General features: G+C 43.5%; 3 protein-coding genes across 8 annotated transcripts in view; all 3 read left to right on the top strand.

Moving 5' to 3' along the window:
• Positions 1-34,918: 34,918 nt before the first annotated feature.
• Positions 34,919-40,245, top strand: gorab (golgin, rab6-interacting). 4 transcript variants are annotated; one of them, XM_071346336.1, is made up of 5 exons: positions 34,919-35,222; positions 37,100-37,425; positions 37,690-37,791; positions 37,919-38,059; positions 38,585-40,245. In XM_071346336.1, the coding sequence occupies exons 2-5, from the start codon at positions 37,367-37,369 to the stop codon at positions 39,027-39,029; spliced, it is 747 nt and encodes a 248-aa protein (XP_071202437.1). In that variant the 5' UTR covers positions 34,919-35,222; positions 37,100-37,366; the 3' UTR covers positions 39,030-40,245. The 4 variants fall into 4 exon arrangements, with proteins under 4 accessions (XP_071202437.1, XP_071202436.1, XP_071202438.1 ...); XM_071346335.1 differs by having other exon boundaries at positions 35,001-35,222; positions 37,100-37,433; XM_071346337.1 differs by having other exon boundaries at positions 35,008-35,222; positions 37,100-37,437.
• A 5,746-nt stretch (positions 40,246-45,991) lies between these two features.
• On the top strand, positions 45,992-59,193 carry prrx1b (paired related homeobox 1b). Of its 3 annotated transcripts, none has more exons than XM_071346333.1 (5): positions 45,992-46,851; positions 51,541-51,716; positions 53,617-53,798; positions 57,746-57,807; positions 58,112-59,193. In XM_071346333.1, the coding sequence occupies exons 1-5, from the start codon at positions 46,605-46,607 to the stop codon at positions 58,165-58,167; spliced, it is 723 nt and encodes a 240-aa protein (XP_071202434.1). In that variant the 5' UTR covers positions 45,992-46,604; the 3' UTR covers positions 58,168-59,193. The 3 variants fall into 3 exon arrangements, with proteins under 3 accessions (XP_071202434.1, XP_071202435.1, XP_071202432.1); XM_071346334.1 differs by having other exon boundaries at positions 46,034-46,851; positions 57,746-57,811; positions 58,112-58,390; XM_071346331.1 differs by lacking the exon at positions 57,746-57,807 and having other exon boundaries at positions 46,034-46,851.
• Positions 59,194-71,483: 12,290 nt separating this feature from the next.
• The window catches only part of pde4dip (phosphodiesterase 4D interacting protein), a 138,604-nt gene continuing 137,998 nt past the window's right edge, over positions 71,484-72,089 (top strand). The window contains exon 1 of the mRNA XM_071346329.1: positions 71,484-71,806. Within this exon, the coding sequence (XP_071202430.1) occupies positions 71,769-71,806 (38 nt within the window). The 5' untranslated portion in view covers positions 71,484-71,768. The remainder of the gene's footprint in view (positions 71,807-72,089) is intronic.

Genomic DNA, 72,089 nt, shown 5'->3' with positions numbered 1-72,089 from the left:
AAAACTTTAGCTGACTAAAATCTTGTTTGGGACAGGGCTGATGACCGAGAAACACACCACTGCAGAGAACAATCCATGTTTTTACCATTATAAAAGAGTGGGTTCATTTGAATTATGCGGCAAAGACTGTTGAATAGATGTTGTTAGAGCAGCCGTGTCTTTCTTCGTGTGAGGAATCCGACAACAACAAGAGGGTCGTTTTTCTAGTTTCCAGACTGGGCCCATGAAGCGCCCAGACAGTCTGTGCTTTGATCCTGAATAGAGTGAGCCTTTGTGGGCTCCACACTGGAGGGGAAACCTCAGTCTTCTGAGCCCAGCCAGGATACTTTCAACCAGGGATAGAGAGAGACTGGAGAGGGGAGGTTTGTCTTGCCTTCCCTGGGAGAATTTAGACCAGAGGAATGTACTTTTATATGCATCCCTCGTTCTCATAGTAAATCAAGTTACAGAAAAAAAGTGAACCTGATGATTTTGGGCTGGCTCTTCTTCTATGGTGAGAAAACCAAATTTCCCCCGTAAACACTCTCAGCTGTCTGTCTGTCTGTCTGTCTGTCTGTCTGTCTGTCTGTCTGTCTGTCTGTCTGTCTGTCTGTCTGTCTGTCTGTCTGTCTGTCTGTCTGTCTGTCTGTCTGTCTGTCTGTCTGTCTGTCTGTCTGTTGTCTGTCTGTCTGTCTGTCTGTCTGTCTGTCTGTCTGTCTGTCTGTCTGTCTGTCTGTCTGTCTGTCTGTCTGTCTGTCTGTCTGTCTGTCTGTCTGTCTGTCTGTCTGTCTGTCTGTCTGTCTGTCTGTCTGTCTGTCTGTCTGTCTGTCTGTCTGTCTGTCTGTCTGTCTGTCTGTCTGTCTGTCTGTTTGTTTGTTTGAGGGTGGTGGTTTAATCTCATTCTGCTCCATCAGCTCAAAGGGCAGGGATTGGTTACACACACTTGTTTTATAGGTCCCGTGGACATGTGATATTGAGCAACGTGGTTTCTGCCAGGGTATCAAGTGCTGCTGACATGAAGCTATAATCCAGGCCAAACAAACAGTGACAAATTACAGCATCCTGACTGGCAGCAAAGAGTGGTCAGGCAGTTCAAAGTTACTCCTCTCTTCCCCAGCCTCTCTTTATTGTATTGGAAGAGAGTTGCTGTACTGTAAACACTGTTAACACTCTCAGTATGTTTTGACTGAAATGTTTGACTTTTTCTGAAAACACAAGCCACTGAGCACAAACTGGAATCAACGTTGTTTCAACGTATTTTGTCAACATATTGTGATGTGGAATCCACGTGTAATTTTTTTTATTGGATTTGAAAAAAGTCAACTTAAACTGTTGAGGGTGAAATTTCAACCACAGGATGATCATCATTGTAACAAATGTTCAACATAAACAAACCTTGTATAAAATATGTTTAATTTCTACCTTTGAAACAACGTCACATCTTCAAAGTTATATCCACTATCAGAAAAAAATAATAGGCTGGTCAGCACCTCCTACTGGAGAGCTGATCTATCTACAGCTAATAATTTGGTCTCCTATCCAAGGTTTTAATCAAGCCTGACCAAGCTTAGCTTTGATACTGACTACTACCAATGCGCAAGATTTGGTTAATTCCAAATGCAGTCTACAAGTAGAGTATTAATATGTTCGATTCACATTTCCATCACAACCAAAAATCTAATTAAAGAATTGGACTAAATCAAATAAAACTTTATTTAAGGTGCATTTAAAGTGTGATTATATTAGATTTTATCCTATTGTTTTACTTAGATTTTTGGTTGAGATGGAGACATGACTCTAATATATCAATTATTCATTTGTAGACAAACTGGATATTGAATTGTGTTTGGTTGTCAATGCAACCAAATATCAACATTTGAAATAGATTTATCTTCTGCTTGGATATTTGGTTCCATCTGTACAATTTACTTAGTCTGGCTTTAATTACAGTTTGTCAACAAGTGAATCATTTATATGTTGGATTCACGTCTCCATCTCAACCAAAAATGTAAGTTAAAGAATATAATTAAATCTAATCTAGTCAAACTTGAAATGCACTTTAAATAAAGTTTGATTTAGTCCTATTCTTTAACTTTGAGTCTTGGTTGAGATGGAGACGTGAACATCAACATATCAATTATTAATTTGTTGTCACGTCCTGACCATAGAGAGCCTTTATTTTCTATGGTGGAGTAGGTCAGGGCGTGACTGGGGGGTTAGTCTAGTTTATATTTTCTATGTGGGGTTCTAGGTTGTTTTTCTATGTTGGGGTTTTGGTATGATTCCCAATTAGAGGCAGCTGGCTATCGTTGTCTCTAATTGGGGATCATACTTAAATAGCATTTTTTCCACCTGTGGGTTATGGGATATTGTTTATGTTTTGAGTTAGTGTTGTAGTCACGGTTCGTTGTTTGTTAGTTTATTGTTTATTGTTTCACTTCTTTAATAAATGATGTGGAACTCAACGTATGCTGCGCCTTGGTCCGACATTCATTATTACGAACATCGTGACATTTGTCGACAAACTGGAATTAAAACTGGAGTAAATCAGGGGCAGTAAAGATACTAATCCTTGGTTGAAAACCTGGGAATTCAACAAACTTCTGGTTGTCATTTTGAGTGGATGAATAAAGTTTGAAATCTCATTGATCAACGTCTCAACCAAATATTACCCAAATGTTCATGTTGAAATGACGTGGTTTGCCACGTCATATTTTCCAATAACTTTTCCAAGTTATTGGAAAATATTGCTCACAACAAAACAAGGGAATTATTTCCCACCTGCGTCTGGCGTGGCTGTATTGGAGCCAAAGTGTGATGTACTCTATGACTGGGACATATGAACCTCAGGTTGATTCATGCCTGGTTGGGTAACAGAGGGCTAGCGTGTTCTTGCCTGCAGCAGGAGGAAGGACAAAGAGAGGGCTATAGCACAGCAGGGTTGGTGTCAATTCCATTTCAATTTAGTCAGTTCAGGAAGTAGGCCTAAACTGAAATTCAAATGTTCTAATTGAAAAGCAATGACCTTAATCTTACAGGGCAGCCTTAGCCCCAGAGCTTTCCTCTGATCCACACAGGGCACCACAGGGCAAAGGTTACACAGGATGTACATGCATGTTCATATCGTGAATCTGCCAGTTCATGAAAGAAGCCGCCAGGCCCACAGTGCAGTGTGAGTGAATAAAGACGTCTGGCACTCGGTAGTCATTACTTTCCAGCTGCTGTAATCTCAAGGAGGTGGTGTTTCAGCCACAAAGCCTTCTTCAGCATCAGTCAGCATAAACACGTGGTCATGTAGGTCTCATCAGATAGAGCCTTGTATGTTACAGGCACCATGTTAATGTCTTTTTTACAGTGACAAATACAGAAGCCCTAAACCCGAGGGAGTCCTCCTCGTTTCTACATGTGCCCTGTCTTCTCAGTTTACGCCTCTTCTTTTCATCACAAAGCATCACAAGCTGCTCTGGTTGTACTGTGGTTGTATGTGGTTGTATGTGGTTATACTGTGGTTGTACTGTGGTTGTACTGTGGTTATACTGTGGTTGTACTGTGGTTGTACTGTGGTTGTATGTGGTTGTATGTGGTTATACTGTGGTTGTATGTGGTTGTATGTGGTTGTACTGTGGTTGTACTGTGGTTGTATGTGGTTGTACTGTGGTTGTACTGTGGTTGTATGTGGTTATACTGTGATTGTACTGTGGTTGTACTGTGGTTGTATGTGGTTATACTGTGGTTATACTGTGGTTGTATGTGGTTGTACTGTGGTTATACTGTGGTTGTACTGTGGTTGTACTGTGGTTGTATGTGGTTATACTGTGGTTGTACTGTGGTTGTATGTGGTTGTACTGTGGTTGTACTGTGGTTGTATGTGGTTGTACTGTGGTTATACTGTGGTTGTACTGTGGTTGTATGTGGTTGTATGTGGTTGTATGTGGTTGTACTGTGGTTGTATGTGGTTGTACTGTGGTTGTATGTGGTTGTATGTGTGGGTACTGTGGTGCACTATGGTGTACTGTACTGTGGTTGTCCTGTGGTTGTATGTATATGTACTGTGGTTGTATGTGGTTGTCCTGTGTGTGTACTGTGGTTGTATGTGTGTGTACTGTGTGCGTACTGTGCGTGTGTGTCCATGTAAATGTGTGAAGTCCAATAGCAAAAACCAAAGCCACATTTCCATTCTCCTCTCTTAACACAGCTGGAGGCCAACGGTGGAGGGGGAATTACATGTGCAAGTGCATGCATTAATTCCCTCTAATTTAGTATAACAAACACCTACTTTAATTACACTGCGAAAAGTTTAACAGTGGAACCACCAGATTAGATAAAAAAAGGAAGGGCGAGAGAGAGAGAGAGAGAGAGAGAGAGAGAGAGAGAGAGAGAGAGAGAGAGAGAGAGAGAGAGAGAGAGAGAGAGAAAATAATGTGCTATTCTGTGTATTCTCTGTGAAAAATGTGGAGCCAGCTCGTAGGCCGTATACAGTATTTTGTTCTCTGTGCCCCTGGAAGCCCCATCACTGATGCTGGTTGTTCTCTGTGCCCCTGGAAGCCCCATCACTGATGCTGGTTGTTCTCTGTGCCCCTGGAAGCCCCATCACTGATGCTGGTTGTTCTCTGTGCCCCTGGAAGCCCGATCACTGATGCTGGTTGTTCTCTGTGCCCCTGGAAGCCCCATCCCTCATGCTGGTTGTTCTCTGTGCCCCTGGAAGCCCCATCACTGATGCTGGTTGTTCTCTGTGCCCCTGGAAGCCCCATCACTGATGCTGGTTGTTCTCTGTGCCCCTGGAAGCCCCATCACTGATGCTGGTTGTTCTCTGTGCCCCTGGAAGCCCCATCACTGATGCTGGTTGTTCACTGTGCCCCTGGAAGCCCCATCGATGATGCTGGTTGTTCTCTGTGCCCCTGGAAGCCGCATCACTGATGCTGGTTGTTCTCTGTGCCCCTGGAAGCCCCATCCCTCATGCTGGTTGTTCTCTGTGCCCCTGGAAGCCCCATCACTGATGCTGGTTGTTCTCTGTGCCCCTGGAAGCCCCATCCCTCATGCTGGTTGTTCTCTGTGCCCCTGGAAGCCCCATCACTGATGCTGGTTGTTCTCTGTGCCCCTGGAAGCCCCATCCCTCATGCTGGTTGTTCTCTGTGCCCCTGGAAGCCCCATCCCTCATGCTGGTTGTTCTCTGTGCCCCTGGAAGCCCCATCACTGATGCTGGTTGTTCTCTGTGCCCCTGGAAGCCGCATCACTGATGCTGGTTGTTCTCTGTGCCCATGGAAGCCCCATCACTGATGCTGGTTGTTCTCTGTGCCCCTGGAAGCCCCACCACTGATGCTGGTTGTTCTCTGTGCCCCTGGAAGCCCCATCCCTCATGCTGGTTGTTCACTGTGCCCCTGGAAGCCCCATCACTGATGCTGGTTGTTCTCTGTGCCCCTGGAAGCCCCATCACTGATGCTGGTTGTTCTCTGTGACCCTGGAAGCCCCATTCCTCATGCTGGTTGTTCACTGTGCCCCTGGAAGCCCCATCACTGATGCTGGTTGTTCTCTGTGCCCCTGGAAGCCCCATCCCTCATGATGGTTGTTCACTGTGCCCCTGGAAGCCCCATCACTGATGCTGGTTGTTCTCTGTGCCCCTGGAAGCCGCATCACTGATGCTGGTTGTTCTCTGTGCCCATGGAAGCCCCATCACTGATGCTGGTTGTTCTCTGTGCCCCTGGAAGCCCCATCGATGATGCTGGTTGTTCTCTGTGCTCCTGGAAGCCCCATCCCTCATGCTGGTTGTTCTCTGTGCCCCTGGAAGCCCCATCACTGATGCTGGTTGTTCTCTGTGCCCCTGGAAGCCCCATCACTGATGCTGGTTGTTCTCTGTGCCCCTGGAAGCCCCATCGATGATGCTGGTTGTTCTCTGTGCCCCTGGAAGCCCCATCCCTCATGCTGGTTGTTCTCTGTGCCCCTGGAAGCCCCATCACTGATGCTGGTTGTTCTCTGTGCCCCTGGAAGCCCCATCCCTCATGCTGGTTGTTCTCTGTGCCCCTGGAAGCCCCATCACTGATGCTGGTTGTTCTCTGTGCCCCTGGAAGCCCCATCCCTCATGCTGGTTGTTCTCTGTGCCCCTGGAAGCCCCATCACTGATGCTGGTTGTTCTCTGTGCCCCTGGAAGCCCCATCCCTCATGCTGGTTGTTCTCTGTGCTCCTGGAAGCCCCATCCCTCATGCTGGTTTCAATTCCACAACCTTTCAGATCACAGCATAATGAGGCAAAATGGCTCGCACATTATGCCCCGAGTCCACAAATCATTTTTCCACCCAACCAATTTACTCTCATGATTAAACCAGAGTCAGAGAGGGGAGCCAGGCGAGTGTGTGTGTGTGTGTGTGTGTGTGTGTGTGTGTGTGTGTGTGTGTGTGTGTGTGTGTGTGTGTGTGTGTGTGTGTGTGTGTGTGTGTGTGTGTGTGTGTGTGTGTGTGTGTGTGTGTGTGTGTGTGTGTGTGTGTGTGCGTGTGTGCGTGTGTGTGTGTGTGTGAGATACTGCCTTGATGCGAGTGAGGGGGCACGGAAACACGACCCGGTGCTGGAGCCATTAGCTGTTCTATTAAATCTCAGGGGAGTTGAAAAGACGAGCTTTAACGGTAGGTATTTCCTGGCTCTTGATCTTGGAAGGCAGAACTCATTTCTGCCGGTGGGGGATCAGCCTTCATAACAAGTTTCAGTTTGATGCCAACAATTGTATCTATGGTGTGTATGCTTGGGGGGGGGGGGGGGGGGTTGGGGGGTAGAGAGAGAGAAAGACAAAGACCACTAGTGCATTAGTTTGAGGTGAGAGTGGGTGTCTGGTTGGAGAGGACTCAGAGGTCCACAGCCAAAAGCTTTCTCAGCCATTCGTTAAACCCCCTCTCCCATCCCCTCTCTCCTCTCCCCTCTCCCCTTCTCCACTCCCCTCTCCCCCTCTCCTCTCCCCTTCTCCACTCCCCTCTCCCCTTCTCCACTCCCCTCTCCCCTTCTCCACTCCTATCCCACATCTTCACTCCTCTCTCCCCTTCTCCACTCTCCCCCTCTCCACTCCCCTCTCCCCCTCTCCACTTCCACTTCCCCCTCTCCTCTCCCCTATCCCCTCTCCCCCTCCACTCCCCTCTTTTCTCTCCCCTCTCCCCCTCTCCCCTCTCCCCATCTCCACTTGCACTTCCCCTTCTCCCCTATCCCCCTCTCTACTCCCCTCTCCTCTCCCCTCTCCCCCTCTCCACTCCCCTCTCCTCTGCCCTCTCTCCACTCCCCTCTCCCCCCTCCACTCCCCTCTTTTCTCTCCCCTCTCCACTCCCCCTCTCCCCCTCTCCACTCCCCTCTCTCCCCTATCCCCACTCCCCCTCTCCACCCCTCTCTCCTCTCCTCTCCTCTCCTCTATTCCCTCTCCTCTCTCCATTCAACTCCTCTCCTCCCTCCACTCCCACACAGCGAGAATCTTGGGTTGGGGAAGGACCACTAGTGCATTAGTTTGAGGTGAGAGTGGGTGTCTGGTTGGAGAGGACTCAGAGGTCCACAGCCAAAAGCTTTCTCAGCCATTCGTTAAACCCCCTCTCCCCTCTCCACTCCCCTCCCCTCTCTCCACTCCCCTCTCCCCACTCCACTCTCCCCCTCTCCACTCCCCCTCTCCACTCCCCTCTCCTCCTCTCCACTACCCTCTCCCCCTCTCCACTCCCCTATCCTCTGCCCTCTTTCCACTCTCCTCTCCCCCCTCCACTCCCCTCTCTCCTATCCCCACTCCCCCCTCTCCTCTCCCCACTCCCCCTCTCCTCTCCCCACTCTCCTATCCCCTATCCCTCTCCACCCCTCTCCCCTATCCCCACTCCCCCTCTCCTCACTCCCCCTCTCCCCTCTCCCCTCTCCCCTTTCTTCATTCAACTCCTCTCCTCCCTTCACTCCCACACAGGGAGAAAGAGGGTGAAACTGGGTGAAAGAGTGTGAAAGTGTCTGTATGAGTCTTGTGTTGTTCTCTGGTTTCTTTTTGGAGCCTCTCAGAGCTCCTTAAGCTTGAGGAGGTAGTTTGGAGGTGGTATTGACTGTGAGGAAAACAGGATGTGAGCTTTTAAGACCACACTAAAAGGAGTTTATGGCGGAGGGGGGACATTGTTCAGGCGTGTTCCTAGCCTTGTATACAAGGAGAACGTTGAAACACCCCAGTGATTAAGATGTGAGGGGAAATTTATTGGACTCACATGGGTGAATTTTTTTTGTCAAACCTAATAGCAATTTGCTCCTCATTCAGGTAATGAGTACCAAAGTAATTCTGCTGAAGTGTTGTGATATTTTTTATGGGGCATGTACTTGATAGTAACTTGTTGAGCAATATTTCAAAGTGATAATTATGTGTAGAGGTCAAACAAATCTTTTGATTATACCTCACAATAGCCTAGTCGCAATCATTATCACACAATTTGTGGTGTGGTGAATGACTTCTCCACCATGTCAATAAAAAAACTCAACCGGTCCTTGCAACTATGTAAGTGGTTATCTTCGGTTCCGCAGGCAGGCCCTCAGGCCTGCAGCCAGGTCAGTGTTTGACACCTCTGGGGTCAAAGGTTGCATGTTGAAATCCAGCGACAGAAAGTTGATTTTTAGATGTTTGTTTAAAGCCTATGCCTATCCCAAATCTTGACTCTTACCTTAACCATTCGGTACTAATGCCTAACCTTTAAGATTTCAAAGTTAATGCCTAAACTTAACCCCTAAATACTTTGAAATGTGACGTTTGGGAAACATGGACAAACGTCTATTTCTGAAGTGAAACAGTGAGAGCTTGTTGGGCTGCAGCAGCAGTGGTGTGAAAGCCTCCACTAACATCACTCTGTATGAAGCTCGGTATAGGGAACCCATTGGAAACAGCAGCAGTGGTGTGAAAGCCTCCACTAACATCACTCTGTATGAAGCTCGGTATAGGGAACGCATTGGAAACAGCAGCAGTGGTGTGAAAGCCTCCACTAACATCACTCTGTATGAAGCTCGGTATAGGGAACGCATTGGAAACAGCAGCAGTGGTGTGAAAGCCTCCACTAACATCACTCTGTATGAAGCTCGGTATAGGGAACACATTGGAAACAGCAGCAGTGGTGTGAAAGCCTCCACTAACATCACTCTGTATGAAGCTCGGTATAGGGAACACATTGGAAACAGCAGCAGTGGTGTGAAAGCCTCCACTAACATCACTCTGTATGAAGCTCGGTATAGGGAACGCATTGGAAACAGCAGCAGGGGTGTGAAAGCCTCCACTAACATCACTCTGTATGAAGCTCGGTATAGGGAACACATTGGAAACAGCAGCCGAACTCATTTGAAGCAAGTTGATGGATTTTATGAACTAAGCTGTGAAATATGACTTTAATAATAGTTACAAATGGCACGTAGCACAGCAGTCTGGGCCTGGAGCAGGGAGGGACGTGTCATGGAGGGATTCGGAGGAATAGTATGGTGTGTGGAAATAAAAAAAAGTCTGATTCATTTCTCCACCCAGTCCCACCAGCACCGCACCGCCACCTTGGCAAGGCCTGTTAATGAAATGTGAAAATATTTGTGGCGCGTCGACTATGGGCACGGCTAAACCCTGCTCCATAAACTCATGATTAAACTACTGTCCCCGCAGTGTGGGCCTAATTCTATAAAGATACTCTGCTTTGCTTTGGTGGTAGGCGGCCTCGCTGCGTTAGAGCCCAGAGACGAGCAGACAGACGGAGACACAGGGTGCCAACGACCAACCGCGTCTGTAGGAGAGATTTAACGGGTACCGCGGGTGACACAAGGCTTCTGCCCTGGCTTCGCCCCACTCTTTCCCACTTTTGCTTCACAAGACCTGCGGTTAGATTTTAAAAGACCCCAAATAAGAAACTGAAGTTAAAAGTGGAGGCTGTGATATGTGTGTTTTTATTGACACTATATTTAGAGAGAACTAAAATATTGTCATGCAAAATTGCACTGACATTTATCCATGACATTACAGTTAGGCACCGATGATGTGTTTTATGTTTCAGTCATAAAAAAAAAGAGATTCATTTGATTTATTAATACATTTGGAAAACCCACAAATATAAAAATATTACCTCAAAATAAAATTTAACATCTGAAAAATCAGTCTCACTGTGGCATATACTCTTGTGAATTTTGTCAAATTTCTTTCAATGATTCTTGTGAAGACAATAACAAAACTGTACTGTATACAGTATGTTTGTATTAACACACAGTGCAGTATCTGTCTGTACATGACATGCAGCATCTAAACTGCACACATTTTCAATGAGAAACTAGAATTGAAGGACTCCACCACTGGCAGTCAGTGCCTGGGAAAGAGTTAAGGGATGTTGTTCATTGTCACATGACATTACGAATACAGACCGAACCTGATACCCCCCCCCCCGCCCCACCCCAGCTTTTCTCCCCAAAACTCCCTCAGCCCCCCCTATCCCCCCAGCTCTCAGCTAGAACCCCCAACCCTACACATCTTGTCTGCAGATGTGGCGAAACCACAAACACTTCAAAGTGCCTCCCCTCAGACCAGCACCATACCCTGACGCCAACTGTAAATGTCCTGGACACGGTGCACGGAAAATATTAATCCCCCTCGACTCTCTCTGCTCGCAACGTCCAGACAGACATCTAAAAAACCCACAAAAACACTTAATGAGTCATCATCCTGCACCGTACAATTCAGGCAACCACGGCAACAAAGGAAGTAGTCATCTCTGTTGTTGTCCGCAGGATAGTTACCCTCTCCAGTCATCACATTATCAGACGCTTACCTGGCTGGCCTAATGGAGGGGAACCATGTTGAGCTACAGAAACCTGACAGCTGGCTGATATTACACCGATGACTGGCTGATATTACACCGATGACTGGTTGATATTACACCGATTGGTTACGAGAGTGAATTAAAGAGAGATCTAGGGAGAGAGAATTAGAAGTGAACGGGGGAATCAGAGTCAGAGACAGGGAAAAGGAGAGAAAGAGAGATGGAGGAGGGAGAGAGAGAGATATAAAGAAACAGGACTTTCCAGATGGATGTGTTTGTGAATTGTTTTAGGAGAGAGGGTCTCAAGGCCTTTTCCAACAAAACCTCCCATGACTCTGTCAGATAATTGTATAATTGCTTGGGGCCCCTAAATAGCTCAATCACACAGAGCTATACTGTAGAGAGTGGTGGGCTGGAGCCCCATGCCTTACTACACCATGAGGTTGCCTCCCCCTGTTCCCCTCCCCCTGTCCCCCTGAGCTCGCTGTGTTTCTCATGGAAGATGAAATACACTCTGTTCCTCCCAAGGGGTTCTGGGAAAGGGGAAATGTGGCAACGTCTCCTCTGATTGGCCATTCTGGAGAACTCTGACCTCCAGCTAAGCAAGGAAAATAATATCCCCTCCCTCTCACCGCCGGCCAAACCATCGCAACGGGAGGATGAGGTCGGGGAAGAGGAGAGATGGAGAGAGAAGAATGAGGCTCTCTCATTGAAAGACTGGTGCTATTTGACAGCTGAAAGCTTTTGTTCTGTGAAAAGGGTTGCCAGACATTGTATCCCACTGTGAGTGTTTTTCATGGATGATCCTCAATGTTGAGGCTTTATATGACAGTTTGTTCCACCCCTGGGGAGCAGTGGTCAGGATAAGGTCCAAAGCTATGATCCATTATTACTGTGTGTTCTTCACATGCACGCACACAGACACAGATTGATTGGCTGAACTCAGGGACTGAGTGAGAGAGGGACTCTGGGCTAATGTGCGCGTGCACGCGTGAGTGTGTGTGTGGCTGTGCATGTGTGGGTGCTCGGCTCGTGTGCTTTGGAATAGTTGAAGGTGTGTGTGTGTGTGGCAGTCCTCCAGGAGTTGGATGGATGAGGTGTGAGCCTGGCTTTATTCTCCTGGCCGTGACAGAGGAGCAGCCAAGGCTTAGGGCAGGGACCCACATGTTTCCTTCTCTCACCATCTCTCATGCTGACTGAGTGAGCGGAGGAGGCAAACAGTGACTTAACCTCATTAGCTACGGAAACTACTCTGTGGATTTGTTTTCAATTAGTCTAATTTAAGCCCCATCCAAATCTACACATCCCCATATTGGATAAGAGGGGTTTGCTCTGCCTGAGTGTGATCGTAAATGTTTAGGAATAGAGACACAATTATAATCCTATGTCATATGCCATGTTTGCATGATAGAGAGCTGAGGTATTTAATCTGTTTCATCTATTGCGGTATTTCAACTCTTTCCCATTGTGGTATAAACTCATAGAACAGTGTGCGGTTTGGTTGAAACCTACTGCTCCCACCAGGGAGACTCCGTGTCTTATTCCCTTGTGAAAATACAGGATTCAGATGCTTTGAATCTAAGCCTAAGTGTATGCATGGGCAGTAGTTTCTAAACAAAGACAATGTCTAAACATTACTATGGTAGTTTCAACTGAATGCCAGTCAACTACAGTGTAGTGTATGTCACTATGTCTGTATGTCTGTATGTCATTATGTCTGTATGTCTGTGTGTCTGTATGTCTGTATGTCTGTATGTCTGCATGTCATTATGTCACTATGTCTGTATGTCTGTATGTCTGTCATTATGTCTGTATGTCTGCATGTCATTATGTCTGTATGTATGTACGTATGTCATTATGTCTGTTTGTCTGTATGTCAGTTTGTCTGTATGTCTGTATGCCATTATGTCTGTTTGTCTGTTTGTCTGTATGTCAGTTTGTCTGTATGTCTGTATGTCATTATGTCTGTTTGTCTGTAAGTCATTATGTCTGTTTGTCTGTTTGTCTGTATGTCTGTATGTCTGTATGTCTGCATGTCATTATGTCTGTATGTCTGTGTGTCTGTCATTATGTCTGTATGTCTGCATGTCATTATGTCTGTATGTATGTATGTCTGTATGTCAGTTTGTCTGTATGTCTGTATGTCATTATGTCTGTTTGTCTGTATGTCTGTTTGTCTGTATGTCATTATGTCAGTATGTCTGCATGCCAGTATGTCTGTATGTCTGTTTGTCTGCATGTCATTATGTCTGTTTGTCTGTATGTCTGTATGTTATTATGTCTGTTTGTCTGCATGTCATTATGTCTGTATGTCTGTATGTCTGCATGTCATTATGTCTGTTTGTCTGTATGTCTGTATGTCTGCATGTCATTATGTCTGTTTGTCTGCGTGTCATTATGTCTGTATGTCTGTATATCATTATGTCTGTTTGTCTGTATGTCTGTGTGTCATTATGTCTGTATGTCTGTATGTCTGTATGTCATTATGTCTGTATGTCTGTATGTCTGTATGTCTGCATGTCATTATGTCTGTTTGTCTGTTTGTCATTATGTCTGTTTGTCTGTATGTCATTATATCTGTTTGTCTGTTTGTCATTATGTCTGTTTGTCTGTATGTCTGTATGTCATTATGTCTGTTTGTCTGTTTGTCTGTTTCTCTGTTTGTCATTATGTCTGTTTGTCTGTATGTCTGTATGTCTGTGAGAGTTTGTGTGGATGATATGGCCTTGGACATTTCAAAGCCAGCTACAGATTCTCCAGTTGTGAGTGAAAGTGGGAGCAGATGTTTTTGTTTTTCACTTGATATTTTCTCATAAGGCATTTCACACACTTCAATAAAGATGTGGTAAACTTCCAGCAATTTTTCAATATTTTTTTTCTATCAGGGCTTAATACTTATCTGTCTGTTCTCACTAAACGAATATCTCATAATGATCAACATTGTTTGATTGCAGAGTTCATTCATCTTGTATAAAAGGTGAGGGGTCATTGATATACTAGCACGCCAAGCACAGTAACTGGTGAGCTAGTTTAGCCTGATTTTTACGTCAATCATGAGAGCTGCTGTACGTGCTTGTAGTATGTGTATGTGTGTAGTATGTGTCTATCTGTGTATGTGTGTAGTATGTTTCTGTCTGTGTATGTGTGACACAGAAAGTGTGTGTGTGTTATGGGTCACATGTGGTAGGCTGAGTCACTATGCATTGACTAAACTTGTTCCAGAGTCTATCAAATAGATCACACACACACACACACACACACACACACACACACACACACACACACACACACACACACACACACACACACACACACACACACACACACACACACACACACACACACACACACACACACACCCTAAAAGTATCAATTATGTCCATTAATTATCAAGACCATGACTTTGATTTAATCACTATGAATTGAAGCTTGTTCTACTCCTAAAATTCAATGAAAATGAAGACAGATGCTTTTAATTCTCTGCCCCTACACGTCAACAGAAATAAAGCAAAAACACATTCCTTTTGGCTGTGTTGGCTGTCTGTGACTCTGTGTTGGCTTTCTATGCGTGTGTGTGTGTTTGTGTTTGTGTGCGCGCGTGTGTGTGTGCATCTATGGTTGTGTGTATGCGTGTGTGTATGTGTATGTGTATGTGTGTATGCGTGTGTGTGTGTGTGTGTGTGTGTGTGTGTGTGTGTGTGTGTGTGTGTGTGTGTGTGTGTGTGTGTGTGTGTGTGTGTGTGTGTGTGTGTGTGTGTGTGTGTGTGTGTGTGTGTGTTCTATAACCTGTACTCAAATGTCCTACACCCTAAACAAGAGGAGAGTGGGTGTCTGGGTCAAACCCAGAGGCTCCTTGCCAACACAGTAAGGTGAGTAATGAGCTCTGTCAGACACTGACGTTTTCCACTGGAACCTCCCTTAGCGCTGACGGCTACATGCTAACGACAGCAACATGCTAATGATGGCATGTCTGACACAGCCCTAATGAGGCAGCTGATGAGATGATTGGCCCATTGGCCACCCACTGGTACCCCTACAGGAAGAGCTGGTCTGACCACTGAGGCGGGTTACTGTAACTGTACGGTTGGATAGAGACACAGACACATACAGTATCTATATACACGGAGTGTACAAAACCTTTTAAGGACACCTTTCTAATATTGAGTTGCACCAGAATCACACCGTTTTCATAATGCATAATAGAATAATAATCAGTGTTGGTCCTTCAGTAGATCTGGTGTCATTCACTCTCAACAGATATGAGAACCTGCACACCAAGTCTAGTGATCATCAACCTGCACACCAAGTCTAGTGATCATCAACCTGCACACAAAAGAGGGTCACAAATAGAACACTGGAAAGCATGTGTATTACAGAAAGGGAAAATACACTGAGTATATTCACCCTCTGAATGGCACACATACACAATCCATGTCTCAATTGTCTCAAGGCTTAAAAATCATTCTTTAACCTGTCTCCTCCCCTTCATCTACACTGTGTGAAGTGAATGTAACAAGTGACATCAATAAGGGATCATAGCTTTCACCTGGATTCACCTGGTCAGTCTATGTCATGGAAAGAGCAGGTGTTCATAATGTTTTGTACACTCAGTGTACGTCTCTGGTTAGGATCACAGATATAGATTCTAACCAGAGCAATTTCCATGTAGAATACTTTGGTGGCTAGACTACTAGATAATTAAGACCTTCATCAATCAATCAATCAATCAATCAATCAATCAAATGTATTTATAAAACCATTTTTACATCAGCCGATGTCACAAAGTGTTGTACAGAAACCAGCCTAAAACCCCAAACAGCAAGCAATGCAGATGTAGAAGCCCGGTGGCTAGGAAAAACTCCCTAGAAAGGCAGGAACCTAGGAAGAAACCTAGAGAGGAACCAGGGTTTGAGGGGTGGCCAGTCCTCTTCTGGCTGTTTCTGGTGGAGATTATAACAGTACATGGCCAAGATGTTCAAATGTTCATAGATCCCTCATATAATTTCTATCCCAAAGTCATGAATCCAAAACAGAAGACGCATGTGTATGTTTGAGAAATTAGCTAGTGCCGTTACCCAAAGCCTTCTTTTTTTTCATTTAGAGTGATTGCATCCCTCATTGAGGAGACTTAAAGTAGAGAGAAACACAAACAAAAACAGTATTAAAACACACTGTTTTACAGGACACACCCTTCATGTTACTGACACATTAAGGAAACCTTGCAGGCGCTCATAAAATAAAATGTCTTTCTCTCTCTTACTCATAAAATAAAACAACATTTACTCCTTCCACCAAAACACATAGGCAGCACTTTCCCTTGTGTGTTTTTCTGGGAAGTGTAATTAGATTCATAAAATAGTACTGTGTAGTAAATCACAGCCACTGTGTGTGTGTGTGTGTGTGTGTGTGTGTGTGTGTGTGTGTGTGTGTGTGTGTGTGTGTGTGTGTGTGTGTGTGTGTGTGTGTGTGTGTGTGTGTGTGTGTGTGTGTGTGTGTGTGTGTGTGTGTGTGTGTGTGTGTGTGTGTGTGTGTGTGTGTGTGTGTGTTTGTATAATGGGCGTTGTTGTTCATGCCTGTGTTCGTGTGTATGTGTTTACGGTAATTGCCTGTATGTATGTGTATGTGGCTAAGGCGTGGGATATAAAGGAATGGTAACAAAAGCATTAAATAAATGTTCCCCTAATCCACCAGGCATGGCTCCCACAGTATTACCTCTCGGGGTTGACTGGCTGGACTGTGGTGGTGGTGATGTGGTAGGCTGGATTGTGCCAGTTTCTGTTGTAATAAAGACATAAAAAAACTCCCAATTAAACTATTTTGGGGCAATGGGGTTGGTGAGGTGGGGTGCTGGGGGTTTAGAGGGGGCATAGACATAAAGAGAGTAAGAGAGAGAAAGAGGCCTGCTCACCGCTGCACCCAGGCAGCCAGTGTTCCTGTGCCAGGGCACCTCTGTGTCGCTGATGGCTACAGTAATGTAATTACTAACACATGGTTATTAATGGGCTTACCAGAGACCTTTGGGATGGATGGAAGAGAAAGGGGGGGATGATGAGAGAGAAAGAGAGAGGGTTGAAGAGAGTGATAAAAAAAATAAAAAAGTGAGAGAGTAAGGGAAGGAGTCAGTTGAGGTGCCCTCCCTGGTTGGTGTTGGCCTGTACCCACAACTCTGTTGGCCTGTGAGAGAAAGTAAAGGAAGGAGCCAGTTGAGGTGCCCTTCCTGGTTGGTGTTGTGAGAGAAAGTAAAGGAAGGAGCCAGTTGAGGTGCCCTTCCTGGTTGGTGTTGTGAGAGAAAGTAAGGGAAGGAGCCAGTTGAGGTGCCCTTCCTGGTTGGTGTTGTGAGAGAGAGTAAGGGAAGTAGTCAGATGAGGTGCCCTTCCTGGTTGGTGTTGTGAGAGAGAGTAAGGGAAGTAGTCAGATGAGGTGCCCTTCCTGGTTGGTGTTGTGAGAGAAAGTAAGGGAAGTAGTCAGATGAGGTGCCCTTCCTGGTTGGTGTTGTGAGAGAGAGTAAGGGAAGTAGTCAGATGAGGTGCCCTTCCTGGTTGGTGTTGTGAGAGAAAGTAAGGGAAGGAGTCAGTTGAGGTGCCCTTCCTGGTTGGTGTTGTGAGAGAAAGTAAGGGAAGGAGCCAGTTGAGGTGCCCTTCCTGGTTGGTGTTGTGAGAGAAAGTAAGGGAAGGAGCCAGTTGAGGTGCCCTTCCTGGTTGGTGTTGGCCTGTACCCACAACTCTGTTGGCCCGTACCCACAACTCTGTTGGCCTGTGAGAGAAAGTAAAGGAAGGAGCCAGTTGAGGTGCCCTTCCTGGTTGGTGTTGTGAGAGAAAGTAAGGGAAGGAGTCAGTTGAGGTGCCCTTCCTGGTTGGTGTTGTGAGAGAAAGTAAGGGAAGGAGTCAGTTGAGGTGCCCTTCCTGGTTGGTGTTGTGAGAGAAAGTAAGGGAAGGAGTCAGTTGAGGTGCCCTTCCTGGTTGGTGTTGTGAGAGAAAGTAAGGGAAGGAGCCAGTTGAGGTGCCCTTCCTGGTTGGTGTTGTGAGAGAAAGTAAGGGAAGGAGCCAGTTGAGGTGCCCTTCCTGGTTGGTGTTGGCCTGTACCCACAACTCTGTTGGCCTGTACCCACAACTCCTTAACACCCCGAGAGATCATGGAACAATGGGTACCATCTGACTGATGAGGGTTGATGGGAAATAGGGGTGGGTAGAACCATGCCAGCTTCTCCATGGCAATGGCTCTGTTTACATTTAGTGGGACATATAATGTGACACTCTCTCTTGATGTGGTGTAATGGTAATTATGTCAGCCAGAGTCTGACAGAGTCTGTAGTGGAGACGCTGCTTGAGAAAGCATCAACACCAACAGACCAACGCTGATGAGAGGGCTTGGCCACTGTTTCAAAACGTGTCGGTGAATACATTTAGACGGTGGGCGTTAACAAAAACTCCGGCGGTGGCGACAGCACATACATTTACGAGGTTGTAACTCAAATTAGATAAACAAATGGCTAAAATCTAATTACTGAGCGACTCCTCCTCATCTTCTTACACTAGGGTTTGTATTGCAGGAGGCCATGGTTAACTACAGGACCATTTAACCTCCACAGTTTATCTTCATGCAGACACACAGAGAAACCAGATCACAGCCATGCAGGTAAAGAGGTCTATTTTTGGTCGTAAAAACCAGACTGAATAGCATGACGTCACAAAAGAAGTCAGCATGATGTCATTGCAATCAGTTTCTTCAGCTGATTTTGTGTCAGGGTTATGACCACGGGCGCATCTCACACAGTGAGTCAGCCTTAAATGTGTCCAATCGTTCCTTGTGTTTAGCAATCCTGTCACATAAACCAATCACAGTGGAGCTGGACTATTGGGATCTACAATGATAATGTGAAACTAATCTACGCAATAAGGCACACATGTAAAGCTAATGATCAAAGAGCAGTCTGTGTGTGTTACTGGGTTCTCATGATTGAGACCACCATGTTGTCTGGGTCTCAGTATCAGCTGTGGTGATGTGGCTTGATGAATGATTTGGGGCATCTGTCACCAAGAGCTTAATGAATCCTGACGTTCATAATCGGCCCCTACAAAACATGGAGTTTGGTTTTTAGTGGAATACCTCAGTGCTCGAGGACTGGATCTAATTAAGATTGTATTTCTCTCTCTCTCTCTGTGCGTGTGTGTGTGCGTGTGTGCGTGTGTACAGTATATGCGTTTGTAATTTACTGGTTATATCCTCCCCAAAGCCATAGTCGCCTGATCTTATAATTTTACATCTTTTTAGTCATTCATTGAAGAAATTCCAGAATGCAACTTTTCATGATTAGTTTAGAAGCCAGATAACAACTGTATCCAATCACAACAGATGTCTTGAGACTAAACAACATCACCGCCTTCCTACTTTTATACACGATTATTTACAGGAACGTTTTCTATTAATCCATTTGGAATCACCCAAAGTGTACGACCTCTCATTTCAACCCACATTTGTCTTGTTTTAAAACCTCAGACTGTCTCCAAGAAGGATTTTAAATAATCAAATACATTTTATGTAATTGTTTATTTAGAACATAAAAAGCCCTACCAAGCAAAAGGCTGTAAATTAGGGAGAGATTATAACAGGGATTTAGTTCGAATAATGACTCATTTTGTTCTTCATATCCACAGAACACCAGCCATTGCCCTTTCTAATTAAATTAACCCTGTAGTGTCTGACGTTAGGCGTTTTTAGCCCATAAATGTCTTATTCTCTGCTCTCAGCAGGGTCTCCTTATCCCAGAGGCTGCCAATAACCCAAATCCATGACTCCTGTTCGTTTTGTTCCCCTCGTTTAGAATGTAATTAAATCAGGTAATAAGGGTGGGAAGAATGGGTTGGAGTAAAGGCCTTATAGGAGGTTGTGTTCTGCTTAGCTCCAGTGGAGAGATGGATGGGGTACCGCTGTACGTGGAGACTACTGCCAAATCATGGACTGCTAATGGGCATGCATTCTCTCTCTCCCTCTCTCTCTCTCTCTCTCCTGATTGCGACCAGATGTGAGCTCCACTCTGGGACAAGGCTGAGATGAGAGACAGCGAGGCCGCCAGACCCACAGTTAAATGTATTAAACCAGTAATGAATAAAACAATAGCAATGTGAAATGGTTAAAAATAAGTTGATTAAGAATTTGATTTTGAGTCCATGTTATGGGGCCATGCAGGAGGCAACTGGTGCGTTTGTATTTGAGAAGTGTTGTGCGAGGGTTTATTCCTCTGTTCATGTGCTTCTCTGATTCCAATCTAGGTTCTGTAGGAAACTTGATGAAGCCTGCAGCAGCCCATTTAACCAGTTGTCATCACCATGACAGTTGGCTGTATGGGAGCTCCATACTATGTGAGTCATCTGTAACTCTTGTCAAGTCCAGTACTGGGTCAAAACTATTCAACCTCCCCATATCAACAACATGTCTCGCCAACTCCATGTCTCCTCCATAATCAACTTATTGTCCACACAACTCCACATCTCCTCCCAGCTCTCTCTCTCTCTCTCTCTTTCTGTGTGTGTGTGTGTATCAGTCCCATCCCACTGTTTATTGTTTACCAACATCATCTCAACACAAACTGACAGGCTGGATTCCCTCCATCTCTACCTCTAACCTGATTCTCTGCTCAGCTCTGGGGTTTGGCTCCCTGACCAGGCCTTGCAGCTGGCTGGACGTCTGGGCCTGATGGTTTGTCTCCCTGACCAGGCCTTACAGCTGGCTGGACATCTGGGCCTGGGGTTTGGCTCCCTGACCAGGCCTTGCAGATGGCTGGACATCTGGGCCTGGGGTTTGGCTCCCTGACCAGGCCTTGCAGCTGGCTGGACGTCTGGGCCTGGGGTTTGGCTCCCTGACCAGGCCTTGCAGCTGGCTGGACGTCTGGGCCTGATGGTTTGGCTCCCTGACCAGGCCTTGCAGCTGGCTGGACGTCTGGGCCTGATGGTTTGGCTCCCTGACTAGGCCTTGCAGATGGCTGGACATCTGGGCCTGGGGTTTGGCTCCCTGACCAGGCCTTGCAGATGGCTGGACATCTGGGCCTGGGGTTTGGCTCCCTGACCAGGCCTTGCAGCTGGCTGGACGTCTGGGCCTGATGGTTTGGCTCCCTGACCAGGCCTTGCAGATGGCTGGACGTCTGGGCCTGGGGGTTTGGCTCCCCGACCAGGCCTTATAGCTTTCTGGACGTCTGGGGCCTGGGGCCTGGGGTTTGGCTCCCTGACCAGGCCTTGCAGCTGGCTGGAGGTCTGGGCCTGGGGTTTGGCTCCCTGACCAGGCCTTGCAGCTGGCTGGAGGTCTGGGGCTGAGGCTGAAGGCTGGGGCCTCGAGCCTGCTGAAATCCTGGGTGTGGTCCAAGCAGCTCACTGGTGTGTACAAAGGCCCGCACAGAGGATGGCTGCCAGGGAAAACAGAAGAGGTGGCAGGTGAGACAGATAGACAGGGCTCCATTGTTTCACTGTGTTTCTATTTTCTACAGGTGTGAGTCCTCTGAGCCCGGAGCACAGACCTCTGTTCAGACGTGTGAGACTCTCCAAGAGCTATAAGAGGGTTTGGAGCTATAAGAGGGTTTCGTTTATCAGGGCACGGAATGTGAGCCACTTTGGGGGAAATAATGAGGGCGATGGGACTCTGGCAATGACTCCCTGGGACAGCAAAACCCACATAGCTGAACGTTGCAGTTTATTGAATATTACTCTATCTGAAAACACCACCTCACCCTACAGTGCAGGCCCACCTAATGGGCCTGCACAGGTATTGAGATAATGGAGAAAGGGAGACAGGCAGAAGTTGCTAAGAACAAGGGAGATAAGAATAAGAAAGAAGTGTGTAGAGCTTTCCATTTTTTCTCTTCTTCCAAAGAGGCGATAGAAATAGTGTGTCTGTATGAAGTGTGGAGATACAGAGAGAGAAAGAGTGAGAGAGAGAAGAGAGAGAGAAGAGAAGAAAGAGAGAGAAGAGAGAGAGCGAGAAGGGAAGAGAGAGAGAGAGAAGGGAAGAGAGAGAGAAGGGAAGCGCGAGAGAGAGAAGAGAGAGAGAGAAGGGAAGAGAGAGAGAGAGAAAGAGAAGGGAAGAAAGAGAGAAGGGAAGAGAGAGAAGGGAAGAGAGATAGAAGGGAAAAGAGAGAGAAGGGAAGAAAGAGAGCGAAGGGAAGAGAGCGAGAGAAGGGAAGAGAGAGAGAGAAGGGAAGAGAGAGAGAAGGGAAAAGAGAGAGAGAAGGGAAGAAAGAGAGCAAAGGGGAGAGAGAGTGACAGAGAATAGGAGAGGATGAGAGAGATCAAGACAAACTGTATGCATGATGTCAACTGGGGTTAGCTCTCCAAACTCACTGCAGATGGCAGGATGAGAGGTCAGGAATGGACATTAAAGAACAAATTAGGAACAGGAGCAGGGAAGGCTGTTCTGGAGTTGGATAGGGAAGGGGGACAGAAGGGTCAAAACAGTCTCAGACATATGGGCTTTTTAAACAGCAATTAGACGCATCCCAGCTTCAACGTCCGTGCTGCGGGGATGGTTTGACCCCTAATCATCCCCAATTTCTCCTGAGCCCTCTGACTCTCCGAGATGTGTCGCCTCAGATTGGCTGTTTATTTTTCAGGCCGTTTCCTGTTTGACTAAAAGCAAAGCTGTGTGTCTTTATGGATGGCAGTGAGGACAAGGGCAACACATGCACTGCATGGCTATGCATTCAACCATCCTCAACCCTGTTAGTCAAACTCTAGTTTTATTTCATTAAACCTGATTGGTTGCGATGATAATGCACGCTCCCATTTGACATACAAATGATTTGTCAAACTTTTCAACACTATAACTATAACACTGACTATAACATGTGGCTCAGTTGCTAGCACATGACACTTGCAACGCCAGGGCTGTGGGTTCAATTCCCATGGGTGACCAGTACAAAAATGTGCGCATTCAATTCAATTTACATTATCGCCATGACATAACAATGTACATATTGCTAAAGCGTACTTTGGAAATTACGTGATAGATTTACAATATTAACATTACTAAAATAATAATAATCAATATTGTCAATGGGACAATCAGTAACAACTCACTACTGTAAATCGCTCTGGATAAGAGCGTCTGTTATAAAACATTTTTTTAATAAATGTTTATTTCTCGCAATTATTTTGGGTGGGTCTATCATGTATTCCATACCAAACTCAATGTTTATTTTATTCCCACGTTCTTCTTTCTCTGACTAAGCTGTCTCATATTTCATGAGAGTGATAATAATAATCTATCAGAGAATTTTTTTTATTTCTCTAATTTGATCTGCAGCAAAACATTTGGTTCAATCTGACTTCTGACATACTGTAGAAGTGTTTAGTTCAATCTGATTTCTGACATACTGTAGAAGTGTTTGGTTCAATCTGATTTCTGACATACTGTAGAAGTGTTTGGTTCAATCTGACTTCTGACATACTGTAGAAGTGTTTGGTTCAATCTGACTTCTGGCATACTGTAGAAGTGTTTGGTTCAATCTGACTTCTGACATACTGTAGAAGTGTTTGGTTCAATCTGACTTCTGGCATACTGTAGAAGTGTTTGGTTCAATCTGACTTCTGACATACTGTAGAAGTGTTTGGTTCAATCTGACTTCTGGTATACTGTAGAAGTGTTTGGTTCAATCTGACTCCTGGTATACTGTAGAAGTGTTTGGTTCAATCTGACTTCTGACATACTGTAGAAGTGTTTGGTTCAATCTGACTTCTGGCATACTGTAGAAGTGTTTGGTTCAATCTGACTTCTGACATACTGTAGAAGTGTTTGGTTCAATCTGACTTCTGGTATACTGTAGAAGTGTTTGGTTCAATCTGACTTCTGGTATACTGTAGAAGTGTTTGGTTCAATCTGATTTCTGACATACTGTAGAAGTGTTTGGTTCAATCTGATTTCTGACATACTGTAGAAGTGTTTGGTTCAATCTGACTTCTGACATACTGTAGAAGTGTTTGGTTCAATCTGACTTCTGACATACGGTAGAAGTGTTAGTGGATTTCTTCCATACTGTATATTACTGTGGATTTGTTCAGTTTATTGGGCTGTAAGAAATCATGCTGTCGGTGTCACGTTCTGACCTTAGTTCTTTTGTTATGTCTTTGTTTTAGTATGGTCAGGGCGTGTGTTGGGTGGGTTGTCTATGTTCGTTTTTCTATGTTGTGTTTTGCGTTTGGCCTGGTATGGTATGGTTCTCAATCAGAGGCAGGTGTCGTTAGTTGTCTCTGATTGAGAATCATACTTAGGTAGCCTTTTTCCACCTGTGTTTCGTGGGTGATTATTTTCTGTTCTGGGTTTTGTATTTTCACCGTTCAGGACTGTTTCGTTCTCGTGTTTTGTTGTTTTTGTTCAAGTATTCGTTTTCATTAAAAGAGATAATGAATACTTACCACACTGTACCTTGGTCCTCCTCTCTTTCTCCCAACGACGTATGTTATTACAGTCGGTAGTTACTTTGTACGAACATCTTAACTATAGTATAAATGAATCCTGCTATGAATGAGGGGGAGTAGAGGTGAAGTTAAATAATTTGTTCTTTTTTTCACGACGGTCCCAGATGTCCTATCCATCCTGTAACATGTTGTTACGGACCTTATGAACATATACTGTATTTATTCATTACATTAAGCCTTCACAGAGATTCTGTTCTAAAGACATACATAAACAGACTTCAGAGAAATTCTGTTCTAAAGACATACATAAACATACTCAGAGAGATTCTGTTCTAAAGACATACATAAACATACTCAGAGAGATTCTGTTCTAAAGACATACATAAACAGACTTCAGAGAGATTCTGTTCTAAAGACATACATAAACAGACTTCAGAGAGATTCTGTTCTAAAGACATACATAAACATACTCAGAGAGATTCTGTTCTAAAGACATACATAAACATACTTCAGATTGATGCTTATTCGCTGTGTTTAAAAAAGGGAGTTCACAAACGTACACACAAGTAGGCCCACACAGAGAACTCCTAGGCTTGCACACACACACACACACACACACACACACACACACACACACACACACACACACACACACACACACACACACACACACACACACACACACACACACACACACACACACACACACACACACACACACACACACACACACACACACACACACACCTCTACCCTTACACACGTGGGCGGTAGGCTTGTCCCCTGACACTTTGAACCTTTGAACCCTGCACAGTCATCAACAAAACTCATCAACCTCCCCCCAAATCCCCTCCTCCCTAAATAGGGAGGTGACGTCCTCCACCTATAACCCTTGTGTGTCCCTGAAGGTCTTTGCTATAATCAGGTCCCCCCTCATACACCCCAGCAATCAGAGAACCAAGGCTGTGCCCGCCCTATCCTGCCCTTCCCTATTCTGCCTTGCCCTGACACAAGCAGCCAACACACTCTAAATGACCAGCAGAAGGTCTGTCCTAACACTTTATTACAAGATGCAACAGGGTTACACCTCCAGCACAGAAGCAAAGAAAATGTCTAACTGGCCTCTTGGAGACCCTTTATATTCTTATCAGACAGCACTAAATGTTCTCTAAACACCAACCTGATTAAATGTTCTTTAAACACCAGTCTGATTAAATGTTCTCTCAACACCAGCCTGATTAAATGTTCTCTAAACACCAGTCTGATTAAATGTTTTCTAAACACCAGCCTGATTAAATGTTCTCTAAACACCAGCCTGATTAAATGTTCTCTAAACACCAGCCTGACTAAATGTTCTCTAAACACCAGCCTGACTAAATGTTCTCTAAACATCAGTCTGAGAGGCTTGTAAGAAGTCTAAACAAGAGGCAGTAACAGCTGCTACAGAATCACACCATTTTCATAATCTCATCAATAGAATAATAATCAGTGTTGGTCCTTCAGTAGATCTGGTGTCATTCACTCTCAACAGATATGAGAACCTGCACACCAAGTCTAGTGATCATCAACCTGCACACCAAGTCTAGTGATCATCAACCTGCACACCAAGTCTAGTGATCATCAACCTGCACACCAAGTCTAGTGATCAACAACCTGCACACCAAGTCTAGTGATCATCAATCTGCACACCAAGTCTAGTGACCATCAACCTGCACACCAAGTCTAGTGATCATCAACCTGCACACCAAGTCTAGTGATCATCAACCTGCACACCAAGTCTAGTGATCATCAACCTGCACACCAAGTCTAGTGACCATCAACCTGCACACCAAGTCTAGTGATCATCAACCTGCACACCAAGTCTAGTGATCATCAACCTGCACACCAAGTCTAGTGATCATCAACCTGCACACCAAGTCTAGTGACCATCGACCTGCAAACCCACAGTTGTGTCAAGTTGTCTGGATATCCTTTGGGTGGTGGACCATTCTTGATACACACGGGAAAACCCCAGCAAGGTTGCAGTTTTTGACACACTTTTGTCTTGCCCATTCACCCTCTGAATGGCACACATACTCAATCCATATCTCAATTGTCTCAAGACTTAAAAATCCTTCTTTAACCTGTCTCCTCCCCTTCATCTACACTGATTGAAGTGGATTTAACAAGTGACATCAATAAGGGATCAAAGCTTTCAGCTGGATTCACAGGTCAGTCTATGTCACGGAAAGAGCCGTTCTAAATGTGTTGCATACTCAGTGTATATAAATATTCTCAACATTGTGTTAATCACTCTAAACTGAATATTGTTCAGTGATTTTCAAGGTGGTAACACCAATGACTTAAAACTGAGGGACACACATTACTAGTAAAACATTGTGTAAATACTTGTGTTCATTGTCTAGCATGTTTTCTTATTAAATAACAGTTAAATAAAACAGAAAATGTATCATTTCTCATGTTTTTTTTTCTTCATTTTAAAGGGTTTTTACATAGTGCCAAATTCAAGGAACAGCATTTACCACCGCAATTCAAGAATGACCCAAAAGCATTGTTGAATGAATATCGGTCAGGATAATAAAAGTGAATCGGGATTACCACTGCATGCCTCAGTCTACGCTTCACTGATTATGGTAAAACCTCCCACCAAAAAGGCATATTCTTTTAAACAGTTTGGAGCTTCTAAATTGGATTTTATGGTGCTGGTTATTGCATGCCTCTTTATTCCAAAAATGTACTTCCTCACAAAAATTGGAGCAGACACATTGCCATAACCTAACAAAATACTTAATTGTCCTAGGAACCCAGACCTCTTCTTCTCGAAGTAGCCAAGATGCTGAAGTTCCGAAGTAGCCAAGATGCTGAAGTTCCGAAGTAGCCAAGATGCTGAAGTTCCGAAGTAGCCAAGATGCTGAAGTTCCGAAGTAGCCAAGATGCTGAAGTTCCGAAGTAGCCAAGATGCTGAAGTTCCGAAGTAGCCAAGATGCTGAAGTTCCGAAGTAGCCAAGATGCTGAAGTTCCGAAGTAGCCAAGATGCTGAAGTTCCGAAGTAGCCAAGATGCTAAAGTTCTGAAGTAGCCAAGATGCTGAAGTTCTTTGACAAGAGCCCATTTCTTTATTATGGCCATGAAGTCAACTGGCTCCACAGTAGAAAATTATAGATCTACTGTGATTGAAGGAGTAAACATTGATCCCTGACTTATCCCTCTGCTTACAATCCAGCCTATTTGAGCTTCATGCTGTTGAACACTACACCAGGTATTTTATTAAAATTGAACTCCTCTGACCCTCAATGGTCATTTGAAGGAGATTAAAAGGATAAAGTTTGATTGGGGGAAGAGGAAGAGGGAATAATATTCAGTGGTGTAAAGTACTTAATTGAAAATACTTTAAAGTACTACTTAAGAAGTTTTTTGGGGTATACGTACTTTACTTTACTATTTATATTTTTGACAACTACATTCCTAAAGAAAATGATGTACTTTTTACTCCATACATTTTCCATGAAACCCAGAAGTACTCGTTACCTTTTGAATGATTAGCAACACAAGAAAATGGTCCAATTCACACACTTATCAAGAGAACATCCTTGGTTATCCCTACTGCTTCTGATCTGGTGGACTCACTAAACACAAATGCTTCATTTGTAAATTATGTCTGAGTGTTGGAGTGTGCCCCAGGCCATCCGTAAATAAAATAAACAAGAAAATGGTGCATCTGGTTGCTTAATGATTTATACTTTAACTTTTGATACTTAAGTATATTTTAGCAATTACATTTACTTTTGATAGTTAGGTACAGTATATTTAAAACCAAATACTTTCAGACATTTGCTCAAGTAGTGTTTTACTGGGTGACTTTCACTTTTACTTGAGTCATTTTCTATTAAGGTATCTTTACTTTTACTACAGTATGACAATTGGGTACTTTTACCATTTTCCAGTGAAATTATTTAAATCTACATCACCTTTACTTTAACTTACTTTACTGACTTTGTCCCCGTTTAAAGTGGCATTTAAATACAGTAGACAACAAATGACAATAGAAAATTGTAGTAACAGTTACATATAGTATTATACAGATGATAGAAGACCAGCCTGCTGGCCTTATTGGGTGGATAGGAACATTAACCCCAGCTGTTTAGGAGGGTTATCCCACCTGGCACAAATGATTGTCTAGTTCAGTTTTGTTTCTGCGTGTGGGCTGCCCTATACCTGCACCCAAAGGGGAGTATTTCAAAGTCCAGGTACATGGGGTGGCTTGGGTCTAAAAAGATTTTGTGAGCCTTGCTGAAGGCCTTGACCTTAAAGATCTCATCCAAGCCTGTCTGTTTGACTCCTAGTACCTTGCTTGCTGTGGTGATAATTCTTCTCGGCATATTGTTCTGGCTGACAATGGCCTTGTCAAACCAACAAACAATACAAGTTAAAACACTCAATGGAAGCTTTGTAAAAGAGACCCAGTATAGTCCAGTCAACATTAAAAGATCCCAGCTTTAAAAAAAATTTTTTAACACACCTATATTCATTGGCAAACATACATTTCTGTTTTTAGTTTTCAATGGTGTCAGGGAAATCTGACCTTAGGCCAGTGCTTATAGGATCAGTGCTATCCGAAATCCTTGGTACGTCCGTACCATTCTTCTTCTTCGTTGAGGTTTAGCGGAGGTTGGCATTCAAATGATGTTGCATTACTGTCACCAATTAGACTGGGGTATAAATCCATTATACTTCAATCCACAAAATGAACACCTACTGCTTCTTTCTCCAATACTACACATTCCTTTGTTTCATGCCCTTCTGCACACTTCTCACACCTAGGAACCTCCCTCCTACACACTGCTGTTCCATGCCCATGACCTTGACACCTGTAACAACGTACTGACTTCGGCATAAAAGCTTGTACGGGTTAAATAAAATATCCTAACATCACCTTGTCGGGCAAAGACTTAACATCAAAACTCAAAAGAACAGACAATGACTCTTCTGTTTCACCACTCACGCCACCCTGCCTACTCCTTTATTCCTTTACACCCACCCATCCGCCAAAAGGCAAGGATCCACTTTCTCCAAAAATGTCACTCCTACTGGACCAGATTCTTCTATATCATGTCCATTGATGCCAGGCTCCGGCTCCGAGCTCTTCACCACACCTTCCACTTCACCTAACTCGCCCTCACTCACTTCCATTTCACCTCCAGCACTCGACCTGGTGTATTGCTCACTCTGTTTGTACTTGCCACCAGTCTTCTTCACCCCCCACCTTCCTTTCTAACACCATTTTCATCAAATTCAGCCTCTGCTTTCCTCATTCCGTTCGACACCTTCTTCCTCGTTTTCCTCTTCCCTTCCTCAGAAGAAAAACAGAAGACTGTCTCCTAGAGCTTAGGTAGAGGCATTAAGTCCCCACACTCATAACAGAAGTTCCTGTGGTTCACGCTTGTCTCTGTAGCCTTTTCCCACTCAACCATCCCCACAAAATTCCTCTGTCCACTTTTCACTCTTCACGTCCCTATCCTAAAACCTAACCCATACATTAACCCCTACCCTACCCTTACCTTAACCATAACTCTTACCTAACCCTAACCTTAAACCTTACCTTTACCATTTAAAATTACAACTTCCATGGGATAGGGACGTCCCAAGGATCCCTGACAGCACGGACCTTGCTTATAGAGTAAAGGCTGGTTTACAGTTTGTCTTGTGACATGTCTGTAGACAATTGTCAGAGTGACATCATGAACATTCTATTGTCAGCAGACATTAGTGCTGAGCAATTACTGCTTTTTGATATTGGTTCGGTTTCGGTTTAAAAAAATTACATTAAATGCAGTATGCATTATGCTGGTTGAATGCTGTAACACAGAATAAAACTATTAATAAAAGTCCCATGATGGTAGTGACTGCACATTACTGCTTATCACTTAACAATAGTTTATTCACATTACTTCACTTTAAAATATTTTAGTTGTTGTGTATATTCCATTTGTTTTATTTTATGAATATTATTTCATTCCAAGTCATCATCTCATCTCTATAGAGCTGCTGTCTATGCTGTTTGACAAAATCTAAAAATGTTAGTTCTTCTAAGTAAATAAGGCATACTTTTATGACTGCTGAATACCAACTATCAATCACTTAGATCAAGTATTTTCAGGTAGATATACCTTGGAAAGCAGCAGCTGCTGTATATCACGTCACAATCGGGCCATCTACTCTCTTCCATAGCAGGCGTAAAAGAAACACAGACTGGACAAGTAGATGTGCAATGGATTATGGTCATTGTAGTTAATTACCACGTTTTATGCGCTAAATTATACAGAACAAAAATATAAATGTATCTTGTAAAGTGTTGGTCACCTGTTTCATGAGCTGAAATAAAAGATCCCAGAAATTTTCCATATGCACAAAAAACATATTTCTCTCAAATTTTGTGCAGAAATGTGTTAACATCTCTGTTAGTGAGCATTTCTCATTTGACAAGATAATCCATCCACCTGACAGTTGTGGCATATCAAGAAGCTGATTAAACAGCATGATCAATACACAGGTCCACCTTGTGCTGGGGACAATAAAAGGCCAATTTAAAATGTGCTGTTTTGTCACACAACACAATGCCACAGATGTCTAAAGTTTTGAGAGGGCGTGCAAATGGCATGCTGACTGCAGGAATGTCCACCAGAGCTGTTGCAGAGAACGTTATGTTAATTTCTCTACCATAAGCCGACTCCAATGTCGTTTTAGAGAATTTGGCAGTACCTCCAACAGGCCTCACAACCGCAGACCACGTGTAACCATGCCCAGCCCAGGACCTCCACATCCGGCTTCTTCACCTGCGGGATCGTCTGAGACCAGCCACCGGGACAACTGATGAAACCGTGTATTTCTGTTTGTAATAAAGACCTTTTGTGGTGAAAAACATATTCTGATTGGCTGGGCCATGCTCTTAAGTGGGTGGGCCTATGCCCTCCCAGACCCCTACCTAGACATGTGAAATCCATAGATTAGGGCCTAAAGAATTTATTTAAATTGACTGATTTTCTTATATGAACTGTAACTCATTAAAATCGTTGAAATTGTTGCATGTTGCTTAATATTTTTGTTCAGTATATGTAGAATATCAACCTGGTCTCTCAGAGCATTTCGTAGTATTCTTTACGTAAATCTGTGACACTCCATATAAACTCAGCAAAAAAATAAACGTCCCTTTTTCAGGACTCTGTCTTTCAAAGATAATTCGTAAAAATCCAAATAACTTCACAGATCTTCATTGTAAAGGGTTTAAACACTGTTTCCCATGCTTGTTCAATTAACCATAAACAATTAATAAACATGCACCTGTGGAACGGTCGTTAAGACACTAACAGCTTACAGACGGTAGGCAATTAAGGTCACAGTTATGAAAACTTAGGACACTGAAGAGGCCTTTCTACTGACTCTGAAAGACACCAAAAGAAAGATGCCTAGGGTCCCTGCTCATCTGCGTGAACGTGCCTTAGGCATGCTGCAAGGAGGCATGAGGACTGCAGATGTGGCCAGGGCAATAAATTGTAATGTCCGTACTGTGAGACGCCTAAGACAGCGCTACAGAGAGACAGGACGGACAGTTGATCATCCTCGCAGTGGCAGACCACATGTAACAACACCTGCGCAGGATCGGTACATCCGAACATCGCACCTTCGGGACAGGTGCAGGATGGCAACAACAACTGCCTGAGTTACACCAGGAACGCACAATCCTTCCATCAGTGCTCAGACTGTCCGCAATAGGCTGAGAGAGGCTGGACTGAGGGCTTGTAGGCCTGTTGTAAGGTAGGTCCTCACCAGACACCACCGGTAACAACATTGCCTATGGGCACAAACCCACCGTCGCTGGCAAAAAGTGCTCTTCAATGATGAATCGCGGTTTTGTCTCACAAGGGGTGATGGTCGGATTTGCGTTTATCGCTGAAGGAATGAGCGTTAAACCGAGGCCTGTACTCTGGAGCGGGATCGATTTGGAGGTGGAGGGTCCATCATGGTCTGGGGCGGTGTGTCACAGCATCATCGGACTGAGCTTGTTGTCATTGCAGGCAATCTCAACGCTGTGCATTACAGGGAAGACATCCTCCTCGCTCATATGGTACCCTTCATTCAGGCTCATCCTGACATGACCCTCCAGCATGACAATGCCACCAGCCATACTGCTCATTCTGTGCGTGATTTTCTGCAAGACAGGAATGTCAGTGTTCTGCCATGGCCAGCGAAGAGCCCGGATCTTAATCCCATTGAGCACGTCTGGGACCTGTTGGATCGGAGGGTGAGGGCTAGGGCCATTCCCCCCAGAAATGTCTGGGAACTTGCAGGTGTCTTGGTGGAAGAGTAGGGTAACATCTCACAGCAAGAACTGGCAAATCTGGTACTGTCCATTAGGAGGAGATGCACTGCAGTACTTAATGCAGCTGGTGGCCACACCAGATACTGACTGTTACTTTTTATTTTGACCCCCCCCCTTTGTTCAGGGACACATTATTCTATTTCTGTTAGTCACATGTCCGTGGAACTTGTTCAGTTTATGTCTCAGTTGTTGAATCTTGTTATGTTCATACAAATATTTACACATGTTAAGTTTGCTGAAAATAAACGAAGTTTGACAGTGAAAGGACGTTTTTGCTGCGTTTAGTATGATTGTGATTGGTATATATTAATTTGTGGATGTCCATCACCCATTTTGTATGGTATATTACGAATTACAATTCATATTATATGTTACGAATTTGTAAAATGTACAATATTTGACAATTGTGCGAAACGTACAATTTGTTACAAATTTGCAAAAGTACAATATGTTACAAATTTACAAAACGAATGATGTTGCGAATTCAAGCTAGGTGGCTAACGTTAGTTAGGCTAGGGGTCAGGGTTTAAGGTTAGGGTTAAGTTTAGGAGTTAGGTTAAAGGGTTAAGGTTAGGGTTAGGTGAAGGATTAGCTAACATGCTAAGTATACTGAACAAAAATATATACGCAACATACATCAATTTCAAAGATTTTACTGCGTTAAGGTTCATAGAAGGAAATCAGTCAATTGAAATAAATGAATTAGGCCCTAATCTATGGATTTCACGTGACTGGGCAGAGGCGCAGCCATGACTGGGCCTGGGAGGGCATAGGCCCATCCACTTGGGAGCCAGGCCAACCCACTGGGGAGCCAGGCCCAGCCAATCAGAATGAGTCTTTCCACATGTATTTTTGTTAAGTATAGTTGCAAAGTAACTAAAAAGTAGTAAGTAGTTGAAAAGTTGCTAATTATCTAAAATGCTTAGGTTATCTGTGATGAGATTCAAACTCACAACGTTTAGGTTACCAGATGTTTGCGTTATACACCTACCCATCCACCCCGACCAACCACCCTACTGAAGTAACCATCTGTCAGATTGTAACCATAGCAAGAGTAACATGTCATACTAATTTGAGTGTACCGGACTTACTTTTACTATGTTATGTCTAGTCTATGAGACCAGGTTGAGAATATTGGCCTGTTGCAAACTACAACTCCCTAATATATCGCACAATTCAGGCTGAATCTGATTCATCTTTAGAGAAACTGTGCAATGTGAACATTGAGCTCACAGAAAAAACTGAACGAAATAGAATTCAAATATTTTAACCGACGTTGGTCAATTAGTGGTTTGAAAATCGAAAAATAACAGAAATGTCGGTCAATCGCTCAGCACTATCCGACATCTAACGTGTCATTATGAAAATATATAAACACAAATTGACAGACTCTGCATGACATCAGCAGCCCGGTGCTCCAAATAGCATACTTTCTCTATTTTAACACAAATAAACCCATCCGATTAAAAATGAATTCAGTAAACGTCAATCTAGCAAGCCAGGCAACTAAAAGTAATTTTCTAAACAATATTATGGTTCGTTGCTAGCCAGTTCAAATAATGAGGAGACTCACCTCAGGCAGAGTATAGCTAACAGACTTTACTTTAGCAATTTTTTATTCATTATTACAGGAAAATAAATCCACGACAACATAATTATTTACAAACTAATGGCGAGCTAACAGAAAATAGCTTACTGCCACAGTGTAACGAAATAAAAGTAGGTCATTCTATAGGAGAACTTTAGAACTCTCGCATCTTGTCACAGGAGAACTCTGCCTACATGTACATAATACCTCAATTACCTCGACTAACCGGCGCCCCTGCATATTTACTCTGTACCAGTACCCCCTGTATATAGCCTCGCTATTGTTATTTTATTGCTGCTCTTTAATTATTTGTTACTTAGATTTTTTATTTTTGTAGGTATTTTTCTTAAAACTGCATTCTTGGTTAAGGTATTGTAAGTAAGCATTTCACTGTAAGGTCTACACCTGTATTCCGCGCATGTGACAAATAACATTTGATTTGGTCTGGTTGCTGTGTCAGTCCGGTAACCACGACAACGGACGTTGCGACAGTCGCAGATACTTTTGTTCATGTCTGTGCGTCAAGGAAACTAAAAGTCGCAGCGACGGTCTACAGACATTTCACCGGAGTATAAATGAAATTTCATTTTGACCAGCGACATTTGTCGCATTCTAATCGTCTACACACATTCATGTCGTTAGACCAAGTATAAACTGGCCTTGACAAACTCTGGCTCTGAAGCATACTAGTGTCCAAAGTATATGCCAGTGTTTCCCTTTTTACATTATTAAAAAAAAGCTTTTTGCTTGGTAACCAATTTCAGTTGAGTATTTGTGCGTGTTGTATAATTAGTCTAACAGCACATAAACCGGTGAATATCACATCATGTGAATTAATAAACTACAATTTAGAATTTTAAAAAATCATACAGGCGTTATTTCTAATGTCCCTTCACTGGTCCTTTTCGGGGTCTTCGACGTGGCTTCAATAAGCAAAGATGGCGGCTAAGTAGAAAGTTTTGCTGGATTGTTACTTACTTTTGGCATTTTAAGTTGATGGTTTCGCTAAATATTTAATAGCTAACAAGTATCTCGTGTCGCTAAATTCCTAGGATATCAATCTTAAAATGGCTGGATGGTCAGGGTTTTCGGAAGAGGAGCTACGAAAGTTGCAGCAAAAAGGTAACTTAAACTTGACTTCAAGCTATCATAACGTCAGCTCTTGATAATCATGACTTAGTTATATTACATTACACAAGGTTGTGTTTGTAAATTCAATCTGGAGTACCAGAGTGCGCACTGGGCGTTCGTAAATTCAAAGCGTTTTGCTCTCGGAGCGTACACTGGAGGCATTGGCGGATGAGTAACGTTAGCGTTCTAACCTCACAACGAACAGCAGTCAAGCACCCTAGCTAACGTTGGCTAGTTTACTAGCTACTTCCAGACACAACTGAGAGAACACCTCACTGACCATTTTGCTCGCTCTAGCAGAGCTGGTTAGGTTGTTTTCATGTTATCCATAGCGTAGGTGACTGTAACTGCTGTTGGCAACAATGTAATTACGTTTTCTTTGCCGACGTTTACTGACACCGACCATATTCGACGGGTGTCGAGCGTTTGTAAATTCATCAGTTATTCTGTGCTCTGGCACACTCAGACGAGAGTGTTCTGAAATTGTAGTAGATAGTCAGAACGAATTTACGAACGCACCCTAAGAGTCATTGGACAAAGGCATCTTCTGTAGGGGGAGGTTTTGTTACGATCCCCGACACTCGGTCTGAACATTAACATGCATCGCTTTCGGTACAGTTTTGGAAGTATAAGGACCTTTGTGGTCCTTATATCAGATATAAGTAATCATTTAAAAAAATGTTGAATTGATACACACCTTTATGGCAGTGTGGGAACACTAAACCTTTCTCCATTTTACACTACTTGTTTACAGAAGACAGTGACCACCTGTGCTAATTAGCTATCTAGCATGCTCCAAACACCTGTGTGTAACTGAAGAAGGCCGACATAAACGTGTTGTGACTGAAAAATACTGTTGGCTGCAACTGTGATGAAACCGGTTAAAACAGTGTATAGTAAAGTGTATAACGTTATTTTGATGTGGCATGGAAGTAAAGGGTTTTATGTTTCTAGAACGTTATCGCAATTGAAAATCGATTCACGTTTAGATGGAGTATTTGGTTGGCTCTGGCAGCCAAAACAATCTTCGTCTGAAAATCACATAAGATCCTTGGACCTTAAGGAGTAATGGTAGGCTGCTTAAGAGTACATATTGGGCTTACATAAGGTTAGCTCACAAACTCTAGGTGACATTCTGTCTTCTCCCTACAGTTCTCTGCCATTAGCTACGCCCACAACTGCCTCATGTGAACTACAATCCCAACGCTGTGTTTTAGAAACGTCAATAATCATCGCTTGTGATACGGCTTCCAAAAAATATGACCCTTTCATCAGCGAGAAAGAATCCTTCAAATAAAAAAACATACACTTACTGTTGCAGTTTTGCATAGATCCTTACAGCTATGGGTGCCTCCATGCAATGAAACTACACTTCTGCTCACTTCTCAAATGATGCTTACACACAGGTGTTCGGAGCACACAAGATAGCTAATTAGCACAGGTGGTCACCTCTTGTCATCCGTCTTGTCATCCGTCTGTTTTCCGTAACCACGCACTGTAATATGGAGGTATGGCCGTGTGGGAACACTAACCCTATCAAGGTGTGTATCAACTTAATATTTCCAGCTGATATGAAAGATAAGGTACTAATGTTTCCAAAACCTTAGCACAATGACACGTGTGTATGTTTAGATTGACCGTCGGGGATGCTTAACAAAACTACCCATACAGAAGACACCTTCGTCCAATGACTTATGTGTAATGAAACTGAGATTCATGATCAAGGGCTAGTATAAAGTTAGCTGCTTAGCCAAGAGTCGGCTGTCCACATATATCCATTCATTAGTCAATTCAGTAGCTAGTTACGTCTGTAAAGTGTATCGATATCCAGTATCCCTGTATCTCTGTTGTTTTACCTCATTCATCAGACCAGGCGGTGCCTGCGGCTTTAGGTCGTGGACGGAAACCAGCTCCTACTAACCGGAGTCGGCAGCAGTTGCAGCGAGAGAGAGCCCTCCAGTTAGCCACTCAGCAAAAGAGTGGACCCGGCTCGTCTGCACTACCACCCGAGCAGCAGCTAACCAAGCCTTCGCCGCAGCCCACTAAGGCCCTGCCGCAGGCTGTCATTCAGCCCGTCGTCACCCCCACAAAGCCGGTGGAGGAACCCAGCCAAAAAGAGACCCTTGCCGTAAACCATGCTCCTGCACCAGCAGAGGACACACCGCCTATTGCCAGGGAGTTGGAAAAACAAGAGGTGAAATTGTTAGTAAGTCTTTGTTATCATAAATGAGTTATAGATCAATGTCTTATGATGTACAGTTGCCTGTACATTCATTTAGTTTGGCATGCCAGTAATGTTGTTGACACTGACAGGGTCCAAAAACCAAGAAGAGTGCAGTGATTTTATTTGAAGAATACTTATCTTAGGCTAATTAGGCCTGTCCTTTATTGTCTTAGATCATCCTCATGTCTGTTGATTGCCTTTCTCTGTATTGGGTGTTAATGCTCCTTGTTGTAGTCGGGAGAAGACTCGCATAGAGCTGCTTCAGCAAGACCAAAAGATGATGAAAGAGAGGAATAAGCGCAAGAAAGCCCTCCTGACCAAGACCATCGCTGAGAAGTAAGGACAGATGCCGTAGTTCACATTATCACTACCAGCTATTCTGATACACTTTGTTTCCTTTGGACACTTGCTGTGGTTACACTTGCACAAATTCACCCGAATGCCTGTTTTTCTGTGTACACAGATCCAAACAGACCCAGGCAGAGTCAGTGAAGCTGAAGAGGATCCAGAAAGAGTTGCAGACTCTGGACAATATGGTGTCCAACGACATCTGCATTCTGAGAGGTGTGATAGAGCAGGCCAGCTGGGACTATAACACTGCAAGGTAACACACGATTTGGAGAACATGCTGAATCCTTGCCACGGAGATGGGATTCTTTTCAATCAGGGGAGGTCATCCATTTACTAATACCCATTATTCTTGTTGTATCACCAATAAAAAATCAACCACAGCAGTCTGTAGCTGTACTGTTATGGCAGTGAACATTTCCTTCTTTCAAACCCTGGAAACACTGCTCCCTACAGGTTATTCAGCGTACTCCTTCAATACATCCCAATACATTGATAAAACAATGTCCCCTCAGATATGAAAAAAGGATGGTGATATGTACATCCTAAACTTGAGAATAACGATGCTGGGCTGAAAAAATAATACTATTTAAGGAGATAAAGGAATGAGTGGCCTGCACAAGGAATGTTGCTGCTCCACAGTGACTTTTTTTCTGAACCCAAATCAACAACGTTTCGATTTCACAGAAGTCTTTGTCAGGGGAGGTATGCCATGTATTCCTTCCTTTGCTATAAAACAAATTCCTAATAAATCCATCTGCCTGTCTCCTTTTCTGTTCAGGAAGCGCTATGAGAAGGCGGAGTCTGAGTATGTGACGGCCAAGCTGGACCTCCACAAGAAGACAGAGATAAAGGAGCAGCTGACGGAGCACCTGTGTGCCATCATCCAGCAGAACGAGCTCCGCAAGGCCCACAAGCTGGAGGAGCTGCTGCAGCAACTACACCTCCAGGCCACGGAGGAGGAACAGGAAGAGGAGAGGAAGGAGGAGGAGAGGAAGCGGGAGGAGGAGGAGAGGAAGCAGAAGAGTGTCATGGAGAACCAGGGAGAGGCAAATGTCCCGTCTCCCCCAGATACAGGGTCCACACCAGGGGTAGAGACTGAGACACAGGCAGGCAGTGCCATGCTCCAGCAGGACTACCCTGCAGTGACGGGGAGCGATCAGGACTGTAAAACGGCCAACATCCCCCTAGCGGGGCAGAGCGAGGTTGAGGCCCCGGCTTCCTGAGATGAGGGGTAGTCCATGAGATGTCAGCCCTTACTTTCACTGTTCAAAGTAACAGACTCTTACTGACCCAGAATGTCAGTCCTGCCCGTTACTACGTAGCCTCAGTATACTAATACTGTAGGTCCAATACATCCATTAGGGGATATTTCCTCTCTTTGTGTAACAATCCTGTGTACTGTGTGTGTATAAACATTCTACCGTTGGGGGAAATTCATTTTGATTTGTACTGTCTGAGAACTGGCTCACTGAGTCTTCATTGTGCAGCGAACAACATTTGTATTTTGTTACTGTTTGTCGGGTGGTTTGTCTGTATGCTCTTAATGTGGCGGTGTCTAAAATGCTTCAAGCACTTATTTTGCACAACATTTACATCCGAAGTGAATACTCTGTGTCATGCCTAGCCAAGCATATGTAGAACTGAAAGCATAGCCGTCTTTTAAAATTGGCCTGCTTTGTCTTTATGGTGAAGCTGAAAGGAGGTGGTTAACATTAAACCCCTGAATGTTCCTCTGTACAGATCACTTGTGTTCACTAAAGCAGCGCTGCCAGATCTATTCTCTCTGTATGTTGTAGATCAACATATTATCTGTCGGGTTTTGCTATCGAAGGGCTGGTATTTCCTAAAACCAAACTCTGTCTGTCTCAGGCATATTAAAGACTTGCAGATCTCCAGCAGGCTTCCTAAGGAATGGTAAGGGGATATCTCATAATGTATGTATGCTCTGAGAGGAAACTGCTCCATGGCATGTTGCTGCTTTACTGTTATGGCTTTAGAACAGCTTGTTTTCAGTGGCACTCTATGGAACAAATGTGTCTCCAGCAATATAACATTTATCTGATATGAGTGTGCTGCAGCTAGTTGTTTTGTGTGTAAAAACAAGCTTTATGCCCCTGGTTGTGTGCCAGAGAGTACCAAGTGGTTTGTTTTTAAAATATTATCCTTACAATGAATGTTATGGGAATTTGTTTAAATCCAACATCTGTTGTTTTGTATTGAAATGGGCTTATTAAAAGTGGGTGGATATTTAAACATTCTATTTTACACTATGTGGTTAGTATTTGGGTGTTCATTTTTTAAATGTTTTCTATATATATTCTGAACATGAATGCAACTGCACAAAACCTGTTCATTGGAACACTTCTATGCTGTTCATGTCATCTTGGTTGGTTAAATTAGTATGAATGAAGTATTATAATTAAATGAATACGAAACTTGTATCTCTTTATGATTTTGCTTTCTTTTTGTCATTTTCATTCAACAAAATTCGTATTTTGAATGATCTGTTTCAATCTGTCTTTCTAGGTGCTGTAAGGTAAACGGATTCCTTATTGGAGCCGGAGTGGAATTTAGTGAGAATAGTTTCGAACTCCCATCGCTTTTTCAAGTCATTTTAAAGTGCAGTAAGCGTTCTGTAAACCGCTCTGAGATTTTACAGCGCTTTGGTCACATCTGGCCGTCTGAAAGGGAGACCATAAACCCAGCTCTTTTAATTAGTTAGCGAGTAGTGAGTGACCACTGAATGTCCCCGCCACCTCACAGGTCAACGCTTTAATGCGTTTAATATCCTGCCTGAAATGATGATATTTTACTAATTTGTTTAATAACAATGTGTTATTTATTGATGGATGTTTACCGGTATTTGCGTGTAAGCCATTGCTTATGGCCTAATAGTGCATCTATGCCTCAGAAAATAGTATAGCGACTGTTCTATGGGATAAATCATTCTGAAAAAGTATAGAGCTGACTTGTACTAATTTAACTATAGAGACCGGCATAATTCAGTAGGGTATGTGACCAACTATTATGGAATCTAAAGGCTATAAGGTAGAAGTATACAAAAACACGAATTGGAATTGACTATTAGCCATTGGGTTTGGTGAAGCGGTAAAGCCCAACAACTTGAGAAAGCAGTAGACTTCTAGAGCACTGTGTGATTTATGTGGCGCTAGCGTCCCTCGACAGGTCGAGAAGGGCCGTGTAACCCGAGAACCAACCACAGAGAAGCTGTGAGATCAACTTTTACTGAAAATCTCCGCCATCTGGCCCGTCGGCGTTATTGAATTTTGACCTTGACACTGGAGTATGGAAAATGAATTCTATTTGCATAAATCATGAATAATTAAGGCTTAGGCCCAATAGCCCAAATGTTTTAATTAATGAATATGCTATATTATATAATTAATTCCTGGTGCGCTTTTATTTTTAACATATATAGGAAAAAGTACACTTTAAATTTCAAATTAGGCCTATCAAGAAAAAGTACACTGACATTAAACAACTGATAGGCTATTTGTTAATTATTTATGAATTAAACTTCATGGTCGAGAGTTCAATTATAACTGCACTGCATAGTTTGCTTATGGCGGTAAAATATGATGTTTGTGTAAAGGCTCTAATAGGCCAAGGTGTAGCCTTATATTTGGGCTTCTTCGATCACGTTATTTATCAAGGTATTTCTAAATGATAGGTCTATTTGTTAACCTCAGCCATATCGAAATCGGTAATACAGCTGTAGATATATGGAACTGTGTGAAACATATGCCTACCCTGAATTAGAATTTGAGAGAGAGAGAAATACAGTTTTTGCTATACATTTTCATGTTGATAATGTGGGCTTAATAACCCGTGGAATCAGTGTAATAAGTATTTAGGCCAGGCCAGGCCTAGTCTGCTCATGTTATCATATATGATATGGAATCAGACATATTCATTTTCTCTTTTAAAGTGTATGACATACAATTATTCATTTAGAAACCGCTAGGCATATATATAGCTTATTGAACGAAAGGTAATTCGATTTTATATTGTATATTATTTAATTTAGTCTACTTTAAATTTTCGTTGATTATAAAAAAAAATGTAGGCCTGTGTTTGAATAATTATGTAAATACGCATCGAAATTGTTGAAAATTGTTCTGAGAAACACTGAAGGTTACTAGGCCTGCATGTGCATTGCCATTGACTTTAAGGATAATTGCAGTTTGGTCAACCAACCAGCGATTATTCAATTCCCCAAATGAAAACACACACTTTGTACGTTTTTCTGTTGTTGCTGATTTCGTGGTGTATTAGCTGAAATATTGCCTTGCCCTTGGCTGAAGAACTTGTACTCATCTTAGTCGGCAGCATGCGTCTCTGTCCGCCGGGCTGACTGGCTGGCTGCAGTGCTGTCCGGTGACCCTTAGTGCCTATTGGGTTAGCGCGTTGGCCCATGTCCACCTTTATTTCTCTAATTGGGAGTAAAATAGCCTCCTAGTTGACTCTCCATATCCTGGACGCGAAACCATGTGTTGCCCCCCCCCCACCCCTCCACCCCCTCTCCATCACTGATTGCTGCGACGAGGGAATTCTCATCTTGAGACCTGTTGAACTGCAAATCCCTCGCGCAGGCACCGAGTTCGGATTACAACATTCGAATCCACAATTGGCAGATGTTTTCAATAACAATATAATCAACATTGGCCATTTCTAATCGACATCATCTAAATAATTTGAACGCACAGAAGCTGTTTAATTTTCACTGGTTCGTGGTATAACAGTAGATAATTTACTGTAAGTGTTTCCACTTGGATATAGTATTGATAACCGTATTGCCGATACGTCACTGTGTGTTCAGTTTTTATTTATTTATTTTTATTTCACCTTTATTTAACCAGGTAGGCAAGTTGAGAACAAGTTCTCATTTACAATTGCGACCTGGGCAAGATAAAGCAAAGCAGTTCGACACATACAACAACACAGAGTTACACATGGAGTAAAACAAACATACAGTCAATAATACAGTAGAAAAATAAGTCTATATACAATGTGATCAAGTGAGGTGAGATAAGGTAGGTGAAGGCTAAAAAAAGGCCATGGTGGCAAAGTAAATACAATATAGCAAGTAAAACACTGGAATGGTTGATTTGCAGTGGAAGAATGTGCAAATTTCAGTTTCAGTCCCCCTCTTTGCCATTTGGGCCATGCGACTCTGGAGGGACATGGGACACTGTCTCTCTCTCTCTCTCTAGTCTCTACCTCTATTGTTCCAACATTGAAAACTCTCTCACGCTAATTGCAAGCTGCCTGTGTTGTGTTCCGACATAAAAACCAATCTGCTCCCGATTAAACAACACGCCGAGTTTACAAAGCCATGCGCGTGTGAAATTAATTCACCCGCGCTGATTCTGATTATAAAGCCAACGGCTGCTGTTGCCTTCTTCTGTAGGCAACGGTTTCATGCGTCCCAAAGCATTGAACTATATTTTAGAGCATATACTTCAAGTCATTGCTCCATAAACCTAAAATCTAAAACCCAATAGGCCTTGTTAAAGTAGGCCGACATTATTGCCCATTATTTCAAACCTTTCGGTTATTATTTATACTGTATTATGTTTCTGTACTCATGTTATTTTCTGAAAAAACAGGTATTCCCCAAAAATGCATTTTGTGTAGATTATTTCAACCTTTAATTGTAGTTTTTCTGTGAAATGTCTGCTCAGCACCCATTTTGTACGATTCCTTGTAGCCTATCTTTACTGACTGTTACACAGCTTTCACAAATGATGTATCAAAATGATGTATGCCTAGTACCTTACGTTTCTCTTATGCCTGTAGCCACTCTTTGAATATCCAAAGAGAATTCCTTAACTGCACATAATATGCACGAAACAATGATTGAACTGTTATGAAGATGGACAAAATTAAGTGTAAAGTGTGTGATCAAATTATCTTATTGAAATTTAGACATCGGTTTACAGCAAGGCAATAACGGTATTTCACTGTAACTGCGCACGTTCCTCCCTTTTTCCATTTACATTAAATTCGTTGTTTCTTCCCCATTGTTGGTAATATGTCGGTGCATTTGAGCTTATTACGTTTTACAAGTATACAAAATGATGTGAAAAAAATTCCTAGAAGTTAAACATAATGGAGATATGGCAACTCAAACTTTATTTGTGCTTTTTTATATCCATAAACATATTAACGGTGAATTAGTATGAGTTTTTTGTCAGACTAATCATTGGCTTTGGCTGAAATGACAATCAAGGGTCAATGGTCCACGTGTGTAAAGACGCAACTATATCGCATGGGCATAATTTGATTCCTTGGATAGATGGGTAACGATGTTTATGCTTTTTAATTACATATTAATTACAAAAGTGCTGTTTACATTTTGACCTTTATCGAGCAAAACATGTTTGCTTGAACCTTGCAAATGTGCAGAGATTGGGGCTTTTATAGGCATTTAGGCGGCAATAGCTGATGTTAAAAAACATTTCACATATATTCTCCTCTCCTGAAACTTCCCTTTGCTACCTTGAATACGATATGTGTACATACATGTGTCACGTTTAATAAGGTATACATATCAGAATGCAGGCTATAAGGATTTCAAATGAGAAATAATCATAGGAATATATGTATTTTTCCGGAATAGACCTATAGTTCCAAAGGTCAGGCCAGACTTCGGATGGCACATTTCATACAGAGTCACATTGACCTTTCTTTTTGTTCAGACAAACACGAAGAAATGGGTTTTGTCGTAACTTTTGTCGTTTAACATTATTCAAGCGGGAGTGAAAAGAGTAGACTAGATGGAGCTTTGAGGTTTAGGCGGAGACTGTTGAGGAGGCTTTTTACACTGGCACTGGAATGAACATGTAGGCAGGAGAAAAAAAAATCTGGAGGGAAAACTAATGATGAAAAACACTACTCTATCCCCGCGCCTTCATTAAATACATGGAAAGAACGAGAAAAGAACATCTGGATTCAATCCGCATCCCTTTGATGGCATCAAGTGTTCTTTTCCCAGATCAGGGGCTGGAATCTACGGGATGTCTATGGCAGTATGGAGCCTATAGTGGGTCTATACTCCTGCCATCTAAACACGTCACTCCCTCCATCCCTCCATTCCTCCATCATTCCTCCATCCCACCCGAGCCCCCCTGTCAAGACCCCCAGTCAAAGCGCACACAAAATGAGACCCCAATTCCAACAATTCTGAAAATAATTTTGCACTTAACCCAAAGTATTACAAATGTATGTTTGTCAGACAACGGCTTGTGCAGCCTATTAGAATGTCTGGGGTTTGGCTTTGGTTATAGCCTATTGTGTGCCAGGGTGAATCATAGCTAAACTATGCCAATAACGGCATCATTACAGTTGATTAATTTCAGAATGTATTGGTTGCCATTGTTTTTATTTGGGATTATTTTGACCTAACTATTGTAGCCAGGAGTCCATGTAATAGCTCCATAGGCCGGAAGAACTATAAACGCGTGAACATTCAAAAATGAATGTTTCGACATTCAAACAAAATGTATGAGCTGGAAAGGAGAGGTTCTTTACTTGTGTTCAGGACGATTTATTGTCAATGTCTCCTCGTAAAACTGTTATCAGAACAGCAATTATGCAGTATACTTTAAATACCCACATATCTGATGAAAATGTGTCCCATGGCAACATGTTCATCAGATATGTGGTTATTCAAAGTATACTGCATAATTGCTGTTCTGATAACAGTTTTACGAGGAGACATTGACAATAAATCGTCCTGAACAGTAATAGTGATTGGGTTGGTCTGGGGCCGATATACCCCGACAGTTAAAATCTCTTTACTGGCGCTATCATCACATGGGGTGATAATTATCCCTCCCCTCCAGAGCTCCTGGGGCTCTTCGCGCCGCAGGGTCCAAGGGGTTGGTTAAGGTTGCCAGAGATTCGTTAAAAAGCCTTAATCAGTGGGTTTTGGGTGGTGGGGATGTTGTTGGTGTGGTTGTGTGCTGCTGAAAGGGGAGGGTAGAGCTCGAGGAGGACGGGAGCGTAGCGAGGGGGTCTGTGAAACGTCAGAAACAGCACACAAGCATCGCCACGTAATTACGGACTCCTATTATGGTCCATCTACCCTCCCAGGAGTCTCAGAGTTTCATTTACTCCCCGACTGGTTCAGGCAGCATCCGCAGCGTGCCAGCGTGCGCCTCATTTGAAGTGCCAGAGCAAGAGAGAAGCAGAGACTGAGCGAAGCAGAGAGAGAGAACGAAGGGAAAGCAAGAGTGAGTCGACTGATTCTCACTGAGAAAAAGCAATAGTTTCAAGAAAGGTGCCTTAGCCATTGCAGTGTCAGTTTCCCAGTGCGTTCAGCCCTGAGCTGAGCCAGCTTTACGCACACACGAGCGCATCTGTTCGGCATCAGTAAAGCTCAGTCAGTTGCGACCGTGAGTCAACAGGAGTGGGAAGTGGGGAGGACTTTTTATTAAGAGGACTTCTTGAAAACCCAGATGCAGGACGCTGTGATTTTATATGGAGACTCTATTTGTTGTTTATGCGCGTGTATGGATGGACCGGATGCGTAGAGATTTGTGATCGAGGGAAAACAAACAAGGGGAAACGCTTTTTTCTTCTATCTGTAGAAGTTTGGTTTACCGCCACTGCTGCGTCTGGATGTGAGCAGCAACTGTGCTTTGCTTGGAAAACTGAGGTTTCTCCGGCTGGTTTGTAGGCGCTGTTCCTGTTCGTGCGTTCTATGTGCAAGGATACATTTGGCTCGCTTATTATTATTGCTCAGTTTTTTTCTACTGTATCCTATTTGCGTCATGACTTCTAGCTATGCACATGTAAGGGACAGGCAAGCAACGATATCAAATCGCTTGGAGAGTCCGATTACATCGAATCTGGAAAACCTTCAAGCCAAAAAGAACTTCTCCGTGAGCCACCTGTTGGATCTGGAGGAGGCCAGGGAAATGGTTGGGACACAGGCGGACGAGAGTGTCGGTGAGGCAGGGAGGAATATGCTGGAGTCCCCGGGGCTGACCAGTGGGAGTGACACCACCCAGCAGGAGAGTAAGTAAGAAGTGTACTCTAAGTGCAGCCTATACACTCGGGACTGATTAACACCTTAACGCAGAAATTGATTATTAGGCTACATTAGCAAATGCAGGCTAGGTCTATATTGTGTAAACTATAGGAACCCATGTTGTTAATAATTCGCAGAATAATCCGTATGATTTGAGGTTTGAACCCATTTTGGTGTGCGCCATCGGTAATTTGAGTGGGCCTCTTTGGAGAAGAGTTGCAGTGTACAGTGTGAACAAATACCGTACAGAATTATGAACACAATACTGCAAGCTACTGTCATTTATTTTCATTAAGTCTTGCACAGTCTTTTCCCGTCGATATATAGAGTCCTTCGTGACTCGTGGTAATATATCATTTCTGACGACTACACTGAAAACGACCATTCATTTACCATTAACACTTTGACGTCAACGAAGTATGGCGATGTTGGTGGATATGGTCAACAAAATAAATATTATGGGAAAGTCAAGCTTTACAATAATAAATCAAAACAAACACTACTATGGAGGCGTCCACAACTGCCTTGATGATTTAGATGGGTCAGGAGGATAGCCTGAAATGTGGTTTGTCTATCATTATTATTTGTAAATGTGATAGAGGAGACTGAAGTCCATTTGGATACACCCCATTAAAAGCAAAAGAACACCGCGGGTTTTCCCCATTCAGCCATACTGTTGAGAGAGTCAATGAACCCGTCAGGTACCGGGTGATACGCCCTCCTATCCAGAGTCATTTGGAGAGGTTGACAGAAACGTTAGGGTTTAATGAGTGTTATTGTTATTTTACGGCTAAATCGGACCTCGAGGAGAGGTATGTGAGAAACGTGAGTAAGGGGAAAGGCGCAAGTTGATGTCGTTAATTCACAGTTATTTCGCTTGTCAAACAACTTCAGAATATTTCTACATAATAATTTGTCATAATTATCGGATGTGTCCTGTTGACATGGCTGTGACAATTACGGGATCAAATAACACAACGTCATTAGATCTGCTTGTCAAGAATAATTATGTTCCGTAATTAATCATGTTGGGATGTTTGTGTAATGTTTGGTATTCGTAAACACATTTAGGCCTATAGAAAACAAGCAATTAACTTGTAATATTAGGAGGAACACATAGCTTGGACAATTAACATCATGCATAGCCCATAAATCATCGTGGTGAATTTTCTTACTTTTAAAATATATTATCAACAATTTCACACGAGCTTTAACTAATTCCCATAAACATTTTTTGTTCATGGAGTTAGATCGCAGTAGGCTCTAGACTACTATAATTTGGTTAAGGCCTAAATCATCATGATTATAGGCATCCGTTGAAATTGAATGGTTTTCACCCCGTTTACCACATAAAAGGTTTCTTCTGTGGTTCGATCAGCCTCCAGTAAAGCATCACTCTATTTGTCAGTATGCAAACAACAACGGCACCTTTGGCCCAATGTTTTCAGCTCAGATGATTATATTTCTTAGACCTTCACATAATGACATGCTTTTAATGTATTCTTTTAGCAGGGACAAACAACATACATACTGGGAAAAACGGGTTGAATAATCGTTGTTTCCATATCATAAAAAATTTATAATAATTGATGACGTGGAAAACAGTTTGGATTTGCAAAAGTCATCAATGTAAGGCATTTTAGTTTTTTTTACCCAACCTGCAACCTAAATCCAATGACATAGTGACATTGTTGGTTGATTTCACATTGAATTCACGTTAGTTGACAACTCAACCAAATGTAAATCAAAACTAGACGTTGAACTGACATTTGTGCCCAGTGGGTATTTTCCTCGTGCAAAACTATCTTATCGATTTTCAGTTCATGTTTAAATTAGTAATTTCGAAACTTACACATTATCCCTTTTGGCAACGAATAAACATCAGCAAAATTTGATAGAAACAAATAGCCTATATCGATTATATTATTTTGGTAATCGTTGTATTGTAAAAATGTGTATTTTTTTTATGCACAATTATTTAGCCTAATAATTATTTTTGAACCCCATTTCTCACGCCCATTACGCTATGATACATACATGTAATTGATATGAATAACATAATAACAGAAATAGCCTTTAAGTCCTTTAATATCGTCTGCTGCTACGCTTGACTTGGCAGTTGTTCTTTTATCATTAGTTTACAACAAGATACCCTATTAAAATGAGTGCAATTGCAACTTTACAGCATTCACAATTGGTTTCAGATTAATATAAATTATTAGCATAACATAATACATGTATTTTATACATTCTAGTTTCAAACTTTTTTTACACAGTCGTTAATGGTATAATTAAGATACGCCCCTTATAGCCCTGGAATTGTGTTCCCAATGTCGACTGTGTTCCCAATGTCGACTGTGTTCCCAATGTCGACTGTGTTCCCAATGTCGACTGTGTTCCCAATGTCGACTGTGTTCCCAATGTCGACTGTGTTCCCAATGTCGACTGTATTCCCAATGTCGACTGTGTTCCCAATGTCGACTGTGTTCCCAATGTCGACTGTGTTCCCAATGTCGACTGTGTTCCCAATGTCGACTGTATTCCCAATCCCAATGTCGACTGTGTTCCCAATGTCAACTGTGTTCCCAATGTCGACTGTGTTCCCAATGTCGACTGTGTTCCCAATGTCGACTGTGTTCCCAATGTCGACTGTATTCCCAATGTCGACTGTGTTCCCAATGTCGACTGTGTTCCCAATGTCAACTGTGTTCCCAATGTCGACTGTGTTCCCAATGTCGACTGTGTTCCCAATGTCGACTGTGTTCCCAATGTCGACTGTGTTCCCAATGTCGACTGTGTTCCCAATGTCGACTGTATTCCCAATGTCGACTGTGTTCCCAATGTCGACTGTGTTCCCAATGTCAACTGTGTTCCCAATGTCGACTGTGTTCCCAATGTCGACTGTGTTCCCAATGTCGACTGTGTTCCCAATGTCGACTGTGTTCCCAATGTCGACTGTGTTCCCAATGTCAACTGTGTTCCCAATGTCGACTGTATTCCCAATGTCGACTGTGTTCCCAATGTCGACTGTGTTCCCAATGTCGACTGTGCGCAATTTGTTTCAGTATTATTAGTCTGTCCGGGTGTATTCCTGATATAAAACCTACATATTTAAAACGTTGAAATGGACAAGATAGTGATTTAAAATGTTATTTTAAGCCTGCCCTAGCATATAAATGTTGGGGCCTTCTTGAGTCTTCCAAACGTTCGACCACAAGGCCAACCACAGCAGTAGGAGACAGAAAATGTGATTGGTAAAATAAAGAGAAACATGAAGTTCAATATATACTCCATTCTATGTTGCCTTGCTATAAAAAAATGAACTTACTAAGAGAATAGGCCTTTTAATATATACTTTAGGGCGGTTGGTCAGTGCATTCATCATGGTTTTCCATTGAAGAATGGGTAAAAGATGACAACATTGTGGGAACTTACTGAGAACTGTAAATGGTTGTTCTTCCGCGTGAAATTGTGCAACTATCCCCCAAAAGAGACTTGTAGGCTTAATTTGTATTCACACATTCGCCCACTGTAGCAACAGTAGGAATGATACCATTCTCAATACAATAAGGTCATAGAAGAGGTAATACATCCTCTGAGGAGAGAAATAAAGCCTACATAGTTAGTGATTGACAAGAAAAGTCTTCTCACTCTCTCTTGCTCTCTCTCCCTCCCCCCTCTCTCTTCCTCTTTCTCTCTCTCTCTCTCTCTCTCTCTCTCTCTCTCTCTCTCTCTCTCTCTCTCTCTCTCTCTCTCTCTCTCTCTCTCTCTCTCTCTCTCTCTCTCTCTCTCTCTCTCTCTCTCTCCCTCTCCCTCTCTCTCTCTCTCTCTCTCCCTCCCTCCCTCCCCCCTCTCTCTCTCTCTCTCTCTCTCTCTCTCTCTCTCTCTCTCTCTCTCTCTCTCTCTCTCTCTCTCTCTCTCTCTCTCTCTCTCTCTCTCTCTCTCTCTCTCTATCTCTCTCTCTCTCTCTCTCTCTCTCTCTCTCTCTCTCTCTCTCTCTCTCTCTCTCTCTCTCTCTCTCTCTCTCTCTCTCTCTCTCCCTCTCTCTCTCTCCCTCCCCCCTCTCTCTTCCTCTCTCTCTCTCTCTCTCTCTCTCTCCCCTCTCTCTCTCGCTTTCCCTCTCAATTCAATTCAATTCAATTCAAAGGGCCTTATTGGCATGGGAAACATGTTAACATTGCCAAAGCAAGTGGACTAGATAATAAACAAAAGTGAAATAAACTATAAAAAATGAACAGAAAACATTACACTCACAAAAGTTTCAAAGGAATAGAGACATTTCAAATGTCATATTATGGCTCTATACAGTGTTGTAACGATGTCTCTCTCTTTCCCTCTCTCTCTCTCTTTCTCCCCCCCTCTATCTTTCCCTCTTTCTCTCATTACGTTACATGATGACAACAAACTGGGTTGTAGAAACAGTCCACAGTGAACACACTTGAGAAAATATAACATATATCTCTATCGTAGTATGTTTATCTGTGTGAACCTGCATGCGTATAAATGGGATAAACAAATGTAGGATATAAAAATACTTATTGGGAGCAGACAGCCAACAGTGAGTGGACGTTTACTGTTTCTATTAGATCACAGATTATATTCTACAGTTAGTCTGTGCGAAGTGGGATTTCCTTTCATTATTTCCTCCGTCTGACCATGATGTTGTTGTGTTGTAGACGAGCAGCTGAACGCGGAGGAGAAGAAGAAGAGGAAACAGAGGAGGAACAGGACTACGTTCAACAGCAGCCAGCTGCAGGCTCTGGAGAGGGTGTTTGAGAGGACACACTACCCCGACGCCTTCGTCAGAGAGGACCTGGCACGCAGGGTCAACCTCACAGAGGCACGGGTGCAGGTAGGATCACAGTCTGCCATTTAGCAGACGCTTTTATCCGAAGCATACATTTTTAGTTTGGGTGGCCTCATCGGCTCTACCAACTGAGCCACAGAGGACCACGACCTCCCAGTCGTTAGCATACTGTAATCCTAATAGCCCCAGCCAGGTGATCCTAATAAGTGATCCTCAGGCTCCCACGTTCTTGTGTTATCTCATCATAAAGAGGACTCCACAGCATAATCCTAAAAAGTGATCCTCAGGCTCCCACGTTCTTGTGTTATCTCATCATAAAGAGGACTCCACAGCACAATCCTAATAAGTGATCCTCAGGCTCCCACGTTCTTGTGTTATCTCATCATAAAGAGGACTCCACAGCACAATCCTAATAAGTGATCCTCAGGCTCCCACGTTCTTGTGTTATCTCATCATAAAGAGGACTCCACAGCACAATCCTAATAAGTGATCCTCAGGCTCCCACGTTCTTGTGTTATCTCATCATAAAGAGGACTCCACAGCACAATCCTAATAAGTGATCCTCAGGCTCCCACATTCTTGTGTTATCTCATCATAAAGAGGACTCCACAGCACAATCCTAATAAGTGATCCTCAGGCTCCCACATTCTTGTGTTATCTCATCATAAAGAGGACTCCACAGCACAATCCTAATAAGTGATCCTCAGGCTCCCACGTTCTTGTGTCCTCTCATCATGGAAACTATTAGGACCCAAGGACCTTGCAGGCTATTTCGCTAAATCAGACAAATGTATGATATTTATTAAAAACATTGGGTAGATCTTGATGGCACAGTTGTGTATGTGTGGGTGCGTGTGTGTGAGAGAGAGAGAGAGATGGAGAAAGAGAGAGAAAGGGAGAGACTGAACAAGAGAGAGAAGGAGAGAGAGCGAACATCTGCGATTAATTCGTACCAGAGCGGGATGCAGAAATCCTTTGATAAAAGAGACTTTGGGCTCATTCCTGAGGCGCTGCGTAAGCTGTGCCTCCCGAGCCTCGGCGCTCCCAAAACGTTTAATAATGGATTTGATTTCAGAGTGAGGAACGGCATTATTAGTTCCCCAGTCAGGCCCTTGATCTGCTAACAAAGGAGGCATGTGGTGTGTGTGTGTGTGTGTGTGTGTGTGTGTGTGTGTGTGTGTGTGTGTGTGTGTGTGTGTGTGTGTGTGTGTGTGTGTGTGTGTGTGTGTGTGTGTGTGTGTGTGTGTGTGTGTGTGTGTGTTTGTGTGTGGTTGAGTATCGAAGACTCGATCCTGAAGGGATAGTATTTGATCATCACGGCGTGCTGAGAGATACGGCTCAGTGTTACAGTATCTATTAGATATAAACAAAGGTTTTAAAAAATTGGCTTTTAAAACATGCATATTAATCCTTTTTTACACATTGTAAAATGTAAAACATGAATCTCATGGAGAAGTAGTTGATATCATTAAATTCAGGAGTTACATATGATATAAGTTCTGAAATATAAAGATGTGAATAACACTTTACATAGAGATATAGTGTAAAGGATTTATATCGGTATTAAAAGTAATTTATAAACTGTAGCTAAATTAAACGTCTATAATTACTGTCATTATCAATTGGACTGCTTTTATTTGAGGGACTACTGTACATGAGTTATTTTATTTGAGGGACTACTGTACATGAGTTATTTTATTTGAGGGACTACTGTACATGAGTTATTTTATTTGAGGGACTACTGTACATGAGTTATTTTATTTGAGGGACTACTGTACATGAGTTATTTTATTTGAGGGACTACTGTACATGAGTTATTTTATTTGAGGGACTACTGTACATCAGTTATTTTATTTGAGGGACTACTGTACATGAGTTATTTTATTTGAGGGACTACTGTACATGAGTTATTTTATTTGAGCTCATTTGTATGTCTTTTTCCCAGGTGTGGTTTCAGAATAGAAGAGCAAAGTTTCGTCGGAACGAGCGCGCCATGTTGGCCAGCAAGAACGCCTCGCTCCTCAAGTCCTACTCCGGGGACGTCACGGCCGTGGAGCAGCCCATCGTACCCCGTCCGGCCCCCCGCCCAAATGACTACCTATCCTGGGGCAGTGCCTCTCCTTACAGGTAGACCCCCCCCCTTCCTATCATTGTCATAGCTCTACCCCTTTCACCAAAAACACAAATCCAACCGCTCTTTCCTTCAGACCCCAGGTTCCTGCAATAACCACACTTTAACCCCACCACCCCTTCCGTAATGACACTTCCAGCCCCCTCTCCTCTCACTAACACCCCACTACCCCTAACCTCCAACCCCCTCTCCCCTCACTAACACCCCACCACCTCTAACCTCCAACCCCCTCTCCTCTCACTAACACCCCACCACCCCTAACCTCCAACCCCCTCTCCTCTCACTAACACCCCACCACCCCTAACCTCCAACCCCCTCTCCCCTCACTAACACCCCACCACCCCTAACCTCCAGCCCCCTCTCCCCTCACTAACACCCCACCACCTCTAACCTCCAACCCCCTCTCCCCTCACTAACACCCCACCACCCCTAACCTCCAACCCCCTCTCCCCTCACTAACACCCCACCACCCCTAACCTCCAACCCCCTCTCCCCTCACTAACACCCCACCACCCCTAACCTCCAACCCCCTCTCCCCTCACTAACACCCCACCACCTCTAACCTCCAACCCCCTCTCCCCTCACTAACACCCCACCACCCCTAACCTCCAGCCCCCTCTCCCCTCACTAACACCCCACCACCTCTAACCTCCAACCCCCTCTCCCCTCACTAACACCCCACCACCCCTAACCTCCAACCCCCTCTCCCCTCACTAACACCCCACCACCCCTAACCTCCAACCCCCTCTCCCCTCACTAACACCCCACCACCCCTAACCTCCAACCCCCTCTCCCCTCACTAACACCCCACCACCTCTAACCTCCAACCCCCTCTCCCCTCTCCCCTCACTAACACCCCACCACCCCTAACCTCCAACCCCCTCTCCCCTCACTAACACCCCACCACCCCTAACCTCCAACCCCCTCTCCCCTCACTAACACCCCACCACCCCTAACCTCCAACCCCCTCTACCCTCACTAACACCCCACCACCTCTAACCTCCAACCCCCTCTACCCTCACTAACACCCCACCACCTCTAACCTCCAACCCCCTCTCCCCTCACTAACACCCCACCACCCCTAACCTCCAACCCCCTCTCCCCTCACTAACACCCCACCACCCCTAACCTCCAACCCCCTCTCCTCTCACTAACACCCCACCACCCCTAACCTCCAACCCCCTCTCCCCTCACTAACACCCCACCACCCCTAACCTCCAACCCCCTCTCCCCTCACTAACACCCCACCACCCCTAACCTCCAACCCCCTCTCCCCTCACTAACACCCCACCACCCCTAACCTCCAACCCCCTCTACCCTCACTAACACCCCACCACCCCTAACCTCCAACCCCCTCTACCCTCACTAACACCCCACCACCCCTAACCTCCAACCCCCTCTCCCCTCACTAACACCCCACCCCCCCTAACCTCCAACCCCCTCTCCCCTCACTAACACCCCACCACCCCTAACCTCCAACCCCCTCTCCCCTCACTAACACCCCACCACCCCTAACCTCCAACCCCCTCTCCCCTCACTAACACCCCACCACCCCACCACCCCTAACCTTCAACCCCCTCTCCCCTCACTAACACCCCACCACCCCTAACCTCCAACCCCCTCTACCCTCACTAACACCCCACCACCCCTAACCTCCAACCCCCTCTACCCTCACTAACACCCCACCACCCCTAACCTCCAACCCCCTCTACCCTCACTAACACCCCACCACCCCTAACCTCCAACCCCCTCTCCCCTCACTAACACCCCACCACCCCTAACCTCCAACCCCCTCTCCCCTCACTAACACCCCACCACCCCTAACCTCCAACCCCCTCTCCCCTCACTAACACCCCACCACCCCTAACCTCCAACCCCCTCTCCCCTCACTAACACCCCACCACCCCTAACCTCCAACCCCCTCTACCCTCACTAACACCCCACCACCCCTAACCTCCAACCCCCTCTCCCCTCACTAACACTCCACCACCCCACCACCCCTAACCTCCAACCCCCTCTCCCCTCACTAACACCCCACCACCCCTAACCTCCAACCCCCTCTCCCCTCACTAACACCCCACCACCCCTAATCTCCAACCCCCTCTACCCTCACTAACACCCCACCACCCCTACCCTCCAGCCCCCTCTCCCCTCACTAACACCCCACCACCCCTAACCTCCAACCCCCTCTCCCCTCACTAACACCCCACCACCTCTAACCTCCAACCCCCTCTCCCCTCACTAACACCCCACCACCCCTAACCTCCAACCCCCTCTCCCCTCACTAACACCCCACCACCTCTAACCTCCAACCCCCTCTCCCCTCACTAACACCCCACCACCCCTAACCTCCAACCCCCTCTACCCTCACTAACACCCCACCACCCCTAACCTCCAACCCCCTCTACCCTCACTAACACCCCACCACCCCTAACCTCCAGCCCCCTCTCCCCTCACTAACACCCCACCACCTCTAACCTCCAACCCCCTCTCCCCTCACTAACACCCCACCACCCCTACCCTCCAACCCCCTCTCCTCTCACTAACACCCCACCACCCCTAACCTCCAACCCCCTCTCCCCTCACTAACACCCGACCACCCCACCACCTCTAACCTCCAACCCCCTCTCCCCTCACTAACACCCCACCACCCCTAATCTCCAACCCCCTCTACCCTCACTAACACCCCACCACCCCTAACCTCCAACCCCCTCTCCCCTCACTAACACCCCACCACCCCTAACCTCCAACCCCCTCTCCCCTCACTAACACCCCACCACCCCTAATCTCCAACCCCCTCTACCCTCACTAACACCCCACCACCCCTAACCTCCAGCCCCCTCTCCTCTCACTAACACCCCACCACCTCTAACCTCCAACCCCCTCTCCCCTCACTAACACCCCACCACCCCTAACCTCCAACCCCCTCTCCTCTCACTAACACCCCACCACCCCTAACCTCCAACCCCCTCTACCCTCACTAACACCCCACCACTACTTCCTCCTCCTTTCTTACCTGCATACACCGCATATTGACACTAACCCTTCCAGATCTCTCTTTTGGTCCGCCTGGATCCAATGAAACAGTCACTGTATTCGACCTTGGCTTTGATTAACAATAGTCAGGTTTAGCCAATAGTGTGTTTCTTTTTGGAGATTTGTGTTACAAGTAACAGTAGAAAAACCTGGCCCTATTTGTCATAGTTTTAGTGGTTAAATCCAGTCAGGCCTATACTTTCCTCTCCATCTCTCAGTTTTTCTTATACCCATCACAAACTAATATTCTAAAAACACAGTGCATGAATGTTTTGTATAATCTATGGTGGCACAATATAGATTGAGTCCTATTTCTAGAACTACAGAGTATCTGTAAACAGGTCAGTCTTTCTCTCTTTTCATTCCTTTTCTCCATTCTCCTTAACACGAGGGAGGAATGAGAGATCCAATGGCCCTCGTGATGAGGTGATAATCTGAAAACAAACCGTATTAAATCCACTGTTGATCCCTGTGACCTTCTCTGTCATACAATACCAAATAATGAACACTAGAGCAACAGCAGGCTCTACTGGGCAGGATTTTTTGTGCCTCTGGTTACATTGGTTGTGATTTACAGTGACCCCCCCCCCCATGAAACTAAGTATAACATTTCTGGCCTGGTCGCTATGGCCAAAGGCTCCATTCTCCAATTGTATCTCAGCATGGAGCTTGCAACGCCAAGGTTGTGGGTTTGAATCCCACGGGGGACAAATAATAAAATGTAGGCACTCACTATTGTAAGTTGCTCTGGATAAGAGCGTCTGCTAAATGACTAAATTGGGATGGCTTTCTGGCCTGGCTGTACTCACTATAGTGGATAGTCACATGACCAGAAGTAATGCCAGTGAATAATATCACACTAATGTGGTGCTAACACATACATCACCATTTATATATTCTTATTAAGCTGGTACCCAATGCCGGAGGGAGTGCCAATGCGAGTGCCACAGAAAATGCTGCCCTCACAAAGCAAGTACTCTTTCACTTTACTACATGTGGTTCCTTATTTTTTTATTTTTTGGCTTGATGTGTCTTGGTATTTTCCAAAGTAAGTGAAAACAAATGAATTATTCAGTCATCATTAAAAAGACTGCCAAAATCTTGACTTTTACAGCAATGAACAATTAAACACATTTTATGTTTTTCCTCATGATGAGCTCTGTGATGTTAATATCGATGCTTTTCTAGTTGAACTCACATTGTCATGTTGGCTCCATCGCCGCTGGTTACAGTTCTATCTGACCTTTGCCCTCTGTACCGTTCTCTCCTCCAGTGCCATGGCAACCTACCCCCCCACATGCTCCAACCCCAATACATCCCAGGGAATGAACATGGCTAACAGTATCGCCAACCTGCGGCTCAAAGCCAAGGAGTACAGCTTGAACCACGTGCCCACGGTCAACTGAGGAGAGAGGGGGGAGAGAGAGGCTTCACGGTGGGGCTGGGGTCTCTCTCTCTCTCTCTCACGTCTGTCCCAAACAGACAGACAGTAAGACCCCTGCTTGGCCCCCACAGGGATGATTAAGATCTGCCCTCCATTTTAGCTTGAAGTCTCCTCTCGTTCCGGAGCTATAGCGATGGACCTGCTTCCTATACTGTCCGCAAACCTGAAGCATCTGATGAGAAAGCAAGCGACGTGGGGGAATCATGAGAGGCTGTTTCTGTGAGCCGCATCTCTCCTATCCTGAGCATCGCTGAACTGTCGCTGTCTGTACTAACCAATTAAACAAAAGAGATCAACCAATTAAACCAAAGACATCAACCAATTAAACCAAAGACATCTAGACTGGGACTGGATGCTGTAGCAAATGACTGTTTTTATTCTTTCTTACAATTTGGTTTTGACTGAATGAAAGGCTAGTCTCCAAAGATATGGAAACCCTGACAGAATAAATCTGTCTGTCAGGCTGTCAGTGTCCATCTCTAGTTTTATTCACGGTCAAGACCACAGTGCCTTCCTTGGGGTGAGGAGGAGACACCAGGATGGACGACTTTTCAAATGGAGTTCCCTGTATTTTTATTATAGAACGTTCAATAGGATTATAACAGCAGAATGGGATGAGTAACTTCCTGATCAACAACAACAACATCAACAAGGACTTATCCTTGGGAGGTTACAAACATTTATACGTTTTCATATTTTTTTTCTTCTCACATTTCTTTCCATTTTATTCCACTGACAAGCAACCATTTTTTCCCGACGCATTTTGATTCATATAATGCCATGGTACACTATACAGGAAAGGCTAATGTAACCTATTTCTGAATCCAAGACCGTAGTTTTGCTTAATCTTTGTATGATATCCTTTATTTGTAACAGATAATCATGTATATTAATAAACTCAAGCAAAGTAATGCCACTGTGTCAGACTTACACGGTTGAAAGCTATTTGAGGGTTGCACTATCCAGCCACAATATCTACATGAGATTTAAACTATTTAAATAGAAAGATGTGGAGGCCGCTTTTAGAATGTCTAGAATTTTAGAATATTTTGAATTTTAGAATATTGCCAGTTATTTTTAGAATACAATGTTTTATGAGCTGTTGACCAAAGGGAATCATATCAAATGTAATTTACGAAAGATCAATCAGGAAGGCCGGTGTGAATGCTTGTTTAACTTCATCCAGGAAGCATAACATAATTCACTCTGTTTCCTATTCTAGGGGCCTAATGGGAATGAATACACACGTATCATCATCAGCATAGCGTCTCGTTTCTCCTCTTTCCTATTAGCCACGTGCAGAATGACATTCACCTATTGACCCTATAGCCTATAAGCACGGCACCGTTATGCACATTCCTCACGCTTGATGTTTAACCTATGGGCTCACTTTTGCAATTATCACCTTCCTCTTTCTCAACCAATGGGGCGTAAGTCTTGGGATGTATTTCTATGTCAACGTATCTTCTCTCACTTGCTGTTTTTCAGCAACAGTTTTCAACAACCATTCAACCTCCCCACCACCACCAGCTATAATACCCTTAAGGCTTAAGGCTCGTCATTGGAACTCCTTTACCCCAGCGCGGGGGGGGGGTTTGATGCCAGGCCAGCAGTCCCGCATAGAGCTACCTGCCATCACATCTGGCTCTAAGGATCTTCCCTCGGAGATGAGACCATTCTCCAAACTATTGAATAAAATGTGATATTGCGTTCAGTCTCTGTGGTTCATTCAGTTAAGCCTGTACTTGATTTAACTGTTTCTACGGTGACTTGGATCTTGCTATGGCTCAAGACTTCTACTAAATAAAAAGGAACAATCAGAATTAAAATAGTGTGCTCCTAAGGAGGCCATATCCATAGATATCCATACTGTAAAATAACCATGACACCAAGTGCCATTTTTCCATTCTGCAACTGCAACAGAGGCCATTTCAAACATTGGATTTGTTTAAAAAAATCAAATAATTGGTGACCATTTGGAGAGAAAATGGCTTTTGAAAGTTGTGCATGTCCACTTAAAAGTGTTTTATAACCCAGGGACAGACTTCTTCAGAATAACGCTACTCTCCAAACCTCAAGCTGTCCACGATCTGCTGATTACCACAAACAAAAATATTACATCTTTAAAAAGCAGATATTTACGAGGAGGGAAATCCTCTCTCTAAAACTGTGGGCACAGTGGCCTCTTTGTGCTCAGCGGTTGTCAGAGAGAGGTGTTTCTACTCACTGGCCCTTCATAACCTGTCGTAAACAAACACTAGTTGACTTAACTTGACGCTGAATATCCTGCCATAAAACTGCTGGTGTTTGACATCTCTGCAGCGCAATCCAATGTACAGCTTCTCATCCCTACACCTTGTTGTGTATGAGAAAGGGACTATTTTAAGACAGTGTTAGGGCTTGTTTTTGACCACATTGGTTTGTGACGGCATTGGTCACTGTGGAGGTTTGCTGTATGGCAGTCTATATGGGATAGTACTAGGTACCAGGGGTGCGTGGCCATTGCAGGTCCGCACAGCACAGTGGCGCCCTGGCTCACCTTTCACGGCCAGGCCAGACTGACCTGAAGTGATTCCAGATGTACAGCCTCTCTGACCCCCTCCCCCCTGTACCCCTCCTCACCCCTCTAACCCTCGCCCCCCTGTACCCCTCCTCGCCCCTTGTCCTCCGCACCCCTCGCCCCAGGCCCTGGCCACTCCATCAGGCCTGACAGGGTCCCTTCAGACGGGCGTCTCTCTCTCCACCCGCACAGATGACATGCAAGCAGCTACCCCCCTCCTCCCCCTTCACTCCCCCCCCAGCTCCACATCTGGAGCCCATTACAGAGGAGACAGTCAGAGAGAGGGGGGGGGTCTGTGTACATGTGTGTATGGTGCGTGTGTGTGAGTGTGAGAGACAGATATAGAGAAAGAGAGAAAGAGAGAGAGAGGGAGTGAGAGGGGGGATGATAGAGAGAGAGAAAGAGAGAAAGAGAGAGGGAATGAGAAAGGGGATGAGAGAGAGAGAGAACCATCAACTTCAACCTCCATACATCTACTCTGTATCTACCTTTCCTTCCTTACATTATTCATCCCTCTCTTTTCTGTCCTTCTCCATCTTCTTCCCTTTGTTTCTCTTCCCAGGGACTTCCCACGACCGCCCTGCTGTCAGTGCCACATGATCACAGATCTTATAATAGTGAGAGCTTTTGCTTTGCACAGAAAACACTCGAGCTGAAGAGGCTGAGTGAAATACTGCACAGCTGTTAACAGTGTGTGTTTCGGGTGAACAACCAAAAGAATGTTCTGTGTTGTGGAGGTTGTTATAGTAGACACATGGTTCCACACAAGGAGAGTCAAGTTGACTGAGTGGCGCAGTGGTCTAAGGCACTGCCTCTCAGTGTTAGAGGCTCCACTACAGACCCTGGTTCAATCCCGGGCTGTATCACAACTGTGATGAGGAGTCCCATAGGGTGGTCCACAATTGTCTGGGTTAGGGCAGGGTTTGGCTGGGGTAGACTGTCATTGTAAAATAAGATTTTGTTCTTCACTGACTTGCCTAGTTAAATAAAGGTTGAACTATAGGCCTACGCTCTCTTAAATACAGATGCAACAGCCATAAGATAAACAAAGCTCTGTGGCCTAGGCCTACAGTCAACTATCATCATGAACATAATCAGTCGACCTTGAAGCCATTTTCAATTGACTTCTAATGGTAGGCTACGTCACACATTTGTTTATTGGAATTTGAAAATTAGTACATTTTAAAATCACAAATAACATTCACCATGTTTGTATTTGATATCAAAGTAATTTCTGTTAGCTAGGCCTAGTGTGTAGCTTATGCATGACAACAGGAAGCTTATGTAAATGCCAGGCAACTTTCCATTTTCAGCCTAAAGATCACCCCCATGCTTTTCTCAACTCACAGAAAGCCAATTATTGTGAAATACACATTTGGGTTGTGTAGGCCCTAAACCGACTGTTGTGGCAAGGTTGGTAGGCCTGCTCAGCCCCCGAGAGGCGAGAGGCTGCCGGGAACAGACCAAAACAACAATTACGGTGACTGACATGACGTGTGTTCCGAGACATCGTCACAATATAATCACCATCAGATTTCCCTTGCGCGCAATACATATTCCCCATGCACAGCTGAACTATTTAGAGTATTTGCTGCTGAAAGGGCGTTTATGAATAGAAATTGATTGAGGGGTTTGGCTTGAGCGGCTCTGAGTGGAACACATGCGCGTGTTGGCTCAGAACATGACAGCTTTCATCATGTGTGGGAAAAGGGAGTTGGAGAGGAGAGCTCACTGCACGCAACACAGCAGCCTGTCCTCTACAACCCCAAAAATAACCAAGCAGCCTATCTTTCCTGTTTCCTTACCTTCCTTACCCGTAGGTCTATATAACAGTTTTTGGTTTATGAATCTTTAAATTCATGTAGTAAAAATTGACCTTATAGCCTACTGTAATCTACTCCATAGGCCCTTTCCACGCCATCAGAAATGACACTGTTCCGTCAAAATGGCGCTACATTTGTTTTCGCAGTCACTAATGTTTGCTACTTGGGATTTCAAAGGTTGACCAAACCAATCCACTATCAAAGACAGTGACCACAATTTGATATTACATTCCCATTTTCTGATTGGCCGATGGAAGAACTGAATCATGTAGCCTAATCATAGGATTGTTTCTGATTAAAGCTAGAAAGTCCTACGATACAAGCCTGGTCCTTACCCATCTAGCATTCAGAGTTGTTTTCCGTGATAAAGGCCTTTTGAAGATAGTCTACACCTTGGGAAATGGCACCTAACCAACCACTCTACTCAACAACATGTAAATGGACGAACTACGGGACTAGAATGTTTGTGATGGTCATCAAGAAGCTACAAGAAAGTGTGACTAGCCTGCTCGGACCCAACAGGTAAATACAGACATAGGCAGGTGCAGACTGGGACCAGAAATCGGCCCTGGCATTTCTAACACCATCCCATTTTTTCCCTTGAGGCACCCTGTTATTAGCCAGATAATGATCATTTTACAAACAAAAAAACAAGTTAGACGGTCCCACTTGGCAAAAAAATGAACCAGCCCTCCAGATGGCCAGTCTGCACATGAACATAGGCATACAATGGGAGCTAACCTGCCTGAACGACTCTTCATCAAATAACCAGCTCTCTTCCTCCCTCTGCTGGCTGCTGTCTCTCCATGCAGTAATGTCACTGGGTCAGGACCGGCCACTGACCAGTCAACCTCATTCACATATAACATGTTGCTATAGTAGCCTACATTAATGCTGTTATAGTAGGCTACATACATGTTGTTATGTCAGGCTGCATACATGTTGTAGGCTATATATGTTGCATGTTGCAGGCTATATGTTGCAGGCTATATACATGTAGTTATAGTAGGCTACATACATGTTGTTATGGTAGGCTACATACATGTTGTTATGCCAGGCTGCATACATGTTGTAGGCTATATATGTTGCATGTTGCAGGCTATATGTTGCAGGCTATATACATGTTGTTATAGTAGGCTACATACATGTTATTATATCAGGCTGCATACATGTTATTATAGTAGGCTACATACATGTTGTTATAGTAGGCTACATACATGTTGTTATATCAGGCTGCATACATGTTGTTATAGTAGGCTACATACATGTTGTAATATCAGGCTACATACATGTTGTTATAGTAGGCTACATACATGTTGTTATATCAGGCTACATACATGTTGTTATATCAGGCTGCATACATGTTGTTATAGCAGGCTACATACATGTTGTAATATCAGGCTACATACATGTTGTTATAGTAGGCTACATACATGTTGTTATATCAGGCTACATACATGTTGTTATATCAGGCTACATACATGTTGTTATATCAGGCTACATACATGTTGTTATATCAGGCTACATACATGTTGTTATAGTAGACTTCATACATGTTGTTATAGTAGACTTCATACATGTTGTTATAGCAGGCTACATACATGTTGTTATAGTAGACTTCATACATGTTGTTATAGCAGGCTACATACATGTTGTTATAGCAGGCTACATACATGTTGTTATAGCAGGCTACATACATGTTGTTATAGTAGGCTACATACATGTTGTAATATCAGGCTACATACATGTTGTTATATCAGGCTACATACATGTTGTTATAGTAGACTTCATACATGTTGTTATAGTAGACTTCATACATGTTGTTATAGCAGGCTACATACATGTTGTTATATCAGGCTACATACATGTTGTTATAGTAGACTTCATACATGTTGTTATAGCAGGCTACATACATGTTGTTATATCAGGCTGCATACATGTTGTAATATCAGGCTACATACATGTTGTTATAGTAGACTTCATACATGTTGTTATAGTAGACTTCATACATGTTGTTATAGCAGGCTACATACATGTTGTAATATCAGGCTACATACATGTTGTTATAGTAGACTTCATACATGTTGTTATAGTAGACTTCATACATGTTGTTATAGTAGACTTCATACATGTTGTTATAGCAGGCTACATACATGTTGTTATATCAGGCTGCATACATGTTGTTATAGTAGGCTACATACATGTTGTAATATCAGGCTACATACATGTTGTAATATCAGGCTACATACATGTTGTTATAGTAGACTTCATACATGTTGTTATAGTAGACTTCATACATGTTGTTATAGTAGGCTACATACATGTTGTTATAGTAGGCTACATACATGTTGTTATATCAGGCTACATACATGTTGTTATAGTAGACTTCATACATGTTGTTATAGTAGACTTCATACATGTTGTTATAGTAGGCTACATACATGTTGTAATATCGGGCTACATACATGTTGTTATATCAGGCTACATTAATGCTGTTATAGTAGGCTACATTAATACTGTTATAGTAGGCTACATACATGTTGCTATACCAGGCTACATACATGTTGTTATAGCAGGCTACATACATGTTGTTATAGTAGGCTACATACATGTTGTTATAGTAGGCTACATACATGTTGTTATGGTAGGCTACATACATGTTGCTATATCAGGCTGCATGCATGTTGTTATATCAGGCTACATACATGTTATTCTAGTAGGCTACATACATGTTGTTATAGCAGGCTACATACATGTTGTTATAGTAGGCTACATACATGTTGTTATGGTAGGCTACATACATGTTGTTATAGTAGGTTACATACATGTTGTTATAGTAGACTTCATACATGTTGTTATAGCAGGCTACATACATGTTGTTATATCAGGCTGCATACATGTTGTTATAGTAGGCTACATACATGTTGTAATATCAGGCTACATACATGTTGTAATATCAGGCTACATACATGTTGTTATAGTAGACTTCATACATGTTGTTATAGTAGACTTCATACATGTTGTTATAGTAGGCTACATACATGTTGTTATAGTAGGCTACATACATGTTGTTATATCAGGCTACATACATGTTGTTATAGTAGACTTCATACATGTTGTTATAGTAGACTTCATACATGTTGTTATAGTAGGCTACATACATGTTGTAATATCGGGCTACATACATGTTGTTATATCAGGCTACATTAATGCTGTTATAGTAGGCTACATTAATACTGTTATAGTAGGCTACATACATGTTGCTATACCAGGCTACATACATGTTGTTATAGCAGGCTACATACATGTTGTTATAGTAGGCTACATACATGTTGTTATAGTAGGCTACATACATGTTGTTATGGTAGGCTACATACATGTTGCTATATCAGGCTGCATGCATGTTGTTATATCAGGCTACATACATGTTATTCTAGTAGGCTACATACATGTTGTTATAGCAGGCTACATACATGTTGTTATAGTAGGCTACATACATGTTGTTATGGTAGGCTACATACATGTTGTTATAGTAGGTTACATACATGTTGTTATAGTAGACTTCATACATGTTGTTATAGCAGGCTACATACATGTTGTTATAGCAGGCTACATACATGTTGTTATAGTAGGCTACATACATGTTGTTATAGTAGGTTACATACATGTTGTTATAGTAGGCTACATACATGTTGTTATATCAGGCTGTATGCATGTTGTTATATCAGGCTACATACATGTTATTATAGTAGGCTACATACATGTTGTTATAGTAGGCTACATACAGTATGACTTGTTCAGATGAAGAATTGTGTAAAGGATAAGGATTAGTCAGATAGGGTTCTAACTAGTTAGTTAGATCGGGTTTGAACTAGTTAGTTAGATCGGGTTTGAACTAGTTAGTTAGATCGAGATTTAACTAGTTAGTTAGATCATCTGTGATCATCACTTTTTGTGAAACTGTCGTGGAAAATCTCATTAAAAAAGTCCAGTAGCATTAAAAACGTCTGTAGCATTAAAACGTCTGTAGCATTAAAATGTCTGTAGCATTCAAATGTCTGTAGCATTAAAATGTCTGTAGCATTCAAATGTCTGTAGCATTAAAATTTCTGTAGCATTAAAACGTCTGTAGCATTAAAATGTCTGTAGCATTAAAATGTCTGTAGTGTTAAAATGTCTGTAGTGTTAAAATGTCTGTAGTGTTAAAATGTCTGTAGTGTTAAAATGTCTGTAGTGTTAAAATGTCTGTAGTGTTAAAATGTCTGTAGTGTTAAAATGTCTGTAGTGTTAAAATGTCTGTAGTGTTAAAACGTCTGTAGTGTTAAAATGGCTGTAGTGTTAAAATGTCTGTAGTGTTAAAATGTCTGTAGTGTACAGCAGTTTATGGTTGAAGGGAAATGTTGGAGTAAGAAATGGATCTACTTTCCAACAGTCTTAAAATAGACTTATCGTCAGATCCTCCTCACGTTACTGGTTTCACGTTACAGTCTACTCCTAACCGAGGCGTGAGGAGGAGGAGATGTACATTTGGGTCTTTATTGGAGCCGTAATCTGCTCCATGCTGACCAGTTGTATCCAATCAGGATGAGAAATATTACCAGATTAGATCTTCATAGCTGTTCTGTCTTTTGACTCAGGCAGAGAGTATTTATTTGTCTTGCTTTGAAGTCAATTTTAGTTTTCAGTAATAGTTTTGGTTCTGCTGGGGTTTGTGTGTGCAGGCTCTGAAATGAGTATCATTGTCACATTGTGTGCCAGAGCAAATTCACTTTCCAAACAAGCAATTTGGATTCCACGCCTGCCATGGAAAATCTGCCTTAAATTTTCCCCTCTGATGGCTTTGCGTGCACTCTCACTCTCTTTCGCTCTATCATACACACATACGCTCACAAGTACGCACAAATGTATCACACACACACACACACACACACACACACACACACACACACACACACACACACACACACACACACACACACACACACACACACACACACACACACACACACACACACACACACACACACACACACACACACACATACCGTGTGTACATACTGTTGTAGAGAGTCTTACACTCTTTCTCTTCTTTCTCAAATGTCTTCTCCCTCTCTCTCTTTCTCTCTCTCGCTCTCTTTCTCTTTCTCTCACACACACACACACTGTTTCATCTAGCTGGCCTCCAGCAAGCAGACCCCAGAGTTTATTTTTGTCTCAATTATCCATTTAGTGTAAGTGACAGGCTCATGATGGAAGACATGCTTTTAGTATCTCTATTAAACAATGACATTTAACCTAGTTCCTGATTAGATGTTGTGAAATACGTTCTGAAATTAGCCATCCCCAACGATTCCTATCTTAATTGTTGAATGGTTAGGCTATAGGTCCATTTACTGGACATTTGCTTGAATGTTGCATCCTGAACTAACTACCTCTTTGTCCAGTGAGCTACTACGTTTCTGAACAATTAGGCCTATTTCTGGCCGTTGAGTTTGTGCAGGTCTGAGCCACGTTTTTAATGACATTCCATGTCCTATGTATTCACTCCCATGAGAAAGTGTGTGAGTTATTTACATGTTAGATTAACAAGATTCCTTGATTCACCTTGCGCTAAAGGTGTGGTCCTATGCATTGAATATATGGCCTCAAATAAAAGCATTTTTACATAGAATTGGCTGCAAAGCATATTTAAAATGTACAGTCAAGTTTAATGTTGTTTACTCATTCCCTATCCACTGAAGACAGCATAACCATCTGAATACAGTCCTTTGGTGCTTCATTTCTTAAAGAATGTTCATTATATATCATTTGGAGGAATATCAGTTGAAATCTCTGTGGTTCTTACAGATTCTTGTTTCCCACTGATGTCAATGGGACATTGTGTTAACTTTCCCTTCAGTCATCAGTTTGAATGTGCTTTAGGAAATTTAACTGACGCCTCCCTTGCGCGCTGGTAGAAAGAATTTCTCTTGATCTCCCAGCAGTTATGTTTCTGAGTCCGCATGTGTTATTGGGCCATCACCTCAGTGAGGTTTCAGTTCTCATGTCTACCCTGAGGACATGACTTGTCCTAGGCAGGAGAGAAGAGAGAGAGAAGAAGAAAGATGAGAAGGAGAGACTAGAAGAGAAAGATGGGGAGAGAGAGAGAGAGATACAGAGTTGTGCACCTGTAAATACCTGGAGTCAGGTGAATTTGGACCAGGATATGGAGCTCTGTTTTCTATGTAAGGTGTGTGTGTGTGTGTGTGCTGTGTGCTTGTGTCCATGTATGTGGTGAGCGACAGCCTGTTTCAGCTCTCCATGGAGTCTGTTCGTTGCTCCAAGAGGAGCAGGAAGGAATGTGATGCATTAACTGTTTGGTGAATTCTCTGCTAACCCCCAGCCACAGACCTCTGCCACATGACAGCCTCCTCACGCACGGGTCTCCACAGAAACAAGAGAACTGATAAGTAACCAAACAAATTCAAGGCTGGGGTATGTTAGGAATGGTGTAATATTTACAGCCAGGTGAAAATGTCAGACTTGTCATATAACTATTATGACAACTTCAAACAAACTGCAGGACTGATGGCAGACTCAGGGAAACGTGATGTGACGTTCACACACAGGCCTATATGTGCATGCAGTCACAGGGCAGACACACACACACACACACTAAATTCAATCCGACTGATACAGTACTTGCATAAGGGTTGATTTTGCCCAAGCCTAATAGGAGCTGGAAGTCAAGTCAGAAGTGAATACCTGAGTCAGATTATCATTAAGTAATGGGACATACCACTGGAACTACCTCCTGACTGCATGTGTTTACATCCAGAGGGATTGGCTCTGCAGCCAGGGCACTGGGCCAATGTGTGGAGCAATGCTTCCCTATTATACATGCAGGATAGTAGACATCTGGATACATCCTGAGCTCTGCTCTGGGCTGTATAATGGTTAGTCTCCTGCCACCATTGTTCATTCACAACACATTGTACACATATGTACACGACAGTAATGCTTTAAATCATTGTTCATAGGAAATATATGAAGAACCAGGAATCCCCCCCCCCCCCCCCCCATGTCTTGTCAATAGAACGGAGTGGTGCGCAATCGCTTGTGGTGCAGTTCATATGTTGGCCACCAGGTGACAGAAAAAGGATGAGAGGCCCAGACTGGAGAAACTGGGGAGTTCTGATGTCCTAAGGGCGTTGTGTGTGACCATACAGCAGCTGCCATCAACGTGTTTGTGTTGTGTCACCAGTAATCTGCTTGGGACAGAGTCGTTTGTTTAATGAGAAGGAAATTGAATCCAACACATGATGATGAAGACGTGCTCGTTCAAATGGTGGTAATCGTGGAAGTAGTATCCTTAATCATGGAGGGAAAATCACTATGTAAGTGTGTGTGTGGCTGTGTGTGGCTGTGTGTGGCTGTGTGTGGCTGTGCATGTGTGGGTGCTCGGCTCATGCACTTTGGAATAGTTGGGAGTCTAAAAGTTAGGGAGAGAATGAGAGAGAGGAGAGCAGTCTGTAATCCCCTGCTCTATAACAGTTATGTAACCTCGTCTCAGAGGCCCCTGTTATTTTCCACAGAAGCTCTAACCAATTCTTATCTCCATTCTTCATGAGTGTCCAGGACGGGGGAAAGACTCAGAGGCTGGTTTAAGGGTTTGTGTATAATAATGCTATCCAAGAACTGATGCTGCTAGCAATGGAAAGAAAGGCTTGCAACATCCTTCAATGTTAACCTATTCAACATTTGCAGTATGTTGTGTGTAACTCTAGTTAATGTCAATGATAGCAGTAAAACACAACACATATCTTTGCTTCTGTAATGGAGCTGGTTCATTGAATCATGCTCACATAAAGCCTTGAATTAGCTCCTTGAGCTAATTCCTAGACTTTAGAGCAGTATGCTAACAGTCATGTGGCGTGTAGGAGACCTGGGTTTGAACACAGTTGGTCACACTTCAATATGCATAAAACCTCTATCTGATGCTGCGCTCACAAAATCTCGTAATTTCGTAAAATCCAGCATAGGACTGTGCAAAAATCCACTTGAAAGCCCCTCCAACTGGTAATTACTAGTGGGAAACTCAGAGTTTCTCACTTGCAACTCTCTGACATCATTTTCAACAAAAAAGACAGTAGGCATGGCTGCATCTTCAGTGGTTGTTGTTTATGGTAAGAAAGAAATACAAATTGTTGATACAAAATGTATTCTGTTCATCTTCCTTTTGATTTAGAAAGTGAAAGCAGATTTGGATATAGCCAACTTTTTATGGGCAAAATATAGCTAAACAATGAATGCAACCAACTCGTATTTACGACTTGACAACTAGTAATTACCACCTTCCCACTTGATTATGAACGCAGCATAAGTTCCCGTATGCAGATGGCTGACCAACTGACCTGGTTCCTGTGTAATGGTAATTACTCTGTGGTGTATTTCCTGTACAATTAATGCGATATAAACCCCACATCCATTCCGCTCCCGGCCTCCACACACAACCGACTGTACATATTGGTGTTGCCTTCAGTCCATGACATTATTAATGCAGTGCATTCTGTGAATGCAAGGGCAGGCATAGGAACACTGAGCAGAGCATTAATAGCGTATAGACTCAAATGAACTTACTAGGAAGCCATACATCAGGCCTAGTCCTACTCCAATATAAAAGACCACAGGCCTACTGTTATTATAGCGTTTCATTTCATTATAGTGTTAAGTAATATTTGAACAACCATCTGATTATTTTGACTCTCTCGTGGATGTGCTGTGCCATGCGCGCAGGGGTGCTCACTGGTGGGTGAATGGTGCTCTTGGGGCCTCAGCGTGAGTTTCGGCTTCCTTTGATATCCGTACACATGCACAGCGGAGAAGGAGCGCATCTGATGCGTGCGAAATCAGACGGCATTTTTTGGGGGACGGTGGGGGGCTCTGGCAGCTACCGAATAATGACAACAACACGAGAGCATCAGCCAGGCGCGTTTGAACAACATTTCGCAGACTCCGTGAGGTATTCGGGATCTTCTCAGAGAGATTCGGACTAACGGATTGACGGTTGGATGATAATAACGGATTTCGGCGAGGGGCTAGGATTCCCCAGTGATACATCAGTATGGATTGGATAGTATCAGAAGACAGTATTGTTGAAAGGTATGTAGGCGATGTTTGTCACATGTTCTTGATGATTCAAATGAGCAGAACCACCCATGCATTAAAGTCATCTCTGAATCCTTTGCAATTATTTTCCTTCATGCAAAATTTAGCTTTTGAACATAATACATTTTGCACTGAAAATATGCAGAACAATAATGTTATCCTAATATATCAACAGTACATAGAGGATTGTGTCCCTGTGGTGGGCAGATTTGAAAGCTCTACTACAGTATGTTGAGTGTTTCCTGGTGGAATTATTGACGTTTTAAAAGCAATGTGT

Source organism: Salvelinus alpinus, chromosome 16 (genome assembly GCF_045679555.1).
Source record: "Salvelinus alpinus chromosome 16, SLU_Salpinus.1, whole genome shotgun sequence".
In the NCBI taxonomy this organism is placed as follows: Eukaryota; Metazoa; Chordata; class Actinopteri; order Salmoniformes; family Salmonidae; genus Salvelinus; species Salvelinus alpinus.
Note: the sequence above shows the minus strand (reverse complement) of the source record. Positions and strands in the feature narration are given on the sequence as shown.

Coding starts and splice junctions, on each gene's coding strand:
- prrx1b (XM_071346334.1), top strand. CDS start 46,605: ATGACTTCTAGCTATGCACATGTAAGGGACAGGCAAGCAACGATATCA. Junction 46,852..51,540: donor TGACACCACCCAGCAGGAGA/GTAAGTAAGAAG, acceptor GTTGTGTTGTAG/ACGAGCAGCTGAACGCGGAG. Junction 57,812..58,111: donor ATGCTGCCCTCACAAAGCAA/GTACTCTTTCAC, acceptor TCTCTCCTCCAG/TGCCATGGCAACCTACCCCC.
- gorab (XM_071346335.1), top strand. CDS start 35,168: ATGGCTGGATGGTCAGGGTTTTCGGAAGAGGAGCTACGAAAGTTGCAG. Junction 37,792..37,918: donor ACCAAGACCATCGCTGAGAA/GTAAGGACAGAT, acceptor CTGTGTACACAG/ATCCAAACAGACCCAGGCAG. Junction 38,060..38,584: donor TGGGACTATAACACTGCAAG/GTAACACACGAT, acceptor TTTTCTGTTCAG/GAAGCGCTATGAGAAGGCGG.